At 40.8% G+C, this 72,089-nt stretch overlaps 2 long non-coding RNA genes across 4 annotated transcripts; one reads left to right on the forward strand and one right to left on the reverse strand.

The window, feature by feature from the left end:
• Positions 1–28,403: 28,403 nt before the first annotated feature.
• Positions 28,404–29,265, reverse strand: LOC121102240. Its single transcript, XR_005834282.1, has 2 exons — positions 29,202–29,265; positions 28,404–29,073 (listed from the first exon to the last, which is right to left on the reverse strand). It is a non-coding gene; the product is annotated as an uncharacterized LOC121102240 (long non-coding RNA).
• A 134-nt stretch (positions 29,266–29,399) lies between these two features.
• LOC121102241 lies at positions 29,400–59,210 on the forward strand. 3 transcript variants are annotated; one of them, XR_005834283.1, is made up of 5 exons: positions 29,400–29,572; positions 34,129–34,272; positions 38,481–38,573; positions 41,595–41,669; positions 58,339–59,210. It is a non-coding gene; the product is annotated as an uncharacterized LOC121102241 (long non-coding RNA). The 3 variants fall into 3 exon arrangements; XR_005834285.1 differs by lacking the exon at positions 41,595–41,669 and having other exon boundaries at positions 29,403–29,572; XR_005834284.1 differs by lacking the exons at positions 38,481–38,573; positions 41,595–41,669 and having other exon boundaries at positions 29,409–29,572.
• The last annotated feature ends 12,879 nt before the right edge of the window (positions 59,211–72,089 follow it).

The following is a 72,089-nucleotide window of genomic DNA, read 5'->3' on the forward strand; positions in this document are numbered from 1 at the left end:
CCAAGGTGGGGGGTGGTGGCGGTTTAGAACACAGAAAGATTCTAGTGATCCTCAGGGTCACAGATAGAGTCATTCATGTGAGTGTGATTTAGAGAGGGGGTTAGAAGGACAGTGACCACCAATTTCTTGTAGAATAAAACCAGTTTCTTACCATCTCAGAGCCTTAAAAACATGGTGATCTGTAACATAAGAGAAAGAGTTGTGTCTCTGGGTTGTTCTCATGCTCTGTGTGCTTCACGGCTTAGATTGAGGAGTGAAAAGATCATGTGGCCACAAAAAAAAAAATCTGATTTTCAGTGCATAGAAAGGCTTTGTTTCTGTTGCTACATAATCAGGAAGGCTCACGACTCTGACAGAAAATGAACAGTCCTCTGAGGATGTTTGGGCACGAGGCCAGACACCTCAAAGAATCCAGAAGGAGTGTGAAGAGTGGCTCTTCTCCCCAGTCGGGCTCAGCAGGGGGCATCACAGCACCTTTCCCATTTGAAAAGGGAGGTAAGCCCAACAAAATTCTCGGGTGACACACAACGGAGCCTCTATGACCTGCATTTCAGTTACTGGAGGCCAATGTTAAATGAGGCACTCAGAAAAACCTCTTCACTCCCTCTAAGAAAGAGTAGCCTGCGACAGTAAGGGTAATGAGTAATGAATAGTCATGTCTTCACATTTGCGGGGTACTTTACAGTTAACCAAGTGTTTTCCCATAGTGTGTCCATTCCTCCTCACAATGAAAGGATCAGCCCAGCAGTAGAGAGATGCTCCTCCTATTTTCCTCTCCTCCACTAGCTGAAAAGTTTTGAAGTCTTTCAAGACTAAGCATTCCGCCAACACAGGAGGTGGAGGCAGAAGTCGAAGAAAGACAGAAAGTGAGTTCTGGCACTTGGCAGCCCATCTGAAACGGAGATCGTCGAGCAGTCTTCCCGTGAGTTAACCATAACATAAACAGGCAATTTCTATTTCCATCCCAGCCAACAAGAAGCCGCCTCTCCATTTCCAACGCCATCACCCGGAGCCACGCAGTAATGACCACATGCCTGGATTGTTTCCTACCTCCTACCTCTGCACCTGCCCTCCCAGCTTCCAAACCGATGCCTGGCTGATCTTCCTAAGCATCGCTTTCCTGACACTTGCTCACGGGAGAATCTCTGGTGCCTACGGACAAGCTCCTAGGCCCCTGATGCGGGTCCTCTGTGGGCCGGCTGGTCCTGTTCTACCACCTCTTAGTCAGATGTCCATTTCCACGTTGCTTCCACCTTGGCCGGAAGGCCTTTCCTTCCCCTTGCCACAGATCAAAACTCTACACGCAAGGCCAATGGATGTCATATCCTCCATGAAGATGTCACAACACTCCAGCTGACGGAAGTTTGTCCACATCCCTGAATTTCAGTAGGTTTTCTACCCTTCAGGACAGTCATCTTCAAAGCAGATACACCTATTCCTCTAGGGGTGACTAAGGCTTTCCAAAGAGGCATGTTGTCAAGGATATTTGGAAGGAAGGCAACATGTAGACCTTCAAATTCAATATCTGCCTTTTATCAAACATGCCTGCCCTCCTTTCACAATGGCTCTTCCCTCAGTTTACAAAAGAAAAATGTCCTTTTCTCTCTCTTTTTTTAAGATTTTATTTATTTATTTATTTATTTGTTTGTTTGTTTATTTATTTATTTATTTTACTTGAGAGAGAGAACACATGCAAGTGAGGGGAGGGGCAGATGGAGAGAGAGAGAGAATCTCAAGCAGACTCCTCACCAGGCCCCATCTCATGACCCTGAGATCATGACCTGTGCCAAAATCAAGAGTTGGACATTCAACCAACTGAGCCACCCAGGTACCAGAAAGGTAACCCTCTCTCTTATTCCCAATCCTACTGGAGTGCATCGTTGGGGGTTTAAAAAACCCTCCTGGGCACCAAGTACAGGAAAAATTGAAAATATTGGTGTAGGTGTTAGGAAGGTGAATGGCTATAAGGACCGTGTACTTGTTTTTAGGACTGCAGGAACAAAGTACCATGAACAAATGGCTTCTAAAAAGAAATCTATGGCCTCGCAGTTCTGGAGACTCGAACTCCAAGATCAAAGTGTAGACGGGGTTGGTTCCTTCTCAGGGCCGAGAGGAAAGGCTCTGTTCTAGCTCCTTGGCTTGGACATGGCCATCTCCTCCCTGTGCCTTCACATCCTCTTCTCTCTGTGCATGTCTGTCTCGCTGTCCAAATTCTCCCTTTATATAAAGACACCAGTCATAGTGGATTAGGGCCCACCCGCATGATCTCATCTTAACTAATTATATCTGCAACATCATTTTCAAATAAGATCACTTTTGGAGGTATTAGGGGTTAGGACTTCAACATATAAATTTGGGAGGGACACAGCTCAACCCATAACAGACCTGGCATAACAAATCCTTTGCAAGTCAGGTGGTTTCCAATATCTTGCTTTCAACAAAATGGAAGGAGAAGATAGTGACATTGTCAGCTGACAGATCATTAAAACCAGCATTTGATAATGGATTACTATGTGATTTGGGATAATAAGTCAGAAGACATTCCAAAAATTTAAGGACATTTTTATAACAAAATTCTTCCCATTCCCATCTCCTTATTTATAAGAACAAGGATTTTCCATCTCTAAAAAATGAAAACTAGACATAGAAGGGATGCTAACCACTGTCATTCTAGCAATAAAGTAATATTTATCCATAATACATACAATGTTTGAAAAAAGGACAGCATCATCTATCTTATTAAGAAATGCAAACTTCCAATAAAACTTTACTTTCAATGTTAGTATTTATCAAAATTTTCGATTCATTTAGGTTGTTTTGATCAATTGTGTAATAGTAGTAATTGTAATGATAACTCAATCCAGAAAAGACTTAGAGCCTACGGTCACAGGAATTTTAAAGTGTATAAATTTTAATTTTTATACATATGTTTGATAGATAAAAATACGAGGAATCCTCAGTAAAAGATGTTCAATCATAAATATATTACATTAGCATAAAATTCTGAAGGGGAAATAAAATGTAAATAGAATTTCACCGAGAAAAAGAGCAATATGCAATTTTTGCTTCCTAAAGATGAGCTTGTTTGTGTATTTCTTTTTTTTTTTTTTTTAAGATTTTATTTTTAAATAATCCCTACACCGAACGTGGTACTCAAACTCACAACCCTGAGATCAACAGTCTCACGTTCCTCCAACTGAGCCAGCCAGGCCCCCATCTGTGTATTTCTCAAAAGGATGATGGCGAGTAACAAGCTGTTATAAGATCCTGGATTCCAGTTGGATATATTTAAAATAGTGATATAACTGCTTCATTTAAAAATGTCAACATTTATAATATACTGGAAATCATTCTTTGCAACTGTTTAAATTTATATTAAAATTATGGGGGCACCTGGGTGGCTCAGTCGTTAAGCGTCTGCCTTCGGCTCAGGGAGTGATCCTGGAGTTCCGGGATTGAGCCCCACGTCAGGCTCCTCTGCTGGGAGCCTGCTTCTTTCTCTCCCACTCCTCCTGCTTGTGTTCCCTCTCTCTCTCTGTCAAATAAATAAATAAAATCTTTAAAAAAAATTTTTTTTAAATTTATATTAAAATTACGAACATCAATTTTTGAATGTGCAAAGAAGAGCATAGTTTTCTAAACTATTTTAGGGTCCTTGAGCAAACCCTTTAAAGATCAATTTGGTATACAGTGACAAATTTTGTATTGTCCTTTCGGTGTCTGACTGTCTTAGGGAATATACAGAATATGGTCTTCTATAGCTCATTGTCAATCCAAGGAGATTAACTGAATTTAGATCTTGACCTAGTGTCATCATTTCCACCCACAAATGGAATGGTGGGACTGGATGCATGCTGGCCATCTTTGATTCCTTTCTGAGGGACAGCATGGTGGCATAAAAAGTGCAAGGTCTTAAACCACAATGAGATACCACATCACACCCATGGGATGGCTATTACGAGAAAAAGGAGGAGAAGAGGAGGAGGAAGGGGAGGAGGAGGAAAGAAAGTGCTGGTGAGGAACCTCGGTGCAGTGCTGGTGGGAATATAAAGTGGGGCAGCGGCTGTAGAAAATGGTATGGCAGTTCCTCAAAAAATTAAAAATAGAAGTACTGTATGACCCAACAATTCCACTTCTGGGGATACACCCAAAAGAACTGAAAGCAGGGATTCAAACAGATATTTATGCACCCATGTTCATGTCATCATTCACAGTAGCCAAAAGGGGAAGCAATCCATATGCCCAACAACAGAAGAGTAAACAAAACACTGCACATTGGAACGCCTGGGTGGCTCAGTTGGTTAAGGGTCCTACTCTTGATTTCAGCTCAGCTCCTGATCTCAGGGTCGTGAGATCAAGCCCCTTGTCGGGCTGCTCGGGGTGAAGTCTGCTTGTCTGTCTTGCTCCCCCTGTGCCCCTCCTCCCCATGTACTCTCTGTCTCTAAAATAAAAAATAAATCTTAAAAAAATAAAAAACATGGTATATACACAAAATGGAATATTATACAGCCTTTAAAAAGAAGGAAACTCTGACACCTGCTACAATGTGGATGAACCTTGAAGATATTATGCTAAGTGAAATAAGTCAGGCATGAAAAGACAATACTGTATGATTCCACTTATATAAAGTACCTAGAGCTGTCAAATTCATAGAGACACAAAGCAGAAGGAGGGTTTACAGGGACTGGAGGGAGAGGGGAATGGGAAGTTATTATTTAATAGTATGTTTAATATTAATATTACTGTAATGTGATTATTTAATGGGTACAGAGTTTCAGTTTTACAGAATGAAAACTGTTCGAGGGATGAATGGTGGCGGTAGCTGCACAACAATGTGGATGTATTTAATGTGGTTGAACCGTACACTTAAAAAGAAGTAAAATGTGGGGCGCCTGGGTGGCTCAGTCAGTAGGCATCTGCCTTTGGCTCAGGTCATGATCCCAGGGTCCTAGGATCGAGTCCTGAATGGGGCTCCTTGCTTGGTGGGGAGCCTGCTATTCCCTCAGCCTGCTGCTCCCCCTGCTTGTGCGTGCTCTCTCTCTCTCTCTCTCTGATAAATAAATAAAATCTTTTAAAATATAGGTAAAATGAGGTGCACCTGGCTGGCTCAGTCAGAAGAGCATGTGACCCTTGATCTCGGGATCGTAAGTTCGAGCCCCATGTTGGGTGTAGAGATTATTTAAATAAATAAAACTTGAAAACATAGTTAAAATGATAAATTTTATGGTATGTGTATTTTACCAAAAAAAAATTTTTTTAAGTACATGGTCTTTGGACTCAGAGAGACCTAAGTTCAAATCCAACATCTGCTAGGTACATGGCCTTGAACTGGTTGCTCTCTGAGTCTCAGAAAGGACATAAGAATGCTTAACCTGGAGGCGTGTTGAGAGAATTAAAACATAAAGGAATCTGTGTGGATGCCAGGCTGTGCCACCCAGATACCCTCTTCAGGAGTGAGGTGTCATTGCTCCAACTGCTGGGGTGTTGGCTGCTGGTAGCCAACCTCTCGGGCATTGGCCCCCAAGGGGGTTGCCTCGCCCAGGTTTGCAGCCCCTCTCAGGAGACAATCAGCTGGTCGAGACCAGCTTACAAGGTCCATCCCTTTGCCTCAATTTGGGAAAACTCAAAAGGCTCATCCCAACCTTAGGACCTCCAGGAGGTCAGGTGAGATCTTTGTAAGTCAACACATGCTCGGCCTCTACCAGTCTGGCTTCTCGCACATTCTTAGAGCCAGGAGAGACCGCCTCCTGTGTGCCGATCTGTATCTCAGAGTTAGTGTCCAGGTAACTCCCGCCTGCTCACAGTTTCCTGAGAGCTTCCCATTGTCCTCAGAGTAAAACCCAAAAAGCTTTTCACTTCCCTCCAGGCCCTACTTGGCTTAGTCATTTACCTGTCTCCCCCACTTCTTCTGGCCTCTCCTCCTCCGTCACCCGTCCCAGCCACACAGGGCCTTGAATGTATCACACTCGCCTCACACTTGTAGTCACCCTGCCTGGGACGCTCCTCCCCCCAGCTACACACGCCTCACTCCATCCCTCTAGAGAGACCCGTCCTATAATGTCCCCTGCAGGGGCGTCTGGCTGACTCAGTTGGTAGAGTATGTGACTCTTGATCTTGGGGTTGAAAGTTCGAGGCCCACGTTTGGTTTAGAGATTACTTAAAAAATAAATAAATAAAATGTTCCCTACACACTGCAGAATCCTGCCCTGTCCTTTTACCCTGAGCTGCTGTTCTCCATAGCATTTACCATTACCTGAAATAATATTGCATATTCGCTTGCTTATAATCACCAGAATGTAGTTCTCCAAAGGCAGGGACTTCCTCTTCCTTGTAGCCTGTGGTGTTCCCAGCACCTAGAATCCCTGGCACGTCATAGGCACTCAAGAAACCTGTGTTGAAAGAATTCATGGATTAGAGATCACGTACATGGAGTGTGTAACTCGGGGCACAGAACAAGTCAGGGAATCAACAGATGGTACCTATTATTATTTTATCATATTTCTTGTCTGTCCAATTGAGACAGCGAGCGTCATATACCTTTTTATAGTGCTAGGCCCCAAATCACTCAAGAAACAAATATTTTTTTAACTGGACTTGATTTGTTCTAAAGCCAGTGGCGAGGAAGGACTGGTGAGAACATTTTTATCCAGGCTGGCTAGCTCGTTCTACTTCATTTGAATGGCCAAGATTCTATCACACCATGATAGGTCTCTATTAAAATTAATTATGATCAGACTCCATCCACCGCTTCCCAGAGAGAGAAGACAGAGGCTTCCGGCAAAAGTCATTCTGACCACTCTCAGAGACCGAGGGTTTCTCTGAGGCCCTACGTGACATTTCTTCACTCTAATCACCAAATATTGCTAATATTATTCAATAATCTTTAAGAAACTATAAAAATGGAGGTAATAGATGTGAACTCTGCCCCCACATCACTTAAAATCCAAACTTGTCAGAGCAGAAGAGAGAAGAGAGGCCCCATTATTTCTCACCTGTTCCCTGCCCTGCTCCTTCACCCTCGGTAATTTCCCCCTTCTCCTGAGCTCTGTTCCCTCCAGGTCTGACAGGAACATGCTGCCTGGCATTCCCATCTGTGTGATATCCCACAGTTCCTGGCTGCAGAGTGACGGTGCATTTATGAATTATATGGCACGCACAGCACTTCCTGCTTTGCCATATTCAGGGAGAGGCGAATACATATGTACAATTTAAATGCCATTCCCATGAAACCAGACTTCAGAACGCTGTGGAGAACTTGGTGACAATTCTTAGCTCTTCTTGCTTTCTTTTGCAGATTTGTGAAAACCTAAGAAAGGGAAGCCACGTCCTCACCACGAGGAGGGCACAGGAAAGCAGGGAAGGAGGGCAACAGCCATGAGCCAGGCACCGTGCAAGGGAAATCCATGTTCATTTTGTAACTTAATCCTACACCACAGCACTTTGAGGTAGGTATTATCCTCAATTTACGGATGAGGTAAGAGGTTAGAGAGATGAAGTAATGTACATTGGGTCACCCAGATGGCAAGTAATAAATCAAGATGTGAATTAAGCTTTCTCTGATTCCTAAGGCTTTGCCACATTGCTGTGTACCCTTAGTCTGGTTCCTTACTTCCTTGGGCCTGAGCTCAGGTCTCCTTAAGAGCTCCCACTCTAGTTGGGATCCTATTTGAACAAACCAACCTATTAAAAAAGCTGCACTGCCAGATAGAAAATACTGTAAAGCTGTAGAAATTAAAACAGGACGGCAAGCAGTATGATGATAGAGTTCAGAAATAAACTCAGGTATATGATAAAGCAAGCATTTCAAATCCTTTCAAACGGAAGAATAAACGAATCATACTAAAATGGCATTAGGAAACTTGGTTAGTAAGACAGTAAGTATTGGTAATGTGTACGTTGTACTGTTAGATGAGACGACATGTGCCGTCCAGCCCCCCAAGGGACTGCCTTGAAAAGAGAGTCAGAATAACTTTCTGAATTCTGGGCTTTTTTTTTTTTTTTTTTTTAAGTAGGCTCCAAGTCCAATGTAGGGCTTGAACTCAGAATCCTGAGACCAAGAGTCGCATGCTCCCAGGTACCCGGAGTTTGGGACTTTTTAAATCTCTGGTCTATATAGTCCTCTGATCTTAATTCCTCACACAGTCTTCTATGATGCTTTCAACTTACAAAGTGTTTTCACTCTGCTGTTTGTGCAGGACAAGTGTTATTACTCCCACTCTCTCTATAAGGACACCGAGGCTTGGAGAGATTAAGTTCACAGCTAGTGTGGTGGGTAAAACTTCCTGATTCCAGTCCAGCCAGCTGACTATCAGACTGACTCCACATAGGCTTTCCCCGCCGGCCCTCACTTTCACACCCACACGATTTAAACAATGCAGAACAAATAACATCACTACATTAACAATAACACAATAACTATGTTAATTTCTCTGTATCCCTGTTCAGTCTTTGTCCATAGCACACATATTTTTACATAATTGCAATCATCGTTTAATTATAATGTAGTGGCCCCTTTTTCCACTTAATGTTGTGTCCGAAGTCCTCACTGCTGTTTACAGTTTTGTAGCCAATGACTGATGACCATCTTGACTGTCTCTTACACGCTCCTCGTCTTTACTGCCATCCATGGAAATCTCCATCTCTAATCCAATTGCTCTTAAATGAATTTCTTTCACATGAGTGAGTGTGGGCCATTGTGCTCCTCTTTTCAGGCAGCCATTTATCTCCTTTCCCTCAAACGAGAAGTCTTGTTTCTTTTCCCCAGCCATGGGTAACTTCACATGTTGTGTTCGGATTCCTCTGCTCTCAGAGCCTCTCTCCTGCGAGTGAACATCAGGGAGCTCTTTGCAGGCTTTCCCCGGGTGTAAGCAGCAGGAGGGGGCGTCTGGTGCCTTCTGGGAGTGTATGACCATGGCGCTCCTGCTAAGGATTCACTCCTCACTCCTTTTTTAACCTGTGGCTTCTCAATTTAGCTTCCTTAGGACAGTCATCACTGAAAGTATGATTCACCCCCATGGTTTCCTCCCTGGCCAGGGAGAAATTTCAAACTGAACATTTTCATCACCGTTATGTATACAGTGTGATTCATGGAGAACAGACTCTGCTTAGAGTATTAAATAAGTCATTGTTTTCAATCATTCACGTCGTGTGTTAGGAAAGAGAGACATTCTGCATATGCGATGTTCTGGTCCCTCCATTTCGGCAGATAAAAATGGCCTCATGGAAACATACCCTGATTTGACTGGTCTTTGGAAAGGAGTAGATAGAGGAGAGACACGGAAAAGATACACTTTTCATCAGTGTCTGTCCTGAATGCTCCAGAAGGTCAAGTTCAGTCCACTTAAAATAAAAGTATTATGAGGTCTTAACAAGGCCGTACTCAAGTAGTTTGTCAATAAACACCTACCGAATGTCTACACACAGCTCCGTTAGCTCTCCAGAGGGAGCTCGCCGTCCCTGCTCTCAAGACATTGATTCTCTACACCGAGTCGTCTGGCTGACAAACACGCTGGCCACATCTGCCTAAAGAGGGTGATATAATAAGAGGGTTGTGATATTTTTACAAAAGGTTGGTTTTGATCGGGTTTATAACTGTGAAGTGCTTTTACTTAATTAAAATGGAGATAATGAAGATACAGAATAATAGTAACAGCAGTAATAATAACAGAGAGGTGCTGTTATAATTTGGTTTTGCTTTCAGACATCTAATTGTAAAACATTTATTTGTGCAAGGGGAAGAATAAGAATGAGTTTTTGTCTAAGAACAAATACAACTATTTTCTTTTTTGTCATTAGGGAGACTTTCCTGGGGAAAGAAGTCCTAATTCCATCTGGGGAGCAAAGAAGGAAAATTTATGAGTTAGTACATCCCAGATTGATGATAACTTTTCATGACTCGGCTCAGATGGCCTAGGAATGGCCAAACATGTTTGAATGTTATGCTTTCGTGAGGCATAGGCATTGCCAATTGTTGGAAGTTATGGTAGCTGTGGTTCAGTAGGGGGAACGGGAGCCTCGACCTGAGGAAAATGTACGACTATAGTCACAAGCCAAATTGCTGGCATTGTCAGGAGCTGTGATTTCACTTTATTGATTGTCTCCTGTGAGACATGAGGCTCTTTATTTGAATCATTTGTGTAGGTGTCATATCGGGTTAATTGCAAAGCAATTGGATTTAATAATAATATAACGGCGTATCTGTGTACATCGATTCCTAGAGTTGTGAGATGTGAACCGCTCTGATCATGAGGTTGTGCTTCCCGGCGCTATGATGAGCAAGTCCCAGGCCAATCGTGTACATCTTAAGCTGCCCAGGGTGAGCTTTAACACATATGCCAGTTTAGATTGTGATTGTGAGTACTTTATAGGGTTGGAACATGATTGGATGCCCTTGAACTTGAATTGTTTTAAAAAGCACAGCTTTATGTTGAGTTAACAGCGTGCCATTGAGATCAGTACCAAGGTAAACACAGAGCATGAAGGCTTTCTGTTGGCCACGCTCTCCTGCAGATTTTCATAGTTGCTGAAATTATTTTGCTCTTAGCTAAGCTGTTATGTCTTTGTTAGTCCTTCCAGTAAGGAATGCAAGAAAGATGGTTCTCAAAGTGAACAGAAATTCCCAAAAAGCAAGGACGCAGACGAAAGAAGTCAACAACCAAGTGCATTATTTCATAACAACTAAAGAAACAACGTGGTTATATATTTGCATAATTATTTTCACATTTTAAATTGGTGCATATTTTCCCGTTCTCCAGTTGAAGGATGTTCCTTTACAAAAGGGAAAAGCGGGGGCGGGGATTTTCTGGGACAATTTCACAGCCATACGATGACGAAAAACTAAAGGAAAAATTCAAGTCAGATCCGAGTAGGAAAACATCAGAGGTTTTAGAGAAAGAGGGAAAAGGAGGATGAGGAGGCGTTATAAAATGAGAAGACTAACTCAGTACATACTCGCCGGCATACCGCAGGCACTCAATAAATGTCTTTGAATTAGTAACTCGATGAACCAAGCTTAAGAAAAAGTTGTGAAGGAGCTCATGGGTGGCTCAGGCAGTTGAGTGACTGACTCTTGATTTTGGCTCAGGTCATCATCTCAGCATCATGAGATCGAGCCCCGTCAGACTCTGCTCCGCGTAGGGTCTGCTTGAGAGCCTCTCCCTCTCGTCCTCCCCCTGCTGGCTCTCCCACTCTCTAAAATAAATAAATAAAATCTTTAATTAAAAAAAAGTTGTGAAGGAAGTTAATAATCCATCAAAATGTATTGCGCAGATTGCTGTCTTTCATGCAGTGAAAAGGGAATAACAAGCATTCTTTGTTTAGGCCAAACTTGGCTAGTGAATTTACATTAACATATTGTCTTCATTGTTAGATTTACTTTGTTCACCATTTTCACTAACAACATTGCTATAACATCTTTTTTTTTAAGATTAAAAATTTATTTGAGAGCGAGTGAGCGAAAGAGAGAGAGTGCACACACAGTTAGGGGGATGGAGCAGAGGGAGAGGGAGAAGCAGACTCCCTGCTGAGCCAGGCTGGTGGGGGAGAGGGGCTCGATCCCAGGACCCTGAGATCCTGAACTGAGCTGGAGGCAGACACTTAACAGACTGAGCCACCCAGGCGCCACTTTGTAACATCTTCTTAATATCATTTTACTCCGTGGTCAAATTGGAGAGGTACCGGGAAGAAGAATCAGTGACTTCTACAATTCATCCAAAGCCCGCATGTAAAATCATTCACCTACACTCAACTGCATCTCATTTCCCTTCCGTTTGGAGAATCTGACTTTCTCACCAATTCGAAGACAATTTTGGAGGACACTAAATCAAAACCAAAACTAGATACACTTAATAAGCATGTTTATCTTTAAGAGATTAGCTATGTTTATTAGTTCCCTACAGGTTGAGCTTTTTATGAACACAGACCAATGCCACAAGATGATTTTTAAATGTTTTTCAGACACGTGTTTGAATGAATGTGCTAATGGCTGAGATTGAGGCCCTAGTCTAAACGCTAATGAATTATCTGATCATGTGTTCAGAGCTGCTCCCAGCCACAGCTGACCGCTGAGTCAACTGAAAGGAACAGCAGTGAGAAAAGAAGACAAGAAACGAAGCTCCTTTTATCTTGTACAGATCTTTATTTTGATTTGGTGTGGATGTAGTGATAATATTACAGACTTAGGAGGAATATAGGAACCTAGGAAATTCTAAAAAGGAGGCCTTAAGTGAAATGAGACACAACCAAGTAGGGAACTTTATTTATGACTACAGTTAAGTGCATGGCATTTCCTAGCGTAATGGGGATAATGGGAAGCAGTATTCCTCTGTCAAAACGACAGTCCCATCTCTTTGGTCTTTTGATTTCACCAGACACTGGATTTTCTTAATTAAAACAAGACTCCTATTAAGTAAAAATCATGAAACGAAGAGACTTAAGTAAGAATCAACAAAAGAAAAACAACATTAAAACAATGAATCTTGCCTGACTCTTCAAATTTTTATACAGCTGCTTATAAACACTCATATTGTATAAAAAGTACAGCAATTTTTAACTATTGCAATGAAACTTGGACCCAAGACCCAAGAAAAGTTAATAAACGATGAAGTGCTCTTCGCTTAGGGAGATTCTTCCTCTGAATGAACTAATGTTATTTACATTTTATGTATTCTATGAGCACTTTTTTCTTTGTTCATAAGCGTTTTATTAGTAGCCTGGCAAACAAACAAACAAAAGATATAAAATCCTATTTGCTTTTAGTTCTATCCACTCGGAGAGTTCCATCTTCTTTTTTCTACCTTAATTCTACTGCCTCTCCATTATAATAGCAAAGAAAAACAAGAAGCCTACAGTGTTTGTGCAAAATTTCACCAAAATGCTCCACCCTGTGCCCCAAGGGCAAACACTGGCTAAAGAATGGGACTGGGACTGGGGTTGGGGGAGGGGGGGAAGCAGGGTTGCAAAACATGACCTGGTAACTTAACGTTCTGTAGGAAACGTGTGCTCAGGATCTCTCTTGAGTTTCCATCTTATGAAGGATTTGCAATTTTTACCCCGTCACAGAACAAATAGAACCATGACTATTGTTTCACAATCTAGATGGCCGATTGCACGGACTGGATTGCATGTTTCTTACTCTATCACATTTCCAACAGTTGCAAATGTTCCTCCCTCTGGCACATCAGGACGTCACATTGGTTTACTATGGGGGGCGGGCATTAGACCTGGAGGCAGCCGGTGATTGGATGATGCGAGAGGACACATACCTGCTGCTCCACCTACCCCGTTGTGTGCTCTGTATAAGCACGGATCGCAGGACTCACTTCGCCAAGTCCTGCTTTCCTTCCACGCGCTTGTGTCTATCCACACCGACCATATTACAATCTCAAAATCAGGGCACCTGCCTTAGCATTTATGACCATACTTCCTGGACTTTCATCATATTTGAAATCAAAACTGTCTCAGAAGATCTAGAATATGAGGTGGTCATATTCCCTGTATTTTTTTCCTGTCCATCCATCTATAACAATCTATCTCATTTTTTAGGAACTCAATTGTGCTCCTCCTTCAAGAAAACTTCTTTAACTATTCTAATGTGTGACCCTCTTTCTGAACTAATGGCTTGAAAAATGTTGTCTTATATTTATTAAGTTGATTTACAACTATTGAATGTATTATAACGTTATATTATAATTTCACCCATGCTATTATTTTTTACCAGGTGAAATAAGCCTTGCATCTGTTACTTTGATACAAGTGCAGAAGTGGGGAGGTTTTTGTTTGTTTTGTTTTTGTTTTTGTTTTTGTTTTTAAGATTTATTTATTTGAGAGAGAGAGTGAGCAGGGCGAGAGGCAGAGGGAGAGGGAGAACCCAAAGCCGACTCCAGGCTCAGGGTGGAGCCCACTCGGGCTCAATCCCGGGAGGCTGAGATCATGACCTGAGCCAAAACCGAGTGGGACCCGTAACCGACTGAGCCACCCAGGCGCCCCTAGAGGGGAGGTTTTCATTTTTGTTTTTATCAAGTGTACTATATATGATACATATATGTTGGAGTTTTTAGTTTTCTAAGGCTATTTAAGTTCAATAACTACTTTGCCTACTCCCTTGGTCCTCTAAAAGAGACACATATAAATTAACATATTTAAGAAATTACAGATAAAGGCATAGATTGGGGATCATCTACCTAAAGATCCTTGGTGACAAGTCTTAAAAATCTTAAGCCAAGATAGGAACCGTAGTATGGCTATTGGCTGTGCCAGTCTAGAGACACAATGGTATCACCTCATAATTGATACTCTGTGTTTTCTCGCTTCCTTGTTTACTATCTCTGTTTTTTTAAACATTTTTAAGAAAGATTTTATTTATTTGAGACAGAAAGAGAAAGAGAAAAAGAAAGAGAAAGGGCAAGCACGAACAGAGAGGAGAGGGAGAAGCAGCCTCCCTGCAAGCAGGGAGCCGGATGTGGGGCTTGATCTCAGCACCCTGAGATCAGGAACTGAGCCTAAGGCAGATGCTTAACCAACTGAGCCACCCAGGCATCCCATATCTCTGTGCTTTTTAATAAAATATTAAATAGGACTATTGGAGTTTGAAGGGTTCAAAGATAGCCCTCTCTTCCGCTACAGCTGCTACTTAGAATGTCTATTGACGTTTTCTACACTTGGTCATCCAGTCTTTGTTTGAACAAATTCAATGAACATAACGTTGCTAGTATTCATGTTCACGTTATCAGAAAGCTCATTCTTACAGTGAACTGAAATTGGATTCATTACCTATAACTTTTAAACTTTGGTTCTAGATATGCCCTCTGAAGGAATAAAAATAAATCTACATGGGGTGTCTGGGCGGCTCAGTCAGTTAAGTGTCTGACTTTGGCTCAGGTCACAATCTCAGGGTCTTGGGATCAAGCCCCACAATGCGCTCCATGCTCAGTGGGGAGTCTGCTTGTCCCTCTGCCCCTCCCCCAGCCCGTGCTCTCTCTCTCTCTCTCTCAAATAAATAACAAAAATCTTTTTTAAAAAATTCTACTCCACTTTTCCTCAGAAGCCCTCTCCATATGTGTCTAGCTTTTCAGTTGTTCCACATGAGTATTCTCTTCTCCAAATCGAGTATACTCAATTCTTCCTATGGTTCTTCTAGGCATTTCAATTTCCTCCTTCTTCATGCATTCAGGCAACTTTTACTGAAGATCTACTAAGTTTAAAGCATTGTGCTGTCTCCTGTCTATATAATGATGAGCAAAACCAGACATGGTTCTTGTTCTCATGGAACCCAGAGTCAAGGCAGAGAAGACAGGCATTCATCACCTAGTCACACTAATGGATTGATAATTAAAAGCTCCGATAAGTTCTCTGAAGGGAAAGAATGTCATTCCATGCAAGCATGTGACAATAGAACCTGATGTAGTCTGGGGATCCAGAGAAGGCTTCTCTGAGAAAGTGGTGGCTGAACCGAGACGTGAAGAAATAGTGGAACAAAGGGTGGAGAGGAGGACAGATAAAAGAATAGATAGAGGGACCAGCATGTTCAGGAACCTGAAAGAGAGGGTACGTGGTCAAAGAAGGAAAGAACAGTGTGGTAGAGTATAGGCAATGAGGGATAGAGAGGTGACAGGTAAAGCTGGGGAGTTCAGGACAGAGAACATTACCAGGAGCCTTGTAGGCCTGGTAAAGGTTCTGGATTTCATCCTCAAAACAATAGGAAGTCCCTGAAGGGTGTGGAGAATTGTGGTAAATTCCTGGTCACCAAATATTCTGGCTTTACTTCCTCCAGTGTTCCTCCCTGTGGGAAGACCATGCGTCCCACACTACTGAACTCCGAGAAGACTTTGTGACCTGCTTCAGCCAGTGAAATGGGGGCAGCCCTGGTGTGTGTCCCTTCTGGGCAGAAGCTTTAAGAGCCAGCATGTGGATCACAATTTCTCTTTGGTCATGTCATTGCTACAATGCCCAGCAATGTCCCAAACAGAGGCTGCTCCATCAGCTTGAATTCCAAAGTGAAATTTCCATGGAGCAAAGCCACGGACATGCTGTGAATGAGCAATAAACTGCCGTTGTTGAAAGCTAACGAGATTTCTGGGCTTGTTTGTTACGACAGTATTGCCTAACTTATTCTGACAGATACAAAGGATTTTATGGGGCCTGAGGGAACATGACCAAATTTGTGTTTTGAAAAGATGAGTAACTACTATTCAGAAAGTAGACTGAAAAGAAATCGAAGTAGATTCTGGAAAACCAGTTAAGCCATTATTACATTAACCCAAGTAAAGGACATCAACTGGACAATGGTGAACACAGAGACACAAAGATGTAGGTATAGCCAAAAGCTATTTAGGAGATAAAATTTTCAGAGCTTAGTGATAGATTTGGATCCTTGGTAGAAGAGGGGGATGGAGAAGTAGATGTATCAGGGGTGATGCCTAAGTTTCTAACTATATTTCAAATGAACGCTGACAGGCTTGTGAAGAAATAGGTAAAAGTAGAGGAGGACAGGGGCGCCTGGGTGGCACAGTCATTAAGCATCTGCCTTCGGCTCAGGGCGTGATCCCAACGTTCTGGGATCGAGCCCCACATCGGGCTCCTCTGCTAGGAGACTGCTTCTTCCTCTCCCCCTGCCTGTGTTCCCTCTCTCGCTGGCTGTCTCTCTCTGTCAAATAAATAAATAAAATCTTCAAAAAAAAAAAAAAAAAAGTAGAGGAGGACAATACTTAAGGGAAAGATCATGAGGTTGGTTTAGAGCATACCTAACCTGAAGCACCTTTGAGGCAGCTAAGTGATGTTCAGTGGGCAGCTGGCTACAGGTCTAGAACCCAAAGGTCAGGTTAGAGATACAAACTTAGGAATCACTGGCATATAAATGGTAGTAATCATGGGCAGCAATGAGTTTGCTAGGTACAGAGTAAAAAGTTAAAAAAATATATATAGAGAGAGAGACAGAGAGAGACAGGGAGAGAGAGAAGTTGATTGATTTTACGATTAAATGTTTAGAAGCTCCCAAATGTAACATCTGGGGACAGACTTAATCTTATTAAGAAGGATTAGCCAGAGAGGAGGAAGGAGAATCAGGAGAATATGATGTCTCCAAAGCCATAAGAAAAGACTTTTTCAAACAGAGCGAAGTGATTAAGTGTCAAGGCTCCTCAGAACTCAAGAAAGACAAGGACCAAGAAATCTCCATTGGGATTAGCCACACGAAGGTCACCAGAGGCCTTTGCCAAGCTGTTTGTTACCAGAATGGATGTGGCAGAAGTCTGGCTGGTGTGCTGCCACACACAGTTCTCCGGGTCCCTGCTGCCTGTAGCACGAAGACAAGAGTGAGGCGAGGTCTGGGTGTTCCGTGCATTACATCCGCACAAGAGGGTCCGTCTCTCACATACAGGTCCCGCTGCCAGGAGCTCACTAACGTTCACTAACGAGCTCCCTGGCCGTACACAGTAGCGTGTCCTGCCCACTTTCTTCACCCTCCGCAGAGGTTAAGCAAAAAATTACAGCTCCAAACCATAATAAAACCATTATTTAGGGGCGCCTGGGTGGCACAGCGGTTAAGCATCTGCCTTCGGCTCAGGGCGTGATCCTGGCGATCTGGGATCGAGCCCCACATCAGGCTCTTCCGCTGTGAGCCTGCTTCTTCCTCTCCCACTCCCCCTGCTTGTGTTCCCTCTCTCGCTGGCTGTCTCTATCTCTGTCAAATAAATAAATAAAATCTTTAAAATAAAAAAAAACAACCAAAAACATTATTTAGCATCACGTTGTGGGTATTTAGGAAAACAGAATTAACTACAGATGCCACGATATTCAGTTTTAAAACTAAACAGATTCTCAAGAAGTGTATTCACATTAATTTAATCTAATTAAGAGAAAGTACCAAACACCACACGCAATGCAAAACACACACACACATACACACACACAACTTTCTACCGATTATACATATGTGTGTGTGTGTGTGTGTGTGTGTATTTACTTTAAAATTAGAGTGGGTTTGGCAGGAGTAATGGGAAGATGGGGATGAAGAAACATTCTCCCTTATTTTTCTTGATTTCTCGTTCAGACCTCTCTTACAAATATTTTGACTATGTATTTCTAGCTTATTCACTTATAAAATTATCTGCTTTTTCTCTTTTTACAAAATTCTTTATCACATGAATCCTTCTTTTGAACTGTGTCAGAACTGGCCTTTTGTTATTCGCCCACTTCTGCCACCTCACCTCTCAGCTCCTTGCCCCTCTCCAATTTATTTTGCATAACCACTTGCCTGAAAGAATCCTAGTCCTAAAATCCTAACCATTTCTCTGCCCGTTCGAGAACTTACAATGGCTCCCTACTTCCCATCACATGTTCTCTGCTTAGAACACAACACTTGCCACAGTCTATCTCTGACTCATTCAAGGGTTTCAACTCCTCCTCAATGCACAGCCTCCACTTCTCTTAGGCCCTGTCAGAACCAGCTTCCAGACTCCTACTTGCCTTTCCTCTATGCTCTGGTACCTGCCTCTCCTTTGGCTGAAATGCCCTCTGCTAGTCTCTTCACAGAATCAAATCTCACCCATCTTTCAAGATCCTGTAGGAAAAAAAATCTACATGCAGAAATTGCTTACCTTCTATGAGAAATTTGCTAATAAAAAACTAATTCTCTGGAGATTTTACGATGCCACCCTCTTTACATGAGTTAGCTCACTGAATTCTCAGAATAGCCCTTTGAGGTAGGCAACGTTTTGAAGATAATCAAAGTAAGGATTAAGTCCACCTGTGGGAAGCCCCCTAGCACAGCGCCTACCCCTAATAAGGGTTCAATAAATGTTGACCGTCGTTATGCCTACTGTAGAGTGTAGTAACTCTCCCGGGTCATACAGCTGCCCATGAAAGAGCTAGAATGCAAACTCTAGCTTCAGAGCCCACCCTTTGACCTTGCCAAGAGCAACAACGCTCCATTTGTAGCACGGCTACGTTGCCAAGCTTTTCAGCCATGATAGTCAGCTACCCATGATTCGTGCTATCTGAATTCCTTAGCAGGTGAAGTGTCTATACTACTCTGTTTTACACTCGATGGCTATCTTAGTTAGACTTACTTTTTCCTCAGTATATGTCTTATCTCAAGCTGCCCAAGACTAGTGGTGTGCTGATAAAAGTTTAACAACCAGCTCTCGAGGAGGAGAGGGAGATGGTTCATAGTGTTCATTCATAGTGTTTGCTGACTTCAGAGGTATAAATATTCCTACCGCGATCAATTTCCAGATATCAGTACAAAACCAACCAATCCGGAAAATTGTTAAAATTTTAACAATTGGTCTTGCAAGTTGGTACAAGCTGGCTGCAGCACGCTATTGGTACTAAGAATTAGATACTACACTGTATTCCCTTGTCTTTCCCAGTGCCAAGCTTACTACTGAGCAAATAGGATACATGACCACATATCTGGAGCTTCTGGTTCAAGGTTGCAAGTTACACACAAACATTTACTTAGCCTACTTCCCAAAATCCCATTGAAATGATGACACACAAAAACTAATGCTTCCATAATAATCCTTAAACAAGAAAAGGTGCCAACGGCCAATTAGAAAACTTTACAAATTCATGAAAGACAAGAAAGCAGATGGACTCCGACTGATGGATAAGCCAAAGGAAACCCCAAATTGAAACCAACACCAGGCAAGGCTGCTGTGGAGATGGCAGCCATTCTTCCCAGGAGACTCAGGGCTCAGCAGGTATGGAGAGCTTACATGGACAGTGGAGCAAATAATCAGGGTCACTAATTAAAGGCTAAAAAATAGCTGAACCAGTTTGCCCCCTCCCTCTTCTGTGTGTTTTGAGCATTGTGTCCCCAGCTACGGGTCTCAGAATTGCTTTCTAAACCAAGTGCAGTGTTTCTCTGGGACGGACCCCCAGTGTGGATATTTGAGGCAGGAGAAATAGAGCAGAGCCTATGCTATCTGAACTTCCAAAATGATTCAGAGGGGAACAGTGGGTACAGCGTTAGCGGCCCCACTAAAGTCAAATCTGTTCTCCCATTTCAGATATTCAGTATCTGTTCAGGGAATGAATGAATGAATGAATGAATGACTCCTATAGCTTGGAGCCAGATGAATGACTCTTTAGGCAACACAACAGCCTAAGCAAGTGCATACAAATTCTGGACCTAAAACTAATAAAAATGTGTTTCAGCAGCCAAGTTGGAGAAGAGGGGGAAGGAAATCTCCAAGTGACATGAATGAAGAGAAACATCAAGGGCAAGGTGTTAAGCACAAGCTGTGCAGTCCACCTCCTTTGCAGCTGGGGGTGACCACGTGATACAGTTCTAGCCAATAGGACGTAAGCAGCAGCGAGCAAGGGATTTCTGGGAAAGTTTGTCTTTCCTGACCTGGGGGCCATCCCTCCCTTGTCCTACCTGGACCATAGCTTATGAGGCTTGAAATGGAATGGCCAACGTGCCGCCAAGAAACAAGCAGAAGTATAAAAAATACTCCTTAAGGATGGAAGGGCAGGAAGTTACAGGAAAAAGATACAGGAAAAAAATATGGCTGCAAGTAGTTCTTCCCCTCTCCAACTACTTCCAACCTTCCTATTGTGTTAGAAAAATAAAAACCTTCCGAGGTAGGTTTTTATACTGTAGCTCTTTCTTGCATCCCAAAGTGACATGTCGCATGTCTAGAAACTTGGATGGAAGAAAAACACCTTTGAGAAATGGGAACTCCAGGCCTGAGATAAATGTGTGTAGGGGGTTCTAAATGTATACTCCTTGCTTGACCCAGGAATCCTAATTGTGAAATTAAGTTAAATAAAAAATTAAGCCAGGATATTTGAAACCTCTAGAGCCCCAGCAGTAAAAAACACGCACTCTCTCCATGGGAACACTATCACATCTCCAAGGAAGGGGAAAAAATTACAAATAAGTCCACAGCTAAAAATTACAAGGTCCATGAAAGAATATGCTGCCATGGGATGAATCAACAGATACAGCAGAGGGAAGAATTGGCACTGTGAGAACTGATAAAAAAGAACACTCTGAAAGGGACCATGAAATAACTATAACATGACTGAATATATAAACAAAGGCGAAAACTAATGATGTACTATATTCTGGCTAATTGCACATGATCATAAAAATAAATAAATAAATAAATAAATAAATAAATAAATGATATAAACAGAGGCACAGAAACCATATGGGAAAAAATACAATTAAAAAAACCCCAAACTTTGAAAAAAACAAAACTGAGTCCCTATAAGTGAAAAACAAAGTCACTGAAATTAAAAATTCAATGAACAGGGTGTGGTGTCTGGGTGGCTCAGTCCGTTAGGCATCCAACTCTCGGTTTTGGCTCAGGTCATGATCTCATGGGTTATGGGATGGAGCCCCGAGTCGGGTTCCACGCTCAGGGAGGAGTCTGCTTGAAGATTCTCTTCCTCTGCCCTTCTTCCAATTATCTCTCTCTCAAATAAATAAATAAATCTTTTTTTAAAAAACCTCAATGAACAGGGTAATGAATAATTAAGACAAACGTAAAGAAGGAATCTATAAACTAGAAGACACATTTGAGGAGACTTCTCAGAATGTAGGACAGAGAAAACTCTGAGGTTGTAGAGAGGAGCCGTTGAAAATAGATCCAGAAGGTTGAATATATATCAAATGGAAATGCCAAAAAGAACAAAGGGAAAAAAGGGGAGAAGAAATAATATTTAAAGAAATAACACCTGAGAATTTGCCAGAACTAAGTAAAACATAAATAAGTCTTCAGATTTCAGAAGCATAAAATACCTTAGCACCCCAATTTTTAAAATTTCCAATTGAATATACTGTGGTGAAACTTCAGAATGTCAATGATAAGGAGAAAAATCTTTAAAAAGCTAATATTCTAAAAACAAAAACAAAAAGCAAAAATTATTCAATTGGACCGTCATGAAATTTGTCATTAGTCACCCCAGATGTCTGTGGGAAATGCATGACATCTTGATGCTGCATGGGGAAAATAATTCTCATCCTAGAATTCTATACCCAGCTAAATTTTTATTCGAGGCTGAAAGTGACATAGACATTTCAAACCAATGAAGTTTGAGAATGTACCACTCAATGACTCTTTATAAAAGAAAGACTCTTTTTAAAAGATCTACTATAGGGCTTACTTCAGTAACAAAACTAATTGAATCTGGAAGGAAGAAGTGGAGGACCAAACATAAGGGCGAATAAAGAAATTGGTAAATATATCATCAAAATTAAATAATGACTTACTGTAAAGAAAAAATACTGATGATCAATTTGAGAGGACTTTAAAAATAGAGTAACACTAAGATACCAGTCGACAATAATGTGGGACACTGCAAAGATATGAGATTTGAGTTTGGGCTATTGATAGAGTTCAAGGGTCCTAAGGTCCTGTGTCCGCTCGGAGAACAGATATATTGATGAACTTTACATTCTATTAAAATTTTTTGGAGACTAAGTAGTAAAAAGTACAGAAATATAATTTTCAAACCAAAGAGGAGAGAAGAGGAAATTAAAAGAAAAAAGAACTAGCAATGCCATAAAAGGCAGGACAGCAGGGAGGAGATGGAGGGAAAAAAAAAAAAAAACCCAGAAAGACAAATTTAAATAAATTCAAAACAGAAAATTGAAAAACATAATGTTGAGTAATTCATATATACATACATTATATAAGTATAAATATATTTTTAAAAACATGAATCACTATAAAATATTGTTAATAGATATATAAGCGAAAAGTAGAAAAACAAGGATAGGAAAGATAGTCACGGATTTCAGAATTGTGGCTACCTCCAGAGGGATTGGAGACTGGGACTGAAAACAGGTACAAAGAGGCTTCCACTTACCTTCACGTGCTTTGTTTTGTTTTTTCTATACTGTGAAAGAAACAAAACAAAACAAAGGGAAGGAAGGAAAGAAGGAAGAAAAATGCAATGCAAGAAAAATTCTACACAAACAATCAGCACAAGAAAGCGTTCCCTCAGGCGCCTGGCTGGCTCAGTCAGAAGAGTGTCTGACTCTTGACGTCGGGGTTGGGAGTTCGAGCCCCACATTGGGTGTAGGGATTACTTAAATAAAAATAAAACTTAGGGGTGCTCAAGTGGCTCAGTCAGTTAAGCATCTGACTTCTGCTCAGGTCATGGTCTCGGGGCTCTGGGATGGAGCCCCACGTCATTGGGGCTCCCTGCTCAGTGGGGAGTCTGCTTGTCCCTCTCCCTCTGCCCCTCCCCTGCTCGTGCTCTCTCTCTCTCAAATAAAATCTTTAAAATAATCATAATAAAATACAATAAATAAGACTTAAAAAAAAAAGTGCCCCCTCAACAAATTAACAAGTACAGAGAAACAGATACACAGGATGAGCCCTGTGAAGGATGATGTGATAACGGTTTGTCCTCAGCTGCTGGTATTGGCATTATTAGCATTCTAGCTGCAGAAATCTGCTGGGAGAGAAAATGGCTTTAACTCGTACAGGAAAAGACTGATAGTAGAATGAAGGAAGGGTCATGTGACTCTAAGGATTTTTTAACATTTGATAGAGATTAGTATACATATTTTAGGAGATCCTGTTTCCTCACAATATTTTCAAATAAGGATAATCTGACCGTTCAAATCTCTTTCTGAAAACAAAACTGTACGCTATATACCATTGTTTCTGCAACATGTTGGTATGCAAACACCTGGGTGAAAAACTGCAAATACTAAAAGCCCCTTGGGATGGTTCCAATTCAAAAAGTCTCTAGCTCAGAAATTTCCTCCACCCACTGCCGTTTGCCTCAGTTCTGAGGGGGTCAGGGAAAAAGAGGAGAGGGGGGAGGAAGGAGGGGGAAGAAGGCCATGGGAGATCAGATGTAAAACTGCGTAAACTGCTCATCTACTTTACCTACTCATTCCCTGTTTCTCAGGAAGGCAAAGAATTGGATGCAAACAGAGCTGGAATAAATTTCAGATGTGATAGCTTTCTACATTTCCTCTGCCCACGATTTTCCAGATAGTCGGCCTCCCTTACCTAGGCCAGACTTATGAGAAAGTGGAACTTAATTACATCTCTTCCAGTGCAAGCTGGCCATGGGGACAGTATCAATGGGAAAAGTTGGTTCATGTTTATTGTTAAGTTTATGGCAGCTAAAAATATAGCCCGGCCCTTCAGTCTTCTCAAAGTGATGACAAAGATTTTCACCCAAATACCAAGACCGCTGGACGCGACATCTTGGGCCAGTCCAGCACTGATTTCAAGAGGATCCCATGAATACATTGAGGACTACCAGACAATATGATCTCGGCCACTCCAGCCGAAAGGGTGATTCTGAAATGTCACTTTCTCCCCAATTCTCTTTTTTTATTGGGGTATAATGTACATACTACAAAATACACATATTTTACATATGCAATTCTAAGTATATAATTATAATTATACAAGTGTATAATTTTAAATATACAAAATATATACATATTTTTGATGAAATTATACATCCGTCTCAATCATGGTACAATATAAAGTCGTTCTTTAAGGGAACTTATTATCTGAATAGATCCAATAGCAGTGAAACACAATAGCTTCTATTTCTAAATATCTTGCATTTGCAATCTCAGAACTAGCAACCAAGACGTGAAGATAACGAGATACGGGGTAGTAAATAGTATATTTTACCCCATCTATAAGAAGAGTCCCACTTTCCATAGTCATTTAGATAAGAAACAGAAAATGCTATAAATCATTGTAAAGTGATTTGTACTTTAAAGCACAAATCTTAACAATTTGTATGCTGAAAAGTGATTAATCATACTGTATTTTCTTTTCAAATTTTCCTACCCTGCCTCATGAATAAGCCATGTGTACACCTTATCTTCTGTCCTATCTGAAAAATCTGGATTAACAGCCAAGGCCAAATTCCATTCTAGCAACAGGGGTACGTGGCTGCAAATAATTCTCTTGAAGTCAAAGGAAAATAACAACAAATACAGGAACACCTTACTCTGAAGTTCCTTTATTTTGGTTTAAACCTCTCTTAACAGGCTCTTTTCAAGTCTTTGGAGCATTATTAAACGATCCTACTATTGATTTTCTGCGCTTAGTACTGGTGGAATGGAGTGACTTGAAGCACTAATGACTGAAGTCCACTCCCTGTCTAAAGGACAGGTACAAAGGCAGACGTACTTGGAACTCATTCCTCCAGCCATCCTCATAACTTAGACTTCAGCGCCTGGAAATAGGACAGGTGGGAAATAGGACACGGAACTCAACTCATCTCTCTTACTTAAATATAGCACTGCTTCTATTTCTGTTACTTATCTTGGGAAATTTCATAAGTATTGGTATATTTTGCTATTCAGCATGAAGCCGTATGCTTCCTTTCTACCTTTGAAATCCAAATTTCCAAGCAATCACTTTTAGAAAAGCATTCCTCCATTTTCAGCTTCATTCTCCATGGGCCATTTATTTGTGATGCCGAGCCGTTGAGTAACTAGAGGTTACAATAAGAATTTGTCATGCCAGAGTCCATCTTTAAAAAGAAAAGCTTTTAAGACAAACACACCAATTTTTTAAATGAGTAAAAGAAATGAACAGGCATTTCACATAAAAGGGGGGGGGAAGGAATGGTCTCCAAAGTTCAACCTCATAAATAATCAGGAAAATGCACATTAAAACCACAGTGAGACACCATTTCACACCCCATCAGATTAGCAAAACTTTGTAGTCTTACAATACCAAGTGTTGATGAGGATGTAACAGTAGAGAAACTCTCATACAAATTGGTAAGAGCAGGGAGGTGTCTTTAGGGGTGATATGTCAGGATGTCTATGACTAAAATGGTTCAGCAACAACAACAAATGTGGAGAGGGAGAAAGAAAAGGCAAATATGACAAAGTCTGTTTTGCAAAGTAGGGGGCAGGCTCTAGGGGCAGAGTCTGCAACATTGAATCACAGCTCTGCCGCTCATTAATTGTAGTCTGGTTTAATTATTTAAGCTCTCCTTATGTCAGTTTAATTATCTGTGAAATGGGAGTCATGGTGGTATGTACTTGCTAGAGGTGTGAGCATTGAATGTGTTAATTCATGTGAAGTACTTAGTCGCTGCCTTGTCAGAAGCCTTCAATAAATGTCAGTTATTACCTCTGTTGGCTCCATTTTGCAGATGATGTAAGTTGAGACTCAGAAGGGTGAAGCAACTTGTCCAGTCACATCTGCTGGTGGTTGAGACTGCAGGGAAGCTCTCCCACAAATCAACAGAGACACCCACACAGCAGCTTCTTAACAGCAAACACTTGAGACAACACAAATGCCCATTCACTGTAGGATGGCTCACTAAATAATGCTACATTTCTTTTTTTTTTAAGATTTTATTTATTTATTCATTTATTTAGAGAGAGAGAGACAGAGGGCATACCTGCAAATAGGGCGAAAGGCAGAGGGAGAGAGAGAGAGAGAGAGAGAGAGAGAGAGAATCTCAAGCAGACTCCGCACTGAGCTCCGGAGCCCCATGTGGGCCTTGATCTCATGACCCTGAGATCATGACCTAAGCCAAAATCAAGAATTGGACGCTTCACCGACTGAGTCACCCAGGTGCCCCAATAGTGCTACATTTCTATACCAGAATGCTATCCAAACAGGGAAAGGAAAAAGATGTACTAACATGAAGAATATAAAAAAATTAAAATTAATTAAAGAGTTTTATTTTTATCCTCAAAGATTTTAGCTGGTCCAGCAATAAGAGGACGGATTAAGCCATAAAAACTACATTAAAAATCAAAATTATTTTTGTTTATAACCACTTTGTACCTCATCACAGCACTTTTTGTTAAGATCAAGAAAGTACTCTCTAAACTATAACTATTCACATGTTTAACATGTGAATAGTTATATAAACCAAAGAATTATTCCTACAATGAATTAATTTACAGCTATTAAAATCATGTTTTTAAATGAATATTTAGTGACACGGTGAAATGCTCACCATATAAACTTTAAAAATATAGGATTCCCAAACTTTAAATATATACAAATATATATATTTGCATCCATACATGTGTATGTATATACATCTATGTATATATAAGGTATTTATATATACACAAATATATTTAAATATATATATCACAGAAGAATAAACTTGAAAGTTTATACACCAAAAAAAAACTTCTTCCATTTTTGAAAGATTTTATTTTATTATTTATTTATTTATTTATTTATAAGTAGGCTCCACAGCCAACTCACAACCCCAAGATCAAGAGTTGCCTGCTCTCTACCCGCTGAGCTGGCCACATGCCCCTAAAATTCACCTTTTTTTCAAAGTTAAAAGTGGTTTTCTTTGAATGGAGAGATGGAAAATAATTTTTTCCCTTTTGTCTCCTCATCTGTAATCTGTATTTTCTACAGTGAAAATGTATGACTGGTGACACTGTAGCGTAATTAGGCAGCACCTAGTACAGTCATGGACTGCACACGTGTGGTCCTGAAACGTTCCACTCCTGCGTGAAAGTCCTCACCTGTGCTCAAGGAGACATTTACAAGAAGGTTCATAGCAACATTGCTTATCATAGAGAAAAAGTAGAAACAACCTACATCCAACCACAGAAGCATCGATACCTACCTGGTGAATATTTAGGCAGCAGTTGAAAAGAAGGAAACTGAGCTACAGTAATCAAGGTGGGTCTATCACAAAAATACAATGTGGAGTGATATATCTGAAAACGGCAGAAGTATAGGTGGAGTATGATACTGTTTATATAAAGATTAAAAACATGCAAAATAACATTATGCATGTTTACTGTATATATTATTTATGTATATATGCACATGTAGGAAAAATATTTTTAATGCATGGAAATGACAAACACCAAATGCAGGGTAAAGATTATTTGTGGAATGTGAGGAAAGTAAACGAGGTGGGGGGGGCACATCGCTGGGGGGGCGGTGAGGGGACTGCAAGTACACCTGTAATGCTTTACCTCTTGGACTGAGTAGTAGAGTATAGGGGTTTGTTATACAATTCTCTGCGGGGTTTGTGTGTGTGTGTGTGTCTGAAATGTTTCAGAATAAAATAGTCCTCACATCATGAAAGAAAAATTTTAAATTGTTTATCTCTGGAACTGTAATTATTTGGAGGTGCAATCATGGACATTTCGACTAATCGTGTGTGTGTGTGTGTGTGTGTGTGTGTGTGGCACTGGCAGGGGGTGGGGTGCCAGTTGGATTAATTTTTTAAAATATTTTTACATCTTTATTTTGGCAAAAACACGATTTCCAAACCAGAACATTTAATTCCTGCAAAAACAGAAACGATTTTTAATGAGAATATTTGATTATAATTATTACCCAATTTCATTTTAAAACCCCAACTCTCTCAATTGGGAAAAAAATTAAAACATATGCCCCCCCTCCCTAAAACATACATATTTAAAAGAAGGGGGTAAAGAAAGACTGAATCTGTAAAAAGTTGTAGTCATTTTATTCTTTCAGCAAATTCTGGATTTAGGGGAAACTCTGTGGCTCAGAGCAGGCCCCGGATGACTAAGCCACGCTTCCAGCCTTGCTCCCAACCCTGGCCGACTTTGTCAGAGGGCAGAATGACACATTTGCACATGGTTAAACGGTTTCGTCAGTGAAATAGATTCAAACTAGCTTTAAAAGAAGGAAAAGAAAACATTCAGTGCATTCCACATTTTCCCTTAAGTATACTGTACCTTCAGTTATGCTGCATTTTGCATGCCTCAGAGCTCCGAAACACTATTTAAATCGTGCACATAAATCATTTCATCCCCGGTGAAATAAAGCTGTCTCCTCCAGGAGAAATAAGGGGTGACCTGTCCCAAGTGGCTACACCCTGGGGTGAGGCCCCGGCTCGGCCAAAATCAAAGGCAGGTAAATTGAAGGGACCCACGCTCTGTCTTGGAGGCTGGAAAGCCTGGAGAGGTTCTCATCTTTTCTTGTATCCATCCACCACAATTTGGGATTAAAAGCTCTCGTCTGAAAAACTGGGAAATTCCACCTCCTGACCACATGATCTCAGCAGTTCCAGCGTGTGGGAAATGTAGGGTTACAAGAGCGGAAAGGATCATCAAAAAAGGCAGGCTGAAGGGAGAAACTCCAAAGAGTAGATCTGGAAAAGGTTACACAACCCAGAAATTAACAAAGATGTAAGTGAGGGGGGTGGGCGTCCGTGTGTTCCCAGGAAAAAAAGACTTTCCTTCTCCCCAAGACTCCACCGTGGGGGTTCCTGTAACTCACAGACGCGACTTGATTGACAACAATCTTGTTTACACACCACACACCCTCGGGGAGAGCAGTCCGGCGCTCGCAAGCCACTGCCTGCGTTCTGGACGCTTCTCCGGGAAAGGAGCCGGCCTGCGCGTGGGCGGGGCACTGGGCCCGCGGCCTCACCTCCGCCCCGCCCACCCCGTCCCGGCGCTCGGGGCCCGAGCGGGTGCTGGGGAGGAGTGAAACCAGTTCTCGGGCCAGCCTACCCCGGGCTCTGGCGGAGGGGGGCTGGCCGATACTCGGCGAGCCTGTGAGGGCAGCCGGCGTCTGCCCGGCGTCCGAGGGCCTTCACACGTGTGCACTGTGTCTGCATTGCTAATCAGGACCTCTGAGGAACCTAGGTAATTGCCAAACCCAAACCCTGCCCCCACCCCCAACACACACCACACGCACTGGCTCGAGCCCTGGGTCTGTAGGAATTGCTAATAAGTGCGCCTCCTGCCCAAGGAACGTGCTTAGCAGCCGAATTCAGCGGGAAGGAGATCAGAAGGCGGCCCTTGCTCCAGGCCTCCCCAGGGGGAAGAGCGAGGTCGGCCTCTGGAACAGCCTGGAAGCTTCGACTTCCTAGGGTGAGGGAGGGAAGTCTACCTCACCTGAGGCGAGGCCCAAAGTCGCTCTTTTCTTTGGGGCCTGGCTTTCCCGGTAACCAAAAGGGCCACATCTAGTGTAACATTTTTCTCAATTTCACTAAATTGCTTTCTGTTGAATAATTATGGGATCTCAGTTTCAGAATTAAATCCGTCACCTACGAGGACGGAGCCCCAGACTGGGCACATCCACAAAAAGGAGGTGGCTGAGTCCTCGCACAGCCCAGTAGGGTTGCTATACATACCTGCCCAGGGGGCGCCTGAGGGGCTCAGTCGGTGACGCTTCCCACTCTTGATGTGGGGTCAGGTCAAGCTCTCAGGGTTCTGAGATCCAGGCCCCTGTGGGGGCTCCTGCTCAGCGGGGAGTCTCCTTAAGATTCTCTCTCTCCCTTTACCCCTCCTCCCCGTGCTCATTCTCGCTCTCTAAAATAAATAAATCTTAAAACAAAACAAAACACCCCCAAACACCTGCCAGGGCAGACAAGGAAAAGGCCTTCCTAGGCTCTGCTGTTGGTGTAGAGTCATACAGACTAGCTCCTTGCAGGACCAGCTCTTTAAACTCCCGGGTTTCGATACTATGGGAATGGAAATGATTTCACCCTTGACTTCGTTTTCTCTGCATCCCTTTCTCAGAAGCTGTTTTCATTTCCTTCTTTCCCCACTTTCGCTCCGTCTTCCTTTTGCTCACTTGGCCACAGGGTCACTTCTTTCTAGAGGGGGGAAGTCTGTTGAGGAGGGAGGATTAAAGGGAAATGTAGGGAAGGGAGATGCTATCCATCAGAAAAGGACAAGGGCAGAGCCTGGACTTCTGCTCCTGCCAAGTGAATGTGGTACGAGAACCAGCTGGGTCGAGTCTGGACACGCTTTCCTGTTCTGCAGCCTGCCGAAGTTTTTGTGTCTCTTTAACTTCAGTGATCTTTGGTGCCCCTAAAGGCAAGTGGGACACCTGAATCATAAAGCTTCAGATGAGCTGAGTTCAAAGTTTTATTTTCTACTTTTAAAGCCCTCCATAAATTAGGGCAAAGGTAGTTGGAATCCGGCCTCCTGCCCTGGCGTTCCTCTGAGATTATTAAGGTTGGCTAAGCAATCTGCTCTTGAGAAACCAGGTGTAACGAGACCTGGGTGGAGGGAACCAACCGGGGGTTGTTTGTGGAACTTTCTTCTCCTCTGTGGCATGCACATGTCTTTCTGGAGCAGTCCTGCAAGTTTGCCACTAGAGCTACGTGGTGTCGATCCCTTTGCAGCGCAAGTCCCAGAATACACGGCTTCCCAGCTGAATGTCGGGCTGGCCTTGAATGAGGAGGAAAGGGGTCGGTGTGAATTGTGGGCCATGGGCGTGGAATACCTCTTCACTCCCTCTCCCAGCCCACCTCCACTCCTCTCGTCTTTAGTAGCCTAGCTAGCTAGTGTTCAAAGAGAAGTAATGCTTCAGAGCTCTGCCACTGATTTGAATGGAGTCCTTAGGATTAAAGTGATACGATATAGTCAGAATGAACATTCTGCACAGATCTAAGTTGATCCTAAAGAAAGCAATTAATTCTTACTGTTCTGTTTTCCTTATCTCTATGTGGAATCATATTTTGTCCCAACTCTCTAATGTTTTTACATTTCCAGCAAAAGAGTTGTTTCTTTCTAAGACTCTTAAAACAATTAGGATGTTGGGGATAGTCAGTAACTCCTGTTTTTTCCCTCTGAGCCTGTCTGCTTGCAAATGTCTTGCCACTGTAGCAACTGACATGCTTTTGAAACCTGGCTGCAGAGATGCCATTTGGTATAATTTTCCAGGTCGTGCTGGACTGTTTCCCCAGGGTGAACTCAGAAACCCTGGGACATGTATGTATGTGGAAGCAGGAGGGGAACTTAGAGCAACAGAAGGATGGGGACTTAAGGTGGCTTCGTTCCAAAGCCCCAGAATGGCCCCACAATTGCACCAAATCCTGTTCTGGAAGATCTGTCTGCCCACTCAAATCAGATTTCCCATAATAACAAGGACAAAAGTAGATGGGGGTATGAACTCTGGAAGTATCAGCTCCCTATGGAATGAGCTCGTTGGTGTTTATTAATGCCGGCCTTTTGAATAGACGGGGACCTAGAAAAAGCTGAGGCTATTTTGCGGGAAGACAACAAAAAGAGAAAGTAAGAGAAAGTGAACCACCCATCGAAAATAAAGGAAATCTTTCCCACTCTGCTTTGTACTGTGAACTAAACCTACTGGAAGTCAGACCCAAAAGATAGACAAGCCCAAATTGATGAGCATATCATGCTGTCAGCTCTGTGGGGTTTGCAAACAGCTGAGAAATGACTCCATTCCTCATGAGTCTTTCCAAGACATTCTCCAGTGAGCTTCATGGTGACACCAGCTGCTTGTCCCTCTCCTGTTATTTACTGGAGGGTGTTCTGTAAAGAGGAAAGCACCCCTTTCTATTTTATTCCAATATAGTGGTCATTTTTATATCTCAGTGGTCCCTAAAGCATTTTACAGAGGACTCTGAATCCATCTGTTACTATGGGAAAAATACAGACTTTCAGGGAACAGAAATGAGAAAATCCTTTGGCTGAAATAATTTATTTTTTATAAAGTCTCTCAGTAACAAATAACCTATCTGGGTGGTAAATAGATTCAGAATCATGGGGGAATGACCCTCAGATTGCGTTTTGTTTTTACTCTTTGGTTACGCTCTCTGGGTCAATCAGACAAATTAGAAAAGTCAGTGATATTCAAAGTGGGGTAGTCTTTTACTTAGAACTTGGACAACTATTTCGCTGGAAATACAAAAACAGGGAACTGGGATAAACTATGATTCCACATAAAGATAAGGGGAACAGAAAACAGTAAGAATTACTTGCTGTCTTTAGCATTGGCTTAGATTTGTGCAGAATGTTTGTTTTGACTATATCACTCTCATCCTAAGGACACCCTTACAGATCAACATTGACGTGTCCTTAAAAAATAATGTGACAACCAACTCTTAATTACTTAAATCATAGTGCAGGAAGAACTTACTATAACCAGCAGACCAAGGGACCATTCAAAGATGAGCTGGATGCAGAGGGGGGTGGCGGAAGCAATCTAAATTCCTGATTGTTCTTTTTCTCAAAATTCTTTTTGGCAAAGATTTAATTATACCAAATATCTACCAGTGTTATGATGACCAGACTAGCAAACTTGTTTCGTTAAACATTCTTCTCCTACAACTGTCTAAACAGGATTTTCCCACCTAGCACTGTATCCAGAGTTAGGATTGTGCCATAATTAAGAGGATCCCTTGTATCGAATATTAGTATTTGCATAGTTATTAAAGTATTTGATGATTTGCACAGGGACTCTAAATATAGCATGTCATTTATAGTCTTTTCTAAAACTATAAATGAAAAATTACTTTCTAGCCTTTAGTTTTTGCTGGAACAACTTGTAAGATGAGTTCTATTTTAAGTGGTATATATAACACTTTTTAGAAAGTATAGCACTTAAGCGAAATCTTTTACACTGTATAATACGGTGGTTTCCAGATGATTCCCAAGCAAAACATTAAGTAGAGGACAAATACCTGAAACAGATAAAAACAAAAGTGTTGAGGGGGGAACGGAGGAACAGATTTTAGGCCTTTCAGCCCTCCTTAGGGCCCCAAAAGCACTTTTGAGGAACAGTAGGGCATGGACGAGTGTGAAAACCAGTGTAGTGTTGTCAGACTCATGAAAAAGGAAATAAATAAAAGCCCTGTTTGAGATGACATACCTCTTCCTTGTGCCTGTATATAAGGATGTGTGTGTCTGTGTGTGTGTGTGTGTTTGTGAAGTACCATTCAATTCCTATCTGGTTCCAGTCTTTATCATTCTTACTCTCAAACCGCAACTTTGGTGGCATTTTACCCTGGTGCAAAGGGATTCTGTGTCTGTGAGTTTCAGATTCTCAGTTGTTGTATCTTAGCAGTTCAAAACAGGCCAGAAGGCGTGTTAGACCAAAAGACATGGGACCTCGATGACATTATTTAGATAAACATTTGTATATTGTCGAATAACAGTAGCATCTCAAGAAATGATTGTCAAATTATGATCAGAACTTTAAAGCCTCTTTCACCCAAAAAAGGTGATTTGTTTGCAGTTGAGAACACTGAAGTCTTGGAAGTTGAGGGAGATCACCAAGGTTACAGGGGTGCATTCCAGACCCAGAACAAGTCTCTTGGCCAGAGTCATCTGCTTTTTCCCCTACCCCGTGTCATGCATTGTATCAATTAATAATGAAATTTGTATAACTTGAAAAGATCAAAAAGAACTGTGGACTGAAACCAATTATTTGTACGTTTGTTTAGACTAATCCAGTCTGTTTCCCCATTGAAGTCATAGTCAAGAAGCACAGCTTGTGTTAGATCACAGATCCTGGAAACATCCTTAAGCAACGTAAGTCATGGCAAAAGGATTGCAGGAGGTCACGCGCGGAGACCAAGGACACCAAGGTAGGCCAAGCGTCCGTGCCTTCTTTGGAAAGGGGAGGGGGTTGCACAGTATATACTGAAACACATCAGCAGATGTGAGGCTGGGACGGGAAGGCTGAAACTTCTGTGTCGCTGACTTTGGCCGTGGTCCATATCGAGAGCTCCTTTCACACCGAACTCCTTGATCAGAAAGTGGGGAGACATCATCCCAGGGGCTGACCTTCTCCTAAACCCAGAGCTTTAAATCTCACGCTGGGTGCAGAGGACTCTGAGTTTGGCCTGTGTCGCACACATATTATCAGAATGAGGGAGCTTTGTGTGGTTTTTAACTCGTCTAAGCATATTTGTTGCATACGCCACATACATTTTCAAATGCCCTAATTGGTCAGTTTATTTATAAGTCCCATTTCTTGAACATGTCATTCTCTGCTTCAGGCTACGTTGGATTTGTTTGTTTTCATTCCTTCTGTGCTTTCAAGAGAAATACTAAAGGAGGAGTTGCTGTGAACCAAATCAATACACCGGTTTCCATTTTTGTGTTTTTGGCGGCTTTGCTACTGCCCAGGAATATTAGCTTCTATAATGTTAGTCATTGTGTGCCTGATTGTATATACAATTACACGACACGCATTTCAATATTTGTAAATGCAAATGCCTCAGAGAGAACAAGCACCACAGGCTTCCGTGAGGCAGCTGGGCCACGTCTGTCGACGGCGAGTGGAAGGAGTCTCCAGGTGGGGACTTCCATCTTGTTTCATACAGTTTGGCCAACGGAACATACCCGTTTCTGTAAATGCATCTGGGGTACTTGGGTAATGATCCTGTTTGTTCTCTTGTTTATCCAGATCATATTATAAATAGGGTGGCCTTGATCTTTAAAGGACATAATTGATAATAGCATTTGAAGTTTGCTCAGAACAAAGCTAAGAGGAGAAAGAATAGTGCTTATTGTAGATCCTGTAACACTCGCTCACCGTGCCTCACAGGGTGGGTGTGAAGAGCAAATAAATCTGAAAACTGTAAGGGACGTTGCAAACTGTGAAGAACCCTTCCCATTTATCGATACTGATACATGTTCGTGTTACGTTTCAGCATGGAAGCAAAGACGAAAAATTCAGATTACTGCTTCCACCCACTCTTACGAAAACATATGACACTTCACCTGGTTTATCCTTTCATAGCTTTATTGACATACGATTTACATACCCTAAAATCCGCTCACTGTGAGTGCACGCTGATTGATTCTGAGCAAATGTATATGGTCATGCAACCATCGCTAGAATCCAACTTTAGAACATTTCCACCACCCCAGTAAGTTCCCGTAGGCCCATTTGCACTTTATCCGTTTTCACACGGAATCACTCCGTGTGATTTCACAAGAAATCACTCATGTGCTGATCGTCTCTATAAACTTGCCTTTCCTGGACATTTCATATGAATGGAGTCTTTTGCATCTGGCTTCTTTCATTTCGCTTATGTTGTTGACGTTCATCCTTGTTGTAACGTATGTCAGTACTTGGTTCCTTGTTGCTGAATAGTGTTCCATTTTCTTCATCAGCTGACAGACCTTTGGGTTGTTTTGAGCATCTGACTGGCATGAAGAATGCTGCTGTGAACCTTCACTTACGTATCTTTGTCTGGACATCTATGTTCATTTCTCTTGGGTAGATTCCTAGGAGTGAATTGTTGGGGTTTATGCTAAGTTTATGTTTACGTTTTTATGAAACTGCCCATCTGTTATCCAAAGTGGCCGTATCATTCTGTATTTCCATCAGCAACGTACAGGGTTCTAGTGGCTCTGCATCCTTGCCAACACCTGGTGTTGTCTGTCTTTCTGATGACAGCCATCCTGGTGGGTGTGCGGTGATACCTCAGGGCGGTTTGGATTTGCATTTCCCTAATGGTTAATGGTGTTGAGCAATTTTTCATGTGCTTGTTTGTCATCAGTATATCTTATTTTTTTGAAATCTCTATTCAAATCTTTTGCCTGTTTTTAAAAACTGGGTTGATGGTTTGTTATTGAGCTAAACCCCACTTGTTTTTTGCCATGAATTACCATTTCACCTTCCACCACCATGTGCTCTCTCCTATTCTGCTGCCTTCCAATGTTACTATACGTCTGTACTTACTGAATTTTTAGTACAAATACATTTTTTTCTCCAAACTTGATTTTGAAACTTCCTCAAGAAGATGAGCACTTCCACCTTATTTATTTATTTTTTTATAAGCCGGACTTAGCAAGATCGTCTCAAAATAATATATCCTCAATGAATATTTGTCACATAAATGATGAAAAGCTCATCATCTGTATGTCAATATTGTCAGCACAGCTGGTATCATAATTTAGTAAGTCTCATTTAATTTTCTTGATTATTACGTATTTTGTACATCCAGGGTTTCAGTTTTAAAACCATTTTGGAAAAAAAAGGAGTGCTTCCGACAGTAAACATGGACAAACAAATTTAATTATCAGAGAAAGATTAAAAGAGACTCTGGGGAAACATTAATATTTTGTGGTAGTTAATATGTTAAAATAAATTCAGATTTTTAGGTATTATGATTTTTCTGCAAATGTCTCCAAGTACCTTAGCAAAAACAGCACAAAACATAATTATCAAAATGGGCGGGGGGCCTGGGTGGCACAGCGGTTAAGCGTCTGCCTTCGGCTCAGGGCGTGATCCCGGCGTTATGGGATCGAGCCCCACATCAGGCTCCTCCGCTGTGAGCCTGCTTCTTCCTCTCCCACTGCCCCTGCTTGTGTTCCCTCTCTCGCTGGCTGTCTCTATCTCTGTTAAATAAATAAATAAAATCTTAAAAAAAAAATTATCAAAATGGGCAACTCTCAAGTGTACCCGCGAGTAAGTTGAAAGCAAACCCAATGCTTCACCTATCACCAGTACTCTGGACCCCAAATAAAAGATTTCTAATTATAAATATAAACCTACTTCTGTATAAGCCTGGATATAAAACAAAAACAACTTTCCCTATAACTAGTAAATAACAGGGGGAAAAAAAAAACTTTTGAGCTTAGCCTGGAAGGATGCCAGAGATATACACTTGAGAATATTTTAAGGTAATTAGCATTTTTGTCTCTGTGTCAGTAAAAATAGGCTTTTGCCTGCTACTAATTTTCTTTGGGTTAGTGAGACCATTGTATGAGTGAAGGGCCGTTAAAGGCCATTTATATTGTACAAACAGAGGCACAAATTAGAGAGGGCATGTTAATAAGGAGAGGGGGCTTATGAGTGCTCAATTATGAGCCCAGAACCTGCTTCTATTTTAGGGGGATAGAAAACACATCAATCTTGCTTTTAGAATATTTTCAATTAAAATGAACAGCACAGGGCATACTAAGAACCAGCAAAGGCTACGGCCATGTGGATTTTGAGTAATTCTTACGTACCATCTGAGTATCAAAACTGATATACGTATAATGGGCCAAAATATAATTCGAGATCCCCGAAGACCAAGGTCCCTGCGCTGCATAAGAAATTCTAAAGGAAAAGAAATATAAAACTGGACCATCTGTTTCACTTTCCAGCCTGCAACCTTTAGAGCAGAAGATTTGGAGGAGGATGCTGTCTCAACGTGAATAGGGATGAAATATAGTACATAAACTCACAACATGTCATTAACTTCCTCTCTCCGAAGCACAATCACTAGCGTCCGCAAGCCCAGTTCTGCGTGCTAAAAACAAAGCACGATGTTCGGGATGTTCGGTGTTCGTGCACAGAGCATTCTCTTCTCCCCACACCGAAACAATAGCGGGTAGATTACTCTCCGGCCCTAGGCAGTGCCTCCTGCCTAATTGGGGTGAGCAAATGGAGGCACCCACTCTACCCAGGCAAGTGTTCGGGGAATGTAATTATAGTCAGCCTATGCAACGATATCCATATAAGCCCAGTTTGCACTTTCTTTAGCCACAACTTTCAGTGGCTTCCAAGCATGTTTCTTATATGTATTTAGGAAAACATTTCAAGATATCGTCCCCAAAGTTACCTTCCCCTTATGCAAAATACCGATTTTAGAATTAGAGCTAACCAGGCAGTCAGGGTTCACGGAATGCTCAGAGAGTGGAAAAGCACTAAATAATGCAGTGAAGGGTGGCAGTAATGACTGGCTTTGGTCTCCAGGTAGGCAAACCACTACCCCCCAGGGCTATTCAATCAGCCAAATGCTGAACTTCTGCAAACCGTGATTGTGTTGGATTTTTGGCCTCTCTGTTTCAGGTGGTCCTCTCTCTTGAAACCTTTGTAACTATTAAGGCTGGAGTGCCATTTAAAGAAAAAGGAAGGCAAAGAAATGAGCTATAGGAAGCCATGGTGAGTCATTTGTCAACGAATCCTTTCTTGAGCTCATTGGGGAAGCAGGCTTCAGGGTGATGGGATCATAGGCTTTATTTTGAATTTGTCTGTTATAACCTTAAAGCTTTCTTCAAGGGGGATACATAGGGTTCCTGTCTGATACACAATGTCTGTTGCTATGGAAAGGTTCGTACTTAACCATATTACGGTGTTCTGTGAGGAGCGGGGAATCAGAATACCAGTTCATCTCTTTTTAAAAACCATGTGCTGTGTTTTTTTTTAAAGATTTTATTTATTTATTTGACAGAGATAGAGACAGCCAGCGAGAGAGGGAACATAAGGAGGGGGAGTGGGAGAGGAAGAAGCAGGCTCACAGCGGAGGAGCCTGATGTGGGGCTCGATCCCAGAACACCGGGATCACGCCCTGAGCCGAAGGCAGACGCTTAACCGCTGTGCCACCCAGGCCCCCCTAAAAACCATGTGTTTTATGGGCGAAAACAAAACAAAAAACATGGACAGCACATACTTCTGACATTAGAGGCCCATTATAAAGGCCTTTTTTACACTGTATGTATGAAGAAGCCGTTATGCATTTAAAGATCCGTGGTAGCGTCTTAACTACAGAAGTTGGTCGTCATGTTATAGGTCCCAGTTACTCACAGTATGTAATCAAAGCTCCTCTGATATTTACATCTCTAAGTTCATTTCCACGCTGTGTGTCTCATTTCCACCTGACTGTCTACTGTTGGCTCCACAATGGAGCTCTCCTTTCGGCAGGGTATCTAGTCCTGCGTTCTTGGTGAACAGTTTGAACACAAGAAGGTGCTACTATGGGGGCTTGCTGTTCACGAGCCTTCTGTTCAAAATGGAAATGTGGAGCTTGCCCTAACATTAAAATGTGGGTTTTCCTGGGAAAAATGCATTAATTGTTGTAAACACAATCTGAACATTTTCTACTTTGACGTTTTTTCCTTTGTATCAGTCATTGCAAGGTATTGTTTGTTTCATTTTAAAACAGTAACGTAGGGGCGCCTGGCTGGTTCAGTCGGAGGAGCGTGCTTGGGATTGTGAGTTCGAGCCCCACGTTGGCCGTAGAGATTACTTAAATAAGTAAATATAATTTTGAAAAAGCCAGTGATGTGTTGTATGGTGCTAACTCCTACACTCGCAGGAAACCACGCTGGTTCCCAGCCTGGACCCTGGAGTCAGTTGGCCAGGGTGGGAGTCAGCTATGCCTCTTGTAGCCTGTGTAATCTTGGGCAAGCTTCTTAGCCTCTCTGTGCCTGTTTCCACAGCTGTAACACTGGGGTAATAATAGCACCTATTTAATAGGCTGTAGTGGGAATTAAATGAGAGAGCTCTGGTAAAGCACTGGGAATAGTGCCTGGTGCATAGTAGGTATGCAGTGGGTATTGGTTTATTACATTGTTGCATGTCTTTATCATCCCACAATTTTTAATTTTGCCTTTGTCTGTGAATATGGAACTATTTCCCTTAACTCAGAAGCATTTTTTATTTTATTTTATTTATTTATTTGACAGAAAGCAAGAGAGCACAAGCAGGGGAGTGAGAGAGGGAGAAGCAGGCTCCCCACTTGAGCAGGGAGCCCTATGTGGGGCTCGACCCGAGGACCCTGAGATCATAACCCGAGCCAGAGGTAGCCACTTAAACCACTGAGCCACCCAGGTGCCCCAGAAGCATTTAAAATGGTAGAATTTGGGTCATTGTGACAGGATGTTTGAAAAATATGTGGGATTAGGGGACTTTCCTGTGTCTCTCAAATAATACTGAGACTATAATTGACAGTTTCCCTGTAACTCTAAGGAAAATTTGGCCTTTCAACCTGGAGTAAATATGATTCCTTCTTTGCCCATTGTCCTGCTGAAAGCTCTTTTTTGATTCTAGATAATGCAAATGTAAAAACAGTTTGTCTAGCTGTATATGTTACAGAGGTCCTTAAATTTCTCTTTATATCAGTGCTTCATTAACAATCCTTATATGTTATTAAATGTAGAAAGAGGTTTAAAATAATTTTGATAATTCACTCCAACATAGGCAAAGACGAGTCATGGTCTTTGGGATACTGACTTTTACCAGTATTCCAAGTACAATAGACGTAGACATAGAAAAAGACAGAGAGCTCATTTGGAGTTTCTCCAAACTGATATGTGAGGTTTCAGCCAGACCTGGAATTGATTGTTAGTATTTGGCATTTCTTCACAACCAGTGGGACCACTCTTAGTAGGTCTGTTTTCTTCACTCAGAACATAGTTTGGTACTGTCGAGTTAATCTGGCTATAACTGAACGGATTTTTTTGTTTTTTAAAGAGTTTTTTTTTTTTCTTCACATTTCATTTATATACTATCTCTAGTGAGGTCAAATTCCCCTGTAAATATTCTCTGATTTATTCCCCTAACATCCCTAAGAGATAGGGTGCATTTGTCTATATTATTAACATCTGGTCTTAGAAGATCCACGTTTACTTTGTTGGGAAATCACCGAAAATAAATCTCATGTAGACACTAATGGAAAATATAATAGGAGATAAATACAGGTATGTCTGCAAATGAAGATGTTTTCCCACCTTTGAAATCTGTTGACTAAAAAGATAAAAAGTGGAACAACTTATGATGATTGAATAGTAATAAAAAGCAGCATTTAATCTAAATCTCTCTTTCCTGTGATTACAGCATGCTAAATATTACTCAATACTAGAGAGTCTGCTGATGAGCTATGTAAATGTTTTCCAATAAAATTAAATAGATTAGATTTGGAAAGAGAATATTAATGTTTTCTAAGGCTTTTCAAGAGTCATCTTTATTTTTTTTTGAAGAGTCTTCTTTAAAAACTTTTCTGAAAAGTACGTGGTTTTGGGCTGTGTCGCAGTGTTCTGCGTCCTCGCAGAGCGAACGCCATTATTTCTATGTGGATAGAACAGGCCGAGGCAACCATCGTGTTTGAGAAGCTCTTGTCATCTGTGATCCTTTATTGTTAATTCTCTTCCTGTATTCTGCCTGCTGCTTTGTTTTGGTTGTCAGAGTTTGTTACTGAGACAAGAGTAAGATCATCTTGCTCCGACAGTCGCAGAGTGAGCTGGCATGACGCGCCGTGAGGTGAGTCTAATTGCTGTTAATATTGGGAGGATGCATAATCCTATTAAAAAGAAGAACAGTTACCAAAAAAAATAAATAAATAAGTGGTGGCAGGTCTAGATTACATGAAAGAAGGACAGCTTGATGAGGGAAAACCCATTAACCTGAAAGGCAGCAGTTCTTGCTTCCAATTTACCAGTTGTGAGCAAGACCTCATTCATACTAAATCAAAATGGAAACAGTTTTTCTGAGTCATTTATAGACTTAAATATTAGGTTTTCTTGTATGTGGAAAAAGAGACCCTACTGTGATTCCTAATTGTTACGAGAATATCAAAATGCCATATTAGGTAGGTTTCTAGGGAAACTTTCATCTTGTTCCCTAGATGTTATTAATGAGCCAAAAAAGGTAACTTTATATTAGGTGGAGGGAACAATACCGTAAACCAGTGCTTCTCAAACTCCAGTGTCCATATGCCTCATCCTGGGATCTCGATAAACTGTGGACTCTGATTCCGGAGCTCCTGGGTGGGGCCTGAGATGCTGCATCGGAGAAGCCCCCGGGGGATGCCCGTGATGCTGGCTCAGGACCCCCTTGGAGAAGGCAGGCTGCAGATAACTCTTTTACAAAGCCATCCACACAATTACAGGGTAACTTGCTCTGTCATCACTTCAGGAAATTGAATGGCATTGGGGTAACAAAGCCAAGTCACTCGCTTTGCAAATGGAAGTGGAGAGAAGGAGTCAATTTAAAGCTTCAAGGACTCCTTTATGATTTTTTAACAAGTGATCTCTACACCCACTGTGGGACTTGAACTCAACCCTGAGATCGAGAGTCGCATGCTCTGAGGCACTTGGGTGGCTCAGTCGGTTAAGCAGCCGACTCTTGATTTCGGCTTAAGTCATGATCTCAAGGTCCTGGGATCCAGCCCTGCATTGTGCTCCCTGCTCAAGGATTTTCTCTCTCCCTCTGCCCCTCCTACCACTCACACATTCTGTCTGTCTCTGTAAAGTAAATAAATAAATCTTGGGGGGAAAAATCACATGCTGTACTGACTGAGTCATCCAGGCACCCCAAGGACTCCTTTAAGGACAGCTGGAATTACTGGTAAGGCTGAAGCTATAGAATGGAACAGGCGGAAGGCAGAAAGTCTCCTGGTTCCTTTGGGGGTTCATTCGTAGCCTCCTTCCATACCCCTCTTCCTTGTGGCCATAGTTATTAGATGGCTACAGGAAACATGGACATATTCTGTTCGTACAATAGACTGCACAGCTTGAATTCATGATGCCTTAGTAAGAGAGAGCGTTGTGCTGGGGCACCTGGGTATCTCAGTCTGTTGAGTGTCTGGACTCCTAATTTCACCTCAGGTTGTGATCTCAGGATTGTGAGATTGAGCCCCAAATAGGGCTCTGTGCTGGGTGTGGAGCCTGCTTAAGCTTCTCTCTCCCTTTCCCTCTGCTCCTTCCTGCTGCTCACAAGCACATGCACGTGCTCACTGTAGCTCTCTCAAAAAAGGAGAGAGAGAGAACATTGTGCTTCTTCTCCTTCATCCTCCCACAAACCAGGTTGTTAAGAGAATGCTTAAGGCTTGCGGGCGTCTAACAGCATGCACGTTTTACCCATTTAGCCTGCGCCCAGGACGTGCTGTGTTTATTGGTGGTTACATACTGGTAAGATCCTTGGACACCCCCAGCGTGAAGTCTGGTGTTGTGCACTGTTGAATGCATTAATCTTACTCAAACCTCAGATAACTGAATAAGAGGGAGAACTTCAAATAATTAAGAATGCATTGAAGTCAGAAGAGCTTTAAACAGGGAAAATGGGGTTCAGAAACTTGACTGCACGTTAAATATTCTGAATTTAGGTAATCACAAACTATCATTTATTACTTATCTGGTAAGTATGTAGGGACAGCATAAACAGCGGGTAGACAAGTGAATTCCAACTATATGGACGGTATGTGGAGGTATTAGTCTGCTCAGGCTGCTGTAACAGAATACCCTATGTTATACACATATAACAAATACCATAGTGACTTCAGTGACAGACATTTATTTCTCAGTTCTGGGGCTGGGAACTCCAAGATCCAAGTGCCAGCTGATTCAGTTCCTGGTAAGGAAGGGCCTTCTCCCTGGTTTGCAGATAGCCTTCCGCTTGTGCCTTTAAGTGGCTGAGAGGGGAGAGTGATGGCTCTGTCTTCCTCTTCTTGTAAGGCTGCTGATTTCCTTCTGAGGGTCCAAACCTCCAAACTCCCTACCTCATCTAGCCCTAAGTACTTCCTAAAGGCCCCATCTCCAAATACCATCACATTGGGATAGAGCTTCAACATGTGAATTTGGGGGGGGGCACCATTCTGTCTATGGTAGTGCTAAAGGCTGATGAGATGGTGGTGACTTTGTAATTATAACACAAGCACAAAGACGAAGAAGACTTTTTTGTTGCTTTTCAAGTTAAATATACTTTTTTACATTTGTTTTCTCTAAAACCACAAGTGTGTGTGTATGACTGATGTTAAGTCTGGAAATAAGGTCCCTGATGATAGTGCCATGACATTATTGAAGGCTACTCATTCTAAAATCAGTTTATGCTCCTACTTACAATATCACCTTTTAAAAAATCAGTTGTGATGAATTTACTGACTAACTCACATAATCTTACTCTACGAAGACAAATTTAGTCCTACTTCACAAAGACAAATTTACTTCTAGCATGTTAGAAAAAAATCTACACCTTCTAGTACTCCCTAGAAAGTGAACATGGCAGACAAATGTGACATGGAAAGACTTGCTTACTAGGACAAATTCATGGAAGTGATGGATAAAACGGAGCAACAGACTGCCCAGATGTCAGAAACAAAGCAAGAAACCAAATCCAGAGCAAAAAGTACAAGCCAATGCTGCAGGGACCTCTGGGGGGTTCAGCTTTGGGTAAGGGCTTTTGGGGATGAGGATGGACAGGGGAGGAGGCAGAGCTGGAGGCAGGAAATAGGCCTTAGATTCACTGGGCGGGGAGGCTGAAGCCAGTCCCCTGCAGAAAGCCTGGAGCCTCAGGAAAGCTAGCAAAACACTATTCATTGGCCGAGGGAAGGAGCGAGGAAGTTTGCTATAATTGCACCCAAGGGCGGGCACAAGCCAGGGAAGGGACATCATTTGAGAGAAACTGATACCAACCTAGGCCATATCCTGAGTGGTCTGAATTTATACTATTTGCTTAGAAAGCTAGCTGTAAGTCCATTTCTTGGAAGGTACTCTCTAAGCCAATAAATTAACATAAAAATACATCCAGAGCCTTGAAACCCCTGGGAATCTGATAGAAGCAGAGCATTCTGTGAGGTCACTTTCACATCCTCAGGTCAGATGCTAGTTAGTCTGCTAGGGCTACCATAACAAGATGCCCCATACTGGGTGTCATAAGCAGCAGAATAAGGCTGGAAGTCCAAGATCGAGATATTAGCAGGTTTGCTTTCTCCTGAGGCCACTCTGCTTGGCTTGCAGATAGCTGCCTTCCTGCTGCATACTCACATGGCCTTTCCTGTGTGTATGCACATCCTTGGTGTGTCTTGTGGGGTTTTTTGGAGGCGAGTGGCAGAGGGAAAGGAAGAGAAAGAATCTTAAGCAGGGCTTGATCTAACAACCCTGAGATCATGACCTAGCCAAAATCAAGAGTTGGGTGCTTAACTGACTGAGTCACCCAAGTGTCCCTGTCTCTCTTCCACATCTTATAAGGACATCATTGGTCATATCAAATTACCCTTATGACCTTATTTACTGTTAATCACCTCTTTAAAGGGCACCTGGCTGGCTCAGTTGGTAGAGCGTGCAACTCTTGATCTTGGGGTTTGAGTTCAAACCCCATGTTGGGTATAGAGATTACTTAAAAAAAAAAAAACTTTAAAAAACCCCCACCTCTTTAAAGGTCATATGTCTAAATACAGTCACATTGGGAGTTAAGGCTACAACATATATGAATTTGGGTGGGGGACATGGTCTATTCCGTAACAGAAACCTCTCTCAGATAAACAACCGAACCCATTGAAGATGAATTCACAACCACCACAACAAAATGTTACAAAGTACATAAGGAATGCTACCTTATGGGAGAGTTATCAGAGGCAAAAATCAGAGACTTAGTACCAAAACAACCACAGATGACAGAACGAAAATCAGACACTCAAATAGAATGAGCAAAGAGGTCTTAAAAAAGAATCGGAAAATGAAACAAAACAACAGGATACCATGGAAATAAAGAATAGGCAGATTTGGAAAGAAACAAATGGAATGTCTGGCAATGGAGATCACAGTCATTACAATCTCACGGAATAAGTTAAATTAGCATATTAGACACATCAGAAGAGAAAATTAATGAATTGGAAGATATAGTTGAGGAAACCACCTTGAATGAAGTACAGAGAGAAAGAGGTAGAGGAGATGGAAGAATGGTTCAGGGTGTGGAAGACAGAATGAGAGGGTCCAACATGCACCTGCTGTGTCTCAGGGAGACACAGGGAGAGAGGGGCAAATGGGAGACAGGCAGTATTCAAAAAGAAAGTTAATGAAAATTTTCTATAATGAAATATTGGAATCTACACATTGAAGAATTACACTGATTCTCAAGTAGGAAAAACAAAAACAAGTGTATATCTAGTTTGGAAAAAAATTCCAACAATTCCAATGTTTCCCACAAAGGAAATCTCAATAAATAACAAAAAACTGGGTTTTGTATAGAACATATTCTCTGATCATAATGCAGTAAAATTAGAAATTAGTAACAAACAGTAGCTGCTAGGAAAATGAAAATGACTATAATATCAATAAAAAGGGTCTGAATGACACACATTCTAGCAACACGTGCATTGAGTCCTTTAAAATTATGGGGCTCCTGGGTGGCTCGGTTGAGCATCCATCACTCTTGATTTCAGCTCAGGTCATGATCTCAGGGTCATGATATTGAGCCCCTGAGCCCCATGTCAGCCTCCATGCTGACTGTGAAGCCTGCTCAAGGTTCTCTCTCTCCCTCTGTCCCTCCCCCAGTGCTCATGTATGCACGTGCTCTCTCTCTCTCAAAAAATTATATCAGCACCTCAATATATACAAGAAAATGAATCTTTACGGTATTTGGTGTATAGCTCTACCTCATTATTTATAATTCCAGTTTCATAAGCAAATACTTTTCCTTTGCCTCGTGGCTCTTCCTGAAAGGGTCTTGTGAGCTGTGTCTGCCTTTGATACTGGACAACTGTATTTTGTTGCTACTTTACAAAGAGCTTTCACATACATTCTGTCACCATCTGATTTCTCCCCCTTGGTGATAGAAATCAGGGAGGCTTTTCCCAACATCCTGGACTAGCATGCAAATCACTTACCAATCTGAAAGAACAATGCTTCTGGAACCAGAAATTTCTCACCAACTGAGGTTACTTTTCCTCGCAGGCTGTGGAGACTTCATTCAGGCATTCCCGGTGAGCACAGCCTTGCGGAGGAAAGTAACTGACGTTAAGGATTGAGGGGCTTGAAGACAGCCTTCTCTCACCAGTATTAAGGATTAGACACACATTCAAATAGATTTGTTGTTTAAATGATTAAGAACAGGACAGTGTGAATGGCCCTGAAATATGTGATAATAGAGCAGAAACCTCATAGAAACACTAGTTTTTTTCCTTTAAAATCTGACTAGAAAATTAAATAGACTTTAAAGAATTTATAACGTGTTTTGCAAAAGAAAAATTTTCTCAATCGACTTAAAAAACATGGTAATGTTGGCTTTGGGCTCCCTGAAGACTTAAAATTCTGTGGAGGATTATGTGCATGTAATTTCTTTTAATAAAACCACCCATAGAGGCCTGCCTTGGAAAGATTTAATCCCTGAATGTGTTTGTAGAGAATTCTGATTGCTTTTCCAGAGAGGCAGGTCACTGTGCCTTGAGAAGTGTTGCGTGCCCCGTGCCCAGTACAACCCCAGGCACAACCAAACCGGAAAGCATTTGACATATAATTCTCTGGTTTATTTTTATTTTTATTTTTCAGTGTATGTTACTGAGGTGTCTCTTCTCCTCTTATGTATATTGCATTGTTTTTACCTGGGGCCGATCTTGACCTCAACTCTTTCTATTCACTGGCTTCCTCAAGAAATACAATCAGTCCCAAATCCTTAAGATTTGTGGTGGTATCATAAAAGGTTGCATCCCACACTATGCAAAGCTCCAGCCCATCACCCCATTGAACATCTCTTACCCCACCCCTGACCCCCAGTCCCCAGCCATCAGGAGTCACCTATAAGGATACGCTTTGCAAACTGTCTCAGCTGGAGACTCACTCCATACTCCTGCCCCGGGATTTTCCCTAAAGTTATCCTGTCTGTCACCCATCTTGCCTATTAAGCTGGGTAATTCAGTCACCAAGCCCCAGTGCCCTAGCTTATGCCAGCACCCGGTAAATTGGCAGCCTTCCAGCTACAAGAATTTATCCTCAGAGAGCAATGAGGGTGACAATCAATAATAATTCTGTTACCTATGAAAGTAAATGCTTTATTAAACCAGCAGTACTGACATTCCCCACCAACCACCTTTGTCTTATGAATACATTAAAATGTAATATAAAGGAATTTTTAAAGAAATGCAGTAATTGAACAACAAATTAGTTATATTTCCACAATTGTGATTAACATACCATAACTAAAATTCGAATTTACTTTGGGATAGATAGAAACTTCTGGATTTAAAACCCTATTGACTTGGGATTTCTGAGCAGTTTCTAAGCTCAGTGAATACCTGAGGCTTTAAAAATGTTCACACAGCCCTTGACTCAGTTTTCAAATGCTTTTAATTCAGTTCTTACCCAAATTAATCTCAGTAGGTGTTCAGTAAATATTGGTGTAATGAATGGGAAGGTCTGTATATGTTACCACCCCCAGATAATCCGTGGGCCGAAAGTCTGCCTGTCTTCTGATATGTCTTCCCCTTTTTCCTTTACTTAGGCAAAAACAAAAACAAAATACACTGATCACCCTTGCTCAAACAGAAACAAAAACAAAACAAAAAAATAGGAAAATAAATATCGATTAAATAACAATAATGTTATGATAAAAATATTCAATGGAATGTTTTCAGTAACCCTTGCTTCATTGTATTTCAAAATAAACAAAAAATGTTAGCCTCCAGCATATTATTTTCTCTACCTCCCTTTAATTTTATCAGATTTTAATTTAGTCAGTTCATTACAATGCCCGCAATTTAATAGACTCTTTCATCCAAGGAATAATTTACTTCTCAAAGTCAGTCAGTTGACTGAAAAACAGATAAACCACTGAGTATCAAAAACCACTTGGAACTTGAAACAGTGGTTTGTACACATAGGTAAATAGTTATCTCCATATAAAATCCTAGAGTCATAAATTGTTAGAATTTTAGGGGTTAAATCATAGTTTGATATGATTCTCAGAAATTGAGAAAAATTAAAGAATTTCATTTTACATAAAGTAGCCTTCGGTATTTATTTTTTTTTAAGGTTTTTATTTATTTATTGGCCAGAGAGCAAGAGAGCACAAGCAGGGGGAGCAGCAGAGGGAGAGGGAGAAGCAGGCTCCCCGCTGAGCAGGGAGCCCGACATGGGGCTTGATCCCAGAACCCCAGGATCATGACCTGAGCTGAAGGCAGATGCCTGACTGAGCCACGCAGGCGCCCCTAGCCTTTAGTATTTAGACTACTTCATCCGGCATCGTTATGCTGAAATTTCCAGAGAGAACAGTTCGATGAGCATTTGCTAAGTAAGGTAGAGACACAGCAGCTGATGCACTGCCTGCCTGGTGATCCGAGTCTCGAGCAGTGACGTTCCTATAAAGTTGTATATGGAATCTAATAGCGACTAACTTTTAAGTCAAGCGTTACTTCCCTCAAAAAATATGAAATTCCCGAGGATATGTGTGATAATTTGGGAAAGGGAGGAGACATGGATAAAGAGAGAGAGTCTGGAATACAGCCTCCAAAGAGAGAATTGCAGTAGAAAGATAGGGGAAAAAATCTGGCGAAGTAATTAAGGAGAGTTCCAGCAAGGCTTGAAATCCTCATGAATGTTCTATGCCTTTTATTTTTAATTTCTTTTATTCTAAAGATTTCATGAGGGGCGCCTGGGTGGCGCAGCGGTTAAGCGTCTGTCTGACTCTTGGTTTTAGCTTAGGTCCTGATCTCAGGGTAGTGGGATCGAGCCCCAAGTTTGGCTCCCCACTTAGCATGGAGTCTGCTTGAGATTCTCCCTCTCCCTGCCCCTACTGTTTGTGCTCTCTCTCTCTCTAAAATAAATAAGGAAATCTTAAAAAAAAAAAAAAGATTTCATGAGACATGAAGATGGTCATCATTATTCTTTGACTTTTCATTGTTTTTTTGTAATTTTTGCTTCTTTCTGAAACATAAATCTCTCTTTGAGGTAATGACTGTTAAAGTTACATCGAACAACTATTTTAAGATTAAATCAAATAGGAGAATGCACTTTCTTAGGAAAAAATGATTACATGCAGTTTCCCTAGTGAGAGAGTTAAATAGAAATGATTTTAAATCAAATTTGCCCTGGTTAAGGGGTCTGCTTGTAAAACTTGGAATATCCTTTTAAAGTAGAATGTTTATTACACAGTCTTGAGAAAACATTTTAATACATATGACAAGGTGTTAATTTCCTTAATGTTGAATGTTCTTACATATCGATACAAAGGTAAACAAGTCAATTTAAAAACAATGAACAGCTTATTTGCAGTGAAAAAACTGATTGATAAATATATACAAAGTTCAAACTCAGTTATAACTGAAGAACTGAAAACTTCTAAGACTGAGAGGTGAATTTTTTTCTTTCATATTGCTAGGGATGAAAATATTTGTTTTGGGCGTGAGACATCTGCAGTCTCAGGTACCATCAGTAGGAGTGTAAACTGATACAACCTTTTTAGAGAGCGAGTTGGCAGGATATATTAAGTGTTAATGTGTAAATTTTACTTTTAAATGTAAATTATACATCTTTTGATCTTCCAACTCCATTTAGACATTTATAGTTTTTTACACTATGTGAACAAGAATAATCATTGTCAGGACGCTTGGGTGGCTCAGTCGGTTGGGCGTCTGCCTTCAGCTCAGGTCATGATCTCAGGGTCCTGGGATCGAGTCCTGTATTGTCAGGCTCCTTGATCAGTGGAGAGTCTGCTTCTCCCTCTGCCTGCTGTTCCCCCTGCTTGTGCTCTCTCTCACTCTGTCTCTGTCTGACAAATAAATAAAATCTTTAAGAGAAGAATAATCATTGTCATATTATTTGTAAATAGCCAAAAACCCACCGAAGATCCCTCCATAAGAATCTGGTTCTTTTATATGTTAGGGCACATCATGCTTGCATGCAAATGGACATAGGAAGGAAAGAGTTATATATGCTACTAGAAGGAGGTCCAAGATAAATTGTTTTGTGCAAAAAAAAAAAAAAAAAGCAAGTTAGAGAACATATATAATATAATCCTATTTGTCTGAAATAAATATTTTATGTATATGCTCTGGAAAAACCACAAGGAAGTGGGAGAGTAGAACTTTTTATTCGTGTATTATTCTGTCCCATACCATTTCTTTGCTTTTCTTTCTTTCTTCTTGGTTTTGTTTTTGCTCTGTCTTGTTTATTTTTTTCTTTGGTTGGTTGTTGCCATGAACATTTATTATTATATAAAAATGTATAGCTAGTGGAGAAAATAAGTTTTACTTTTTTTATAACAATATTTTTTATTATATTATGTTAGTCACCATACAGTACATCCCTAGTTTTTGATGTAAAGTTCCATGACTCATTACTTGCGTATAACACCCAGTGCACCGGCAATACGTGCCCTCCTTACTACCCATCACCGGCCTATCCCATTCCCCCACCCCCTCCCCTCTGAAGCCCTCAGTTTGTTTCCCAGAATCCATAGTCTCTCATGGTTCATTCCCCCTTCTGATTACCCCCCCTTTCTTTATCCCTTTCTTCTCCTACCGATCTTCCTACTTCTTATGTTCCATAAATGAGTGAAACCATATGATAATTGTCTTTCTCTGCTTGACTTATTTTGCTTAGCATTATCTCCTCCAGTCCCATCCATGTTGCAGCAAATGTTGAGAAATCGTTCTTTTTGTTGGCTGAGTAATATTCCATTGTGTATATGGACCACATCTTCTTAATCCAGTCATCTGTTGAAGGGCATCTCCGCTCCTTCCACGATGTAGCTATTGTGGACAATGCTGCTATGAACATTGGGGTGCATATGGCCCTTCTCTTCACTACATCTGTATCTTTGGGGTAAACACCCAGTAGTGCAATGGCTGGATCATAGGGTAGCTCAATTTTTAACTTTTTAAGGGACCTCCACACTGTTTTCCAGAGTGGCTGTACCAACTTGCATTCCCACCAACAATGTAGGAGGGATCCCCTTTCTCCACATCCTCTCCAGCAATTGTTGTTTCTTGCCTTGTCAATTTTTGCCATTCTAACTGGCGTAAGGTGGTATCTCAGTGTGGTTTTGATTTGAATTTCCCTGATGGCTAACGATTTTGAACATTTTTTCATGTGTCTGTTAGCCATTTGTATGTCTTTGTTGGAAAAGTGTCTGTTCATATCTTCTGCCCATTTTATGATTTGTTTGTTTCTTGTGTATTGAGTTTGGGAAGTTCTTTGTAGATCTTGGATACCAGTCTTTTATCTGTAGTGTCATTTGCAAATATCTTCTCCCCTTCTGTGGGCAGCCTCTTAATTTTTTTGACTGTTTCCTTGGCTGTGCAGAAGCTTTTTATAAAAGTCCCACAAGTTCATTTTTTCTTTTGTTTCTCAGAAAATAAGTTTTACTTTAATTAAATATTTTGTTTCAATGTCCCTAATCTTCTGGGAACCATAACCGATGGGCTTTTTCCAAGAACAGGAACAGAATTCGGAGTCTCATCAGTCCCTGTTTCTCTTTTCTCCCCTGTGGCATTCCTAGTGGGGAGACTCTTCCTGAATAGTTGACTAAGGAGACTAAGGTGCCCCGAGGTCAGAAGATGCTTAGGGGCCTGGGCACACCAGGTCTGAGGGGAGGTGGGCTTTAAAAACAGAAGTTAAACGCGCATTTACAGAACAAAAGCCCCCAAAACAAACCCAGGCATACATGCAGCACTTTCTCATCTTGTCTCTTGTAGGATGGATCCAATTCCGGGTAACTCTTCCAGTTGTAAATAGCAGCGACAACAAGAACCAAAAGTATTTTGCTTCACATCATGTAGATGTCAGTTACATGATGAGAAAAAAAAAAAATATTCATGCTACAGGAAAGTGGCTTTTGCAGTCTGGAAAGCAACTCTGATGCACTTAGAAGTGCTTCTTTCAGGGAGATTTTCTGCTGTTGGACTCAAGGCACTGAAAGAAAAAAAAAAGCCCAGAAGAGTTGTCCTAAAGGCTGTTTTATTTTTCCTCTTATATGCCTTCAAATTTTCTTGCAAACTCCTTTGGAGGTTAAAGTTTATTTTAGGAGGCAGTACCTTGGTTGAAGCTGCTTTTCAATAAGGAAGAGGATGGATTCAATGCCCTCGTCCTAATTGCTTTGTGAAGCCTTCTCTTCTCCCTAATCTCACTGTAGTTTCTTAAGAAATGAGGCACTTACATATCCCAAGGGGTTAAATGGAGATTTGTGCTGCAGAGGATAAAGGAGGGAGTTTGCTGCATTAATCATGGAATAACATCAATCACACATCTACTTGGGCAGTTAAATTTCTGTTGAACAAAGTACAGAAGCACCTGGGGAATGTCTCCCTCTTCGTAAGTGGTGTTATTAGACATCTGTCATGAGGGCCTTGTAAAAATAGATGTTGGGGTGCAAACAAAGTCATCTTAGTGCTAACACAATGCTAGGCACATAATGAATAGAAATTATTGAATAGATAAATTATATTCCAAAATAAATGATTGCACCACTTCCCGTAACAGTCTGTTAACACCTTCTTCCTCCAAACATGTGTGCTCCTTGCAGCAAGAATGATCTTTCTTAAGCACCATTTTGATTTTTGAGACCCATTTTCAGAAACTACAGTCAAAATTTTTGCTTTTGTAAAATCCGTATTGCTAATCCATGTTGAAAGGTTTTCTAACAATTGGTCCCTTCTCCCTAATTTCCCTTTTTAAAAATTATCGTGCATTCATATTATCTTTGCTAGCCTAGAACACATGTGAATCTGCCTCATAATTTGCCTTGCCCCGTCCAAATGCTACTTCTGCCATCTGCAATGCCTTTTACCTTCTGCTTTACCGTTCCAGATCAATCCCTCTCTGCTTCTACTGTCGTTTGTCATTCTGGCCAGCTTTGCAAGATGTATGTACCGGGCAGTGTATTTATAATAATAAAGTTATGGAGAGTTTTATTTCTGTTTTACATGACTTCATGTAAATTCAATGCAATCTTAATGATTTTTAGTAGAATATTAGCACATTGGAGGCAAGGGCTGCTTTTACGACTTTCCTACTCTCATACAAGAGGCTTCTTGACCTAGTGAATATCGAGGGTCTGATAACATCTCAGAAGAAGATCAAAGTGACTTCATTTGAAAATAAAAAAAAATCATATTGGTGGGTCATATCAGTATCGTATTGATGAGTCAATAATGAAAATGGTCAAATAATTGCAAATAAGTCTAAAATTATAATGAAATTCAAATATAAGTCTCAATTTAGTCAAATTCATCATTTGTTGTTTTGTCAGAATATTAAAAAAGCATAAAGTTCATTTTGAGAAATTTTAAAAAATTTATTAGGGAGGAGATACCGTATCAATTACTATACAAATATTTAAAAGCTAGAATAAAGTTATGGCACTGGTAAAGAAATAGATATATAGATTAGTAGAACATAACTGAAAGTTCAAAAGTGATCCTTGTATGTAAGGAAAATTTAGGTTTTCCTAGAAATAGCATTTTGTGTCAGTGGATAAAGGATGACCTATTTAATAAAAGGTGAAATGTTTGGTTAAACACTTGGGAAAATAAAAATTTGGATCCCTACAATATAACAAAATAAATGCCAGAGGGACTAATAATTTCTAAGTCAAATAAAAATAAAACAACACATAAAAGTATTAGTGGATATCATAGGCAAATATTTCTACAGTCTGTAAGAAGAGAGAACTTTCTAAAAATGATACCAGAGACAGCAAGTGAAGTCCTGATAAACTTTTAAAATTCCGCATAAAAATACCACAATCAATGTTTAACAGCAATGAACTGACTGAAGAAAATATAATATGTAAGACAGACAAAGGGTTCCTCAGTATACAGTCTTCTAAAATCTGTAAGAAAAAGAATGTTTTGATAGAAAAATGGGTAAAGGAACGCACAAAAGCAACATAGAATAAACACAAATGGCAAACAATTTTTAAAAAAGATTTAATCATTTCAGTAATCTAAAAAGTACAGTTGTATTTTTGGCCCATCTGAGTGGCAAAGTGAAAATGAGTGAAATTTGGCAATACATCCAAAAAACCTTTAATAGGATATATCCCGGGGTGCCTGGTTGGCTCAGTCAGTTAAGCTTCCAACTCTCGATTTTGGCTCAGGTCATGATCTCAGGGTGGTGAGATCAAGCCCCACGTCCGGCTCTATGCTCTGAAGGGGGTCTGCTTGAGATTCCCTCTCTCTTTCTGCCCCCCTCTCTTTCAAATAAATAAAATCTTTAAAAAAACAGATACAAGGATATATCCCATGACTTATGCATTCCATTAGAAGAAGTAGGGAAATACAGGCACAAAGAGATGCTTATAGCGGTTGATCATTATAGCAAAATATTTGGGAAAATGTGTTATTCAGGAAAATCCCAAATGATAAAACTTAAATAAGGTAGATATTTATTTTCTTTCTATGCAAATGAAAGTCTTAAGATAAGCAATCCATGTCGCAACTCCATGATATCCCAATTCCATGATGAGCAGTGATGCAGGTTCATTCTATCTCGTGTCTATGGTCTCGTAAACATGAGGATTCCACCTTGTGGTCCAAGATAGCTAATTGATCTCCAAGTGTTTCCTCCATAGCACAGGAAGTAGTGTATGAAGATAACACTAGGAAGATATGAAGGAAGAAAGACACAGTTCTTTTTAAGGATACCTCCTGAAAGTTGAACATGACACTTCAGTTGAGTCACATGACCACACCTAACAGCAAAGCAAACTGGGAAATAAGCCTTTATTCCAGACAGCACCTGCCAGCTAAAAACTAGGAATCTTGTTACGAAGGAAGAAGAGAACGAGTTTTAGGGGACAAGCTGCAGTCTGCCACAAAACCAAAATGTTGACTCATAAATGGTTCAACAACAAATAAGTTATGGTTCATTCAGACAGCAAAATACTACGTCATTGTTGAAATGATGGTATGGATGTACAGTTATTAACATGGGAAGAGATGCCCGAAGTATTATGAAATGACAAAGCACTTCATGAAATTGTTTTTATGGTATGATCCTGTCATCTCTTCTGTATCTATCTAGTTGCCCTTTCATATATTTTATCTATTGATTGATCGATCAATCTGTCTTAAAATGCCTTTTAGTTTTTAAAGTGATAGAATTTCTGTATTTCTAAATTACTTGTTGGTTTTTAAATTTCTGATGATATTGTATTGTGATATGAAATGTGCTGTGTATGAAATGAATTCTTTGGTATTTGTTGTGACTGGATCATGTCAATCTCTAGTAATTATCTGTTTTCCCTAATTATTGGGGACAGGATTCTGCATACGTTCGTTAGAGCAAGCTTATTAATTGTGTTGTTCAAGACATTTCATATTTCCTAATTATTAGTAAGCTTTCTGTATCAGTTTCTGAGGGAAGTGTTAAAAATACCTACCATGCTCAGGTCATGATCTTGGGGTCCTGGCATCTAGCCCCGGGTCAGGCTTCCTGCTCAGAAGGAAGTTGGCTTGTCCCTCTGCCCTTCCCCCTGCTGGTGCTGGCTCTCTTTCAAATAAATAAATAAATAAATAAAATAATTTAAAAAAATACCCACCATGATGGAGGGATTTAATAATTCCTTTAGTATATATATCATTATTTACTTTTATATATATTTTAAGGCTATATTTTTGGGTGCATGCAAGTCACAATTATTATAATTTTTTGGTAATTGTTCTTTATTGTTAAGTGATAGCTCCCCCACCACTTTTTTTTTTTTAAAGATTTTATTTATTTATTTGACAGAGATAGAGACAGCCAGCGAGAGAGGGAACACAAGCAGGGGGAGTGGGAGAGGAAGAAGCAGGCTCATAGCGGAAGAGCCTGACGTGGGGCTCGATCCCACAACGCCGGGATCACGCCCTGAGCCGAAGGCAGCTGCTTAACCGCTGTGCCACTCAGGCGCCCCCCACCACTTTTTTTTTAAGTAGCCTCCATGCCCAGTGCGGGACTTGAACTCATGACCCTGAGATCAAGAGTCCCATGCTCTACCAACTGAGTCAGCCAGACACCCCAATGGTAGCCCTTTTTAATACCTAACATTATTGCCTTAAATTCTTTTTTATTAAAGATTTTATTTTTAAGTAATCTCTACACCCAATGTGGGGCTTGAACTTGCAACCCTGAGATCAAGAGTCGCATGCTCTACCGACTGAGCCAGCCAGTGCCCCTATGGCCTTAAATTCTACTTCATCTGATTAGTATTGCTTTTCTATCTTCATTTGTTTAGTATTTGGTATATTTTTTTTTCATAATTTTGCTTCAAATATTGGGTGTTGTTGTCTTTTATGCTTACAAAGGGCATACATACAGAATTTGTATTTCAATTCAGATAATTTCTGCTTTTTAACAGCTGAATTCAGTGTTTACATTCATTAGGATTGCTGATAAATTTATTTCTACCATCTTATGTGTTCTATTTACCATTTTTTTTCTTGTTATTTGGGCTTTTTCTGATTCTGATTGGATTGATTTTGTTCCCTTTTTCCTTCTTCAACGTTCTGGAAGATATATATTCTATTTCTATTAGAGGTTACCCTTAAATTTTGAGTATGCTGCATTTGACCTAAGAAAGACTGCATTTAATCAATAGCTCTGTTCTCTCTGCTCCTGTGTTATTGTTGTCTAGTTTATTACTTTCACCTGTTTTTAAAAGTGTCCCAGATTAATCTTTATTATTAGGGTTGTAGGGTATCCTGTACATAGCACTTCCCTTCCTCTCTGAAATTCAGAACCAGTGTGGAGAAAGAGGGGAAGAAAGGCAGGAATTAGAGGTGGGAGATCAAAATACAATATTAGTTTTATTTCAGATAAAGCTGATCGGAGAAAGTGATTTTAGATCTGTGGCCAGATGGGCTTGCTGATACTTTATTCCTGAATTAGATGGACTTAGCCCCCGATGGCACAGGGAGACAACAGCAGGTCTCCCTAATAAGGTTGGTTATTCACCACCTGGACCCAGGCAGACCAGAATGTTCTTTCTGTGGAGGCAGCAGATCCGAAAGGAGAGAGAATAGCAGGGCTGAGCAAGCATGGTGAGGTGAGCCTCCTAAACTTTCCCATTCTCCTGCCTTTGGGCGGAATGGTTAAGGAAGCGGAAAGAAGTTAGGAGTGTTCTTACATCATCACTTGTGGAGGTTAGAGAACTCCTTTTGATGGGTATATGAGTGGAAAGTAATCGTTCGTTTAAGAATGATGACTATTACTGCTGTTCTTGTTAACATTATTTTCAATAGTTCCTGCTACGTGCTGATTTACCATGAAGCTAGTGTTTCAGCTGCAGCGCCCTTGACTCGATGGACCCTCCCCAGGCTCTGATACCAGGAAGAAGCAGCACCCCAACATAGTGGAGGAATGGAGTCCTGCTAGTCTGGAGGTCATTTTTCTTATGCTCGCGGTGGTCTTGGAGCTGCAGGAGAGGGGGGTGGGCATTGGACAAGAGTCCCCAGTGACAGCCTGCTCTCTGTGGATTCCTTGGCGTATCACCATTCTTTCTCCGTGAGAAGACTCTGACTGAGACACTGCTCACCTCTTCTCTTGAGGGTCATGTGACTTGGCACAGCCCCCAGCCGAGAACTGCCCTGGCAAGGTAGGGCTGGGAGGGATCCTAGGTGTGGTGAAAGCCAGCCGACCTGAACAGCTTGCTGTGACAGTGAGATCAAAGGGCTGGCGTTATCTGAAGCCTCCCTCCACTACCAATAATGAATGTGAAGCCAAAATAAAGTTTTCTAAACTACGACTAATTTTTTTTTTTAAAGAACAACTTTTGACCAACTGTGTTAGAAGACTGATGTGTCTTTCTACCCCTTTGTATAGGACAATATTTAAAAGTCCTTATTGCATTAAGGGATGCACAAAGGGTATGCAGTCAAAAACTGTAGGGAATGAAATGTATTATAGAGGAGGTGAAATTATAATAAATAATTAAAGATTGTATTACATTCCTGGATTTTGTGAGTTTTTGTAGCATTCACCTGCAACTCATTTATTTTTTTAGGTTCACGTTTTTCTTTAAATTCCAGTTAGTTAGCATACAGGGTAATCTTAAAATACAGCATAATTTTAGTTTCAGGTGTAGAATGTGGTGATTCCTCACTTACATACAACACCCAGGGCTCATCACAAGCGCCCTCCTTAATCCCTATCACCCATCTAGCCCATCCTCCACCCACCTCCCCTCCAACAACCTTCAGTTTGTTTTCTACAGCCAAGAGTCTGTTTTATGGTTTGCCTCCCTTTTTTTCTTTCCCCTATGTTCTGCTATTTAAATTTTTATTTGTTGTGATTTTCTAAGGAAATGTGCACTTTTTTTTTTTAAAGATTTTATTTTAAGTAATCTCTATGCCCAACGTGGGGCTGCAATTTATAACCCCAAGATTGAGAGTGGGATGTTCCACCAACCCAGCCAGCCAGGAATCCTGGAATGTAAACTTTTGTACCTGATTTTCTATTAATCCTTTAATATTCTTTTCTTAAAACGGGTTCCCCAAATTACGCAAGCTTTAGGTCCCACAAAACATGGGTCCACCTCTGTCTTTTTAAAAATTTTTATTATTTTTTTTTTTAGTGGGGGTGGGGCAGAAGGAGAGAGAGAGAAAGATTTTTTTTTTTTTAAGAGAGAGAATCTTAAGCAGGCTCCAGCCCAGCGTGGAGCCTGACTCCAGGCTTGAGGTCACAACGCTGAAATGACGACCTGAACTGAAATCAAGAGTCGGACACTTTACCAACAGAGCCACCCAAGTGCCCTCACCTGTGTTTTTAGTTTTATAAGAAGGTTTGCCAGTTCCTTTGCTTACCTCTCCTCTGTGTTTCTCACGCCTTTTTTTCTGGGTCCATTTTCCTTCTTGCTCAAGTACATCTTTTAGTAATTCTTCCCATGAATGTCTGTTAATGACCCTACTTATTTCCTCTCCTGTCAGAGGCCACTAGTATCCTAAATTTAAGCTTTATCATTTCTTTGTTTTCTTTATAGTTTCATAAGAAAAGTATATCGTTATGTGTTTTAAAACTTTTTTTTATTAGTGGACTAATGTTATATATATTTTTCAATTTGTTTTTTCCACTCAAAATTATGTTCCTGAGATTCTGCTATGTTGTCGAATATAGCTATAATTTATTTCTAATCATTGCTGTATTGTATTCCGTCACCCATGTTTTACCCATTTTACTGTTAATGGACATTGGCTTATTTCTAGTTTTTTACTGGTAGGCGTAATGCTACTTTAAGCATTTTCATAAATGCCTCCTGGAAATCGATAGTTTCTTTAGTTTATACTTAGGAGTGGAATTGCTAGGTCATAGAGTATGGACATCTTCATAAAGCAAAATTGGTTTCCAAAATGACTGTACTAATTTACATTCCCATCAGTACTATATGACACATTGCCTTGCTGCACATTGCTGCTGGATGCCTGCTAGTTTTAGGCTTGAATATTTGCCAATTTTATGGATATGTAGTGGTTCTTCATAGTAGAATTAATTTGTATTTTTCTGATTGGTAATGAGACTAAGGGACATTTTATATGTTTATTGGCCATTTATATTTTTTATAAAATGCTTGTGTAATTCTTTTGGTCCTTTTTAAAAAACTGGTTTGTTTTTTGCTTATTGATTTATAAGAATTCTTTACATATTCAGGATAATAATCCCTTGACAGTTACATATTTAGCAAGTATATATTGTATATAAAAATATATTTAGCAAATCTCCTTCTAGTCTGTGGCTGGTCACTGTGTTCTCATTATGGTGGCTTTTGGTAAAATGGATATTGTTATTTTTCATATAGCCAAATTTGTTAAGTTTTCCTCTGTGGTTTTCAGTTTTCACTTCTTGTATAAGAAAATATTTATATCCCTGATATCATAAAAGTATTCTCCCATATTTATAGTTTTGTATTTTATATATAGTTCATTAATTCATCTAGAGTTGATTATATGATATGATTGAAGGGGTGTAAATTCTAATTATCTTATGTATCTTATCAGTGTTTGTTTAAAATGTATATGTTCTTTTCTCCCATCTCACTTGTTATTCAAAAGATACATTGTTGGATACAGGAAAACGGTACTCTGAGAAAAATATATAGCCTCAATACTTAAAGGTTGAAAATTAAATAACTGTTTCCAAGTTTGAAAGTTAAAGAAGAATGATAGAAAAAAAAACCACACAAAGGAAGTAGAATAAAAAACACTATAAAATAGGCAAGAGCAGAAACCAATTAAATAACCATCATATAAATAATAGATCAATTAAACAGAAATCATATTAAATAATAGAGAGGCTCAAGGAAGCCAAAATATTGTTATTTGAAAAAATTAACACAGTAGATAAATCTGGTGTGACTACTCAAAAGAAAAAGGAAAGGCACAGATAAATTTCATTAAATTGATAAAGGTGTCATAAGTTTAGATGCAACAGAGGTAAAAAGGATAACTAGATGCTTTTCGTTAACTTTATGCTGATTACATTGAAAATGTAAAAATAATGCAAATTTCCAGAAAAATGTATATTGATTTTACATCTATATTGTACACTCTTACCAATGCTAATAATTTCTGTGTGGATAATTTCAGGTTTTCTACATAAAACAACCATACAACATGTGAATTGTAACAGTATTTTTCTTCTATTATCTCTGTGAAAGTCTCTGCAAATTTCTTTCTAGAATGCCTCTTAGAAGTATGTATTGGAACTTCTCATTCTGTCTTCCATGTCTCATAAATTCTCTTTTTTATTTCCAGCTTATTATCTCTGTATTGCATTATGGGGGTTTATTCAGAACTGTCTGTCAGTTGACCATTTTACATGATGATTTATTCATTGAGTTTTTAAATTGAATGAGTTAATCTTTTATTTCCAAGAGTAAAATTTGGTCCTGGTTCAACTCTGCTTATTCTCTGTTCATATCATCCTCTTGTTCCATTATTTCAATTCCTTCTTTTACCTTTTTAATCATTTTAAACAGAGTAGTGTTTCTAGTCCCTTTCAGAATATTAAATTATTGATAGTTCTGTGATTACGTTGATTATCTTTTGATTCATCTTTATTTCCTCACATGGTTTGTAATTTTTTATCGTGAGCTCATCTTATATTGTGAGCTCATGTTAAGCAGTGATGGTCCTTTTCTGTGGGAGTCCTAGATACCCTAGATTATGGATTTGTCCCAATATGTGGATTAATTTTTGGTTCTGCAAGGGTCCCAGAGTTTTCATGGGCCTTGAGCAAATTTGTTTTTTCTTGCCCGATTTTTTGTTAGTGTGTCAGCTGAGAATTCTTTTGCTATAAGACTAGTATAAAACTCAATCCTACACTCAGGCTTGGTTTAATTTCTCAGAAGAGGTGTTTCTTTTTCTTTCAGACTCAAAGCCTTGAATATTACAAAATGCCTTGCTCTTTTTCCTTGTTGGAGTTCTTGTTAGTGTCACTTGTATGGACTAATCAACTTTGCAAGAGCTTTTCCTTAATCCACCCTCTTAGTTCCATATATTCATCTTGAGTGGACCCAAGGCCATGTCTTCCCCCATTCTCTAGGTGCTGGTTCCATCAGCCCAACTTTATAACTCCAGCTACCAGAGAATTTCCCTTTCTTCCCTCTTGGCTCAATTAACTACTTTTAAAAACACAATTTATTTGTGTGGCAGTCATTTATTTTGTTTATTATTTATTAGCCAAGAGAGTGTCCACATTAGCTCTTCATGTTGCAAGAACCAGAAGTGGTAGAAGAAGTCTTGATTTACACCCAACTTTACATCACATTTTTTTTATTTTTTTATTCTATTTATTTTATTTTTTTAAAGATTTTATTTATTTATTCAACAGAGATAGAGACAGCCAGTGAGAGAGGGAACACAAGCAGGGGGAGTGGGAGAGGAAGAAGCAGGCTCATAGTGGAAGAGCTTGATGTGGGGCTCGATCCCAGAACGCTGGGATCACGCCCTGAGCCGAAGGCAGACGCTTAACCACTGTGCCACCCAAGCGCCCCAACATCACATTTTTAAAAAAGATTTTATTCATTTTAGAGGTGGGGGAGGGACAGAGGGAAAGGGAGAAAGAGTCTTAAGCAGACTCTGTGCTGAGTGTGGAGCCTGATGCTGGGCTTAATCTCATGATCCTAAGATCACCACCCAAGTGGAAACCAAGAGTCAGGCATTTAACTGACTGCACCACCAGGTACCCCTACATCCACATTTAAATAAATATTCTCCATTGAGTGGAATTACAGGTGATTTTGATTTTCTAGTAAAGCCTTACTTTTATTGCCTGGACTTCATACAATGACAATACTACGTAAAACATTTATTATTTGAAAATATTATAAAGTGATTTCAATTTTGAAATGAAAATTGGGTTGGGGTATCATATTACCGTACAGTTCAAAAATTATTTTATTCTCAACTATCTACGTTAAGCATGTGGGGAAGTCACACCAAGTTCTAAAATTATTGTATGTTTCACTTTAGAATGCATCACCAATTCAGATTAAATAAGGAAAACACAGTTAAATTAGTCTAAAGCTTGAATATTTTTAGTGCATTTTTATAAAAATTTTATTTAGGAAGAAGAGAGAGCACAAGTGAGGGGAAGGGAAGAGGGAGAGAGAGAATCTGAAGCAGACTCTGCACTGAGCATGGAGCCTAATGTGGGGCTCAAACCCATGACCCTGAAATCATGACCTGAGCTGAAATCAAGAGTCGGGTGCTTAACCAACTGAGCCACCCAGGTACCCCTTGGATATTTTTTTTTAAAGATTTAATTTTTAAGTAATCTCTACATTTGATGTAAGGCTTAAACTCACAACCCCAAGATCAAGAGTCACATGCTCCACCGACTAAACCAGCCAGGTGCCCCTAAAGCTTGAATATTTTTAATGCTGTTTTATTTTTTCAGATAAATGCAATAAATGGAACAACAAATGGTATCAAGAAAGACCCTGTGTTCTATAATAAACAAATATTAGTTGTTTTATGCTTCTGAATAGGAAGATATTTTCCACTCCCATCTCAACTCTTCAATCCTTATACTGACTGGTTACTATTAAGTTCAGGTATCCTTGAGATTGTTAGACTGAGAACTTTTGAAATGTCTGTGGTTTCATTTTCCTAATGATATTTGTGTATGTTTGTTTCTGGGTATATCTGGGGATGTGGGATGTGTCTTGGGGTGTGAGAGTGTGAATGTGTGTTTGAGGGAGGCTGGTGGGGTGTGTCTGTGCCTGATGATTTTCGATAGTCTTTTTTGATGAATACATTTACTTTTAGTTTTGTACCTATTCAAATGATTATTAATTCTAAATTATTTAGGCTCCAATAATGTTTTGTCTAAATGATTTGCCAATATGGATGTATTGAAATATTTTTAATTTGAGGGTTTAAAAAAATCTAAATTATTCCCCACAAGTGTCACATAAAAAAATCACCTAGTATTTTATCTGAACACATCCCTCATGGTCCCTGCTTCCTTCAGAAAATCTTTACAATAAATTTTATTAAAAACAAATTCTGGAGGTGCCTGGTTAGCTCAGTTGGTGGACCATGTGACTACCTTGATTTCAGGGTTGTGGGTTCAAGCCCTGCATTGGGTGTAGAGATTATTTTAAAAATAAAATCTTTAGGGACCACTGGGTGGCTCATTTGGTTAAGCATCTGCCTTCAAATCAGGTCATGATTCCCAGGGTCCTTCCTGGGATCGAGCCCCATGTCAGGCTCTCTGCTCATTCAGGAGCCTGCTTCTCCCTCTCCCTCTGCTCCTCCCCCTGCTTGTGCTCTCTCTCTCACTCTCTGTCAAATAAATAAATAAAATTTTTAAAAAATAAATGAATAAATAAAATAAACAAATAAATAAAGTGAATAAAATCTTTAAAAAAATTAAACAAATTTTGTATAGAACAAAAGATTGCCAGTGCAACAGAATGTGTAAGACTATTTCTCCAAATGGACTTTCAGTGGAATATAAACATCTCTTTTGTAAATCTTATAACTTTCCCAAGACCTTAGAATTTTTTTTTTTTAGTTTTTCTCATAAAAGGAAAGAAGAAAGAAAGGAAAGAAATGGAAAAAAGAATGGAACCTAATAAAGTCTAACCAAATATAAATTATGTTTCTTTGTAAATCTAGCATTTCCCATTCCAAATTATTGCTAGTCCTGAGCTGAGAGAAGGAAGGAAATGGCTCCTATGTCATGGTTTAGGTGTTCATGGAAGGCCTAATTACACTGGACTAGAACAGCCTGGCAGTGTCCTGCCCTGGAATTTGACGCATCTGCTGACTTGGGCAGAAGCTACAGAACCAAATTCAGCCTGGAAAATTAGGGTGGGTGCAGCAGTTAGGGCTTCACCCAGGCTCCAGAGAACATGGTCGGTGGCCACAGGCCTTTCCTAAAATGTGGACTAGCTAGAGACTTTAGAATTTAGATTTTTATAGTTCCTCTAGTACTTCTGGTGGGTGGTAGGTGTCAGGTGTCAGGTGCTGTTCAATAAGACGGAATCTCATATTTGACAATCCAGACAGGCAGGCAGCATGAAATACGGTTGTCAGTGGGTCCCAAGGCCACAGCAGTCATCCACAAGTTGAGAGACCAGACTCTAGTGCTAAGGGAGGGTGGAAGGATAGAACTGCTTCAGTCATAGGAGCAAAGTAGAGCCCCCAGCTCAGAAGAATAGAATAGGCAGGATTCAATGGCTAAGACCCAGGCCCAGGAAAACAAGACAAGCATGTGGTTAGCATGTGGTGGGCAAAATGCTGACTGATCTCAGCTGCAAGCCCAGCATAGACCTGGAGGACAGCCGCAAAGGGGAATTGATGTCCCGTTGAAAGCACCTGGCCATAGCTCTTGAAATCTACTACCTCCACCCCCCCCCAATTAGCTGATGATTGGTCCTTAAGCCAGAGGGAGCTACACCTGCTGGGGAAGATGAATGGAATTTTTTCACCTTTGGTTTTACTTATTTTTGAACATACACTTTTGAATTTTTTTTTTTTATTTATTTATTCGACAGAGATAGAGACAGCCAGCGAGAGAGGGAACACAAGCAGAGGGAGTGGGAGAGGAAGAAGCAGGCTCATAGCAGAGGAGCCTGATGCGGGGCTCGATCCCATAACGCCGGGATCACGCCCTGAGCCGAAGGCAGACGCTTAACCGCTGTGCCACCCAGGCGCCCCTGAACATACACTTTTGAATCAAAAATCAAAACTATATGGACAGGTATACACAGGAAGTCTTGCTTCCACTGTCCTCTCCATTCTGTCCTCCTCCTCCCCCTACGTATAACCACCCCCTACATTTAGTTATCTTTTCAGTGTTTCTTTTCACAAATATAAACAACCATGTACCCATATTCTTACCCCTCCCCCACCTGTTATACAAAAGATAGCACACTATATACATCTTGGGTTTTGTTTGTTCGTTTTTTAACTTGGCAATATGTCTTGTAGATTTCTCTACACCAAAAGATGGAAACCTTTGTCTTCTTTTAGGGCTGCATGGCACTCTGCTGTGTGGAAGTACCGAGTTATTTTGAACAAAGGCCCTGTTCGTTCTGAATACTTGGGTTGTTTCCAATCATTTGCTCATACAAACAATGTTCGCAAGGCCTGATCCTGGGTGGATGTCGTCTGTCCTTCTACAAGGTATCCTACAGCATAGATGCTTAGAAGTGCGGTGGCTGGTCAAAGGCTAAGTTCATTGATGATTTTGTTCATTTTTATGAAATCTTTCCAAAAGAACTCCTATTTTTCTCTAACCCTGGCAATCTATGAGAATTCCTGCACCCCCCCAAGTCTCACCAGCAGAGCTTGTTGTCAGACTTTTAGATTGTTACCAAGCTGGTGGGAAGGTTGTAATGTTGATGACCAATGAAGGGTAAATTGTACTTTTATAGAAGCCCCCACTAAGTAATGCTTCATTATTTGGAATGTTCCTTCTTCCTTCCTTCCTTCTTTTTTTCCTTAGGCCCAAATCGTTTGTGTTTCGTTATACAGGCTGAGTTATGTATTCCAAAACCTGACACATTCTCAATATAATGAATTAAACTGGCTGGTGGAGGTAAGATGAAGGATTTAGAATCCTGACTGACATCCTGGCTCCTGGCACCCTCCAGCTTCTGCATCCAACGTGCTGGGTACCCCCCCTGACATGGGGCTGACCTCCTGGCCTTGACTGAACATCTCCGTGGCCACTCCCTGACCGCCAGCAGCCTGCTAGCCGCCGCCTCACAAATATTGCCTATGACACGTAGGGTGCCACGGACAGAATTTGTAAAGACTTGCATGAAGTACAGCTAGCCGACTCAGAACAAGAATACCCACGAGAGCCAGCCAGAGTGCCTCGAGTCTGCGGAAGAGTGGCTCAGGCTATTTTCAGTAAATTTTGCTTTCAGTAAGTGTTGATCTAGAAGGCTACATCTTTTTCATGTGTACTCAGATCATGAAAAATGGCTTTGAGTAAACCATCGGAGAAGCATGAAGTGTTCACAACCAGCACAGACGACAACACGGTCCTGGGTGCGCTGGAGCTCCTGCCTCTGTGCGCCAGCGAGGATGTTTCTGTTCCCTTCTGCTCCTCAACTTTTAGCTACCTTCACTGTGGAAGTTTCATAGGCAGGCTGCCAGAAACCAGATGAACACATTTCTGTGAAAATGAAATATATATATGTATATTCCAAAATTTGTGAATTTAAAACTATTCAAAACAAAGACATTAAATCAGATCCCAACAGAAGAGTACAACGCCAGGATTGCAGGCCACCTGATTCCTAGCCTCTTGTTCTCAAATGAAAAAAAAACAAAAGAGAAGCCAAACCAAAGTATCTGGAAAATATATCTCAACTCAGCTATGATGAGCCTAGTTTTAGATCAGTCATGCTAATTTTTTGCAGTACAAAGAAATAGTGAATAACTATATGTAATAATTTTAATAATCTCAAGCCCTTTGAAAATATAGTGAGAAAGATTTGGCAACAGTCCATCTTAAAAAAAATTGTAAGTCTATAGGGTGGCCACAAAGTCTTTCCTCATGCTAGTTTAAAGTTACATGGATGTTTCTCTCCACAAAAATCTTATTTCCACCGTGTCATTCCAGACGTCTTCCCCCGCACTGATAGCTGCAAATCACTGAAGCATCCATGATCGCGGGTGCTAACTCTTTGAGTCTTGTTACACGGAGTGGAGGACTTTTCTTTTATAACGTCTAAAGGCAAGATTCCCCATGTGCTAAGTAGTGGCCCGAGGAGGTCACGCTGAGGAATGTTCTCTAGCTCCAAGAGCAGAATGTGGATGCACTCACTGCCTGTTGCAGGAGGGAGGCCGTCTCACTTTCTCATTTCTGTACCAACCACCATGAAGTGTGTTCAGATGAACAGAGTGACTGGCGCTTGCTTTGCAACAATATGGTTCGTTCTATCAGGTGAGCTTCTGAAATCGTGGCTCATGTCCTGCCATGAGAAGGACGCTGCTTGATTTCCTTGGAATAATGGATTGATTACTAAGGATACACTCTCATGCAGAGGGACTTTGTGGCTGTTCAGGAAGCATCAGAGGAGCTCTAATGGATCAGCCATGTTTGTACCATCTTTGGGGGAAGAGACCATTACCCTGTTATCACTCTGACTGGTTGCAAAGGTGATTCATTCATTTGACTAATGCTAATTGGAGGACCGGGACTTACCTTGGGCCCTGGATATACAGAACTGTGGGGTGCCCTCCTGGAGCACTCAGTCTAGGGGTGGAGACACGAACATTCACAAACATTTACGACATACTAAGGACTGAAGGAGTGATGTCCACGAATGGGTTTATAGCTCAAGAGGTGATTATTCTACTATGGATGTGAAAACTGGGGCCAGGAAGGCTTACAAAGGGAGTGACATTGAGCTGAATTTTAAAAGACAGTAGCTTTTTTTTTTTTTTTTAAAGATTTTATTTATTTATTTATTTGACAGAGAGAGAGACAGCCAGGGAGAGAGGGAACACAAGCAGGGGGAGTGGGAGAGGAAGAAGCAGGCTCATAGCGGAAGAGCCTGATCCCAGAACGCCGGGATCACTCCCTGAGCCGAAGGCAGACGCTTAACCGCTGTGCCACCCAGGTGCCCCAAAAGACAGTAGCTTTTGACGAAGCAGTGGGAAAGAGCCCAGAAAGTAGCAAATGCAAAGGCAGAGAGGAATTAGAGAGAGCCCAGTGGGGCCAGGAATGAGACATGGAGGGGGCCAGACGCTGGAGGAAGGGGCTGGATGTTCAAGGAATGGCGGCACAAAGGCACAGTGAGGGGAACCAGCGAACGTGGGTCAGGGCAGAGAGGGCACCATTGTGACCAGGCAGGGCTGTCCCCAGGGTCACCATGATAAGCTGGCTGGCCACAGGGAGTGGGCCCTGCAGAGGAGCGGGAGCACCCTCAGGAGTGGGGGGCTGGTGGCTAGGACGAGGAGAAGAGAGAGAGAGCATGCAGAAGCTTTGGGCTAGAATGGTCTCAGGGAAGTCAGAGGAAGAGAAAGCTAATTTTGAGCTTCGAAGAGTCATCAGAGTGGCCACCCACTGGTTCGCTTGCCTCCTTTTACAAAGAAGGAAGTTGAAGTGTCTGCCTGAATGTACTGCTTTGGGGGCAGAAGACTCTGTCTTGTGTCCATGAAACTCCCATCCCACCCACAGCCCTGAGGTGGTGTTTTTTTTTTTTTTTTTTTTTTTCCTGCTAGGTACTTAGAAGAGCTTAGCTGATCTAAATAGACCCCTCACCATGGCACCAATAAATAGGTGTAGAATGAAAATCACAGGACACCCTGTTCTGATTTCAATATGTATTTCCAAAACACTGAAGCAGAGGAAAGCCAAGAAAAAACTCATTGGGATTTCCTAGATGAAAAATGGTTGTGAGAAATCATAGGTGACCTTTTCCAGTGGCCAGGTGACGTTAAAAAACAGAATGTGGCAGGATTTATGACATAAAATGGAGACAGGCAGATCAACTGTCCAGAGAGTTTATCCATGGAAGGTCAGCAAGGAAGGTCATTCTAAAGTTTTAACCTTGAACCTACAATTTTTCTGACTTCCATGAATTATCTCATGTTGGTAAGATGGTCTAGCCTAGTTAAGATAAATGTGTCAAAGGATAAATTACAATTTGCAACATTGTTTTCTCCAGACCTAGTGAGGTTTCTAGTAACAGTGTGTCTGCCTGTCTCTAGAAGTCTCCCTATTGTTCTCCTCCCTCTTTTCCTTCCACCCCAGTTTCTTTCTTCTTCATCCTCTTCTCCATGGCATCCACCCTGGATGAGGCACATTCTCAATGCCATGCACCCCTCATTCTTTGTCATTGCGACCAAAGGGTCCCTCAGGGACCCACAGGCAGGGTAGGGGTTATGGAGGCCAGCAGCCCCCTTCACATTTCCCCTCCCTCCAGCCTTAGTACCAGCATTCTTCTTCAGTAGTGGAGAGGTTCTCAGTGCTTCATTATCACCCCCAAAGTAAAAATGCTTCACGCCACCCACTGCCCTATCTAGCCACAGAATCATGGAATGACTGGGCTGGAAAAGCACCCCAACCTGAATGTCCCTTCCTCTCCCTCCTCTAGTCCCTGCCTAGTTTCATCTGCCAAGGATCAACTATAACAGGGCTAGCGATGACAAATCCTGGGATTCCAGCCTGTAGGAAATGGGTCGAGGACCCAGAAGCCTGAACTGTCAGGATGGAAAGAAAACCTTTTCAATGTGTTTTCCTTTCCATACGTTTAGCTTGTGAATAGGTGAGGCTGTGTATGCGGGGTGGCATGCAGTGAACAGAGTTTATCCCCAGCCTCGCGGCCTTCCCGTTTACTGCAGTCGGTCCTGCTTCAGCTCATCCTCTCTCTGGTCCCATTCACTTCTTTCTCCCCTCCTCTTCTTCTGCATCAAGGCAGGCCTTCAGGAATGGATCCAAAATATATTTGTAATATGGTGTGAATGGCCGATAGAAGCTTCAGATATTACGCGGTAGAAACATATTTGTATTTTGATAGGGCTCAGAGCCTTTAAAGAAAAGAATAAATTCAGACATCTTTAATGGAGAAATGTTAATTAAGTAGAAGAAGAAATGTTTGCGATCGAATGGACTATAACTAGTTTTCCTGAAATCACATGACAGATACCTATTCTATTTAGAGATTAAATGCACACACATACACACACACCCTACTTACCTATTTAATTCCAGACAATATGTCAAATACTTTATATATACTCTCATTTAATTCTTACCCAACCCCCCCCAAATAAAAACATGCAAGGTGGGTAGTGTTTCACACATATTCTGCTACCCAAAAATTAACTGCCAAAACTTGCACAGCCCATAAATGTGGAAGTGGGATGTGAGTCCAGTTTCTTTCTCCAGCTCAGGAAGCTGCCAGAGGTAACACTCTTTTCATGTGGTGGGAAGCAGTTTTCCTGCTTGCCTCCTGGGTTGCTTAGTTAAGGAACATATAGAGCTTTAAAAATCTTTCAAGTCATCTTAAAAAGTCCTCTTAATTGTCTTTGTTTTTCTCTGAACTTCCCAGTTTGTGTATGTCATCCTCGTTAATGATATACCCCAAATGAAGCACGGTGGCCTGCTCTATTTTCATTTTTCAGCCTATGCAGGATATAAAAAATAAACAGCATATGGTGCAAAGCTAATGAGATTAAAAAAATAAGTTCACTTAAAATAATCCATGGGCTTTTCTACATGTGTTCTTGGTCTGGCTTCAAAAACCACAGGAGTTTTACTATGCTTTAAAAAAGGGTGAATATTTGCATTGTTTCTGTTGAGGTCAGTGGGAAACCAATCTCACAGAATCAGCGCTAATAATCATGTTGTTTATAAACAAGGGCCACGCTAAACTACAGACTGAGACTGACTGTGATGGGCTCAAGCGTTAAACACACTCAAGGCAACTCTCTCCAGTTACAGATCTCGAGCTCACATGACACCCCTTTAGCCTGCAAGGATAATGAACTCTTACCTAGAGAGGAAGATGGGAAATCAGTTTCTC

The sequence above is a fragment of the Ursus maritimus genome, unplaced genomic scaffold (genome assembly GCF_017311325.1).
Source record: "Ursus maritimus isolate PB19 unplaced genomic scaffold, ASM1731132v1 scaffold_13, whole genome shotgun sequence".
Classification (NCBI taxonomy): domain Eukaryota; kingdom Metazoa; phylum Chordata; class Mammalia; order Carnivora; family Ursidae; genus Ursus; species Ursus maritimus.